At 36.4% G+C, this 57,435-nt stretch overlaps 3 protein-coding genes across 5 annotated transcripts in view; 2 read left to right on the forward strand and 1 right to left on the reverse strand.

The window, feature by feature from the left end:
• Nucleotides 1-14,955, forward strand: part of LOC109045062 (agrin) — a 267,061-nt gene extending 252,106 nt beyond the window's left edge. The window contains exons 32-41 of the mRNA XM_042713167.1: nucleotides 285-296; nucleotides 2,642-2,758; nucleotides 3,215-3,398; nucleotides 3,863-3,950; nucleotide 4,166; nucleotides 5,146-5,167; nucleotides 7,330-7,363; nucleotides 9,306-9,530; nucleotides 10,781-10,884; nucleotides 13,844-14,955. Coding sequence (XP_042569101.1) covers nucleotides 285-296; nucleotides 2,642-2,758; nucleotides 3,215-3,398; nucleotides 3,863-3,950; nucleotide 4,166; nucleotides 5,146-5,167; nucleotides 7,330-7,363; nucleotides 9,306-9,530; nucleotides 10,781-10,884; nucleotides 13,844-14,001 — 945 coding nt within the window. The 3' untranslated portion in view covers nucleotides 14,002-14,955. The remainder of the gene's footprint in view (nucleotides 1-284; nucleotides 297-2,641; nucleotides 2,759-3,214; nucleotides 3,399-3,862; nucleotides 3,951-4,165; nucleotides 4,167-5,145; nucleotides 5,168-7,329; nucleotides 7,364-9,305; nucleotides 9,531-10,780; nucleotides 10,885-13,843) is intronic.
• A 4,181-nt stretch (nucleotides 14,956-19,136) lies between these two features.
• On the forward strand, nucleotides 19,137-43,585 carry LOC109045050 (tyrosine-protein phosphatase non-receptor type 11-like). Of its 3 annotated transcripts, none has more exons than XM_042713170.1 (16): nucleotides 19,137-19,313; nucleotides 29,849-29,971; nucleotides 35,076-35,270; nucleotides 36,289-36,481; nucleotides 36,567-36,683; nucleotides 37,265-37,378; nucleotides 37,751-37,847; nucleotides 37,982-38,061; nucleotides 38,202-38,357; nucleotides 38,754-38,885; nucleotides 39,101-39,255; nucleotides 39,432-39,499; nucleotides 39,584-39,735; nucleotides 40,194-40,294; nucleotides 40,665-40,784; nucleotides 42,021-43,585. In XM_042713170.1, exons 1-15 carry the CDS (start codon nucleotides 19,300-19,302, stop codon nucleotides 40,744-40,746), a joined length of 1,779 nt encoding a protein of 592 aa, XP_042569104.1. In that variant the 5' UTR covers nucleotides 19,137-19,299; the 3' UTR covers nucleotides 40,747-40,784; nucleotides 42,021-43,585. The 3 variants fall into 3 exon arrangements, with proteins under 3 accessions (XP_042569104.1, XP_042569102.1, XP_042569105.1); XM_042713168.1 differs by lacking the exon at nucleotides 19,137-19,313 and adding an exon at nucleotides 25,386-25,702; XM_042713171.1 differs by lacking the exon at nucleotides 19,137-19,313 and adding an exon at nucleotides 25,572-25,707.
• A 1,020-nt stretch (nucleotides 43,586-44,605) lies between these two features.
• LOC109049361 (RING finger protein 223-like) lies at nucleotides 44,606-49,571 on the reverse strand. The gene is made up of 2 exons (XM_019067072.2): nucleotides 49,268-49,571; nucleotides 44,606-46,587 (listed from the first exon to the last, which is right to left on the reverse strand). The coding sequence occupies exon 2, from the start codon at nucleotides 46,541-46,543 to the stop codon at nucleotides 45,890-45,892; it is 654 nt and encodes a 217-aa protein (XP_018922617.1). The 5' UTR covers nucleotides 46,544-46,587; nucleotides 49,268-49,571; the 3' UTR covers nucleotides 44,606-45,889.
• Between the last annotated feature and the right edge of the window lie 7,864 nt (nucleotides 49,572-57,435).

Here is a 57,435-nt window from a genome sequence, read left to right on the forward strand (position 1 = left end):
ATGCGGGTGCAGTAGTGTAAAACATAACGCACCTTTAATGCCATTTCTGATTTACTCTGAAAATTTGTTTCTGAGGCACTGTACACACATATATTTATTTACTTGTGACCTGCATGCTAAGTGTCTTGCTTGAGCTACGCCTTTGAATATTTTATTCCTCAGGCTTACAGTTTACTGCATGTGGTTCTGTTCTGTGTGTACTGACATCCTCTGTGTTTTCTACACTGGTAACATTTTTTTTCTTCCTTCCCCTGTGCTCTTTTTGTGTGCTGTCTGGATATAAGAAATCACGCAAGGTAATGACTGAAATCTGAAATCGCTTTCTAGAATCAACATCCTCATTCCCACCAAAAGTAACTGTCCATTTCAGCTTCATTGTCCATTAGTCAAGATCTGGTAGAGGATCAAACGAAACGAAGGGGAGGGTTTTTTTTCTCCTCTTCAAACCATTCCATATGCTGAAAGGAGCGAGGCAGAGAGAGATTTGGCTTTCAGCGCAGACCAGCTGGTATGGGGGCGACGAGGGAGAGAGTTATCATTTGACCACCATTGTTTCATCACCCTTCCAACAACAATGAAATGTCTTCATTAGTCTTGCGTGGGAGGGCCATTAAACCGCCTCACTGTGGATGTAGACTGCGAAAGAAATGCTGCTGGCGTGGGAGAGAAAGGGAGTGTTATCACAAGAAAAAAAGGGATGTGAGAGGAAGAGCGCTTGGTATAGATCGAGGAGTTGTTCTTTTGCCACATTTGTTTTTGGACCCTTCAAGGGTGTCTTACTTTTTTTTGTTGTTTGTTTGTTTGTTTGAGGTGGTACCAGTGACAGTCTTGGCTCACTTCCTGCCCTAAGCAACATAAGACATGGCCAAAGAGAAAGACATTCTATAAATAAGTGCGAGACCTGATAGTCTAGTGGTAGAGTATCTTTTTAGAATCCGAGGGGTTTCAGAAGTTCAGATGTGTAACTTTTGAACCCAAAACTTTTTGAACTTTTGGGATAGGGTTAGAGGTCTCTTATGTTCACCAATGCTGCATTTATTTGATAAAAAAATACAGTAAAAACAGTAATTTTGTGAAATATTATTATATTTTCAAATAACTCTTCTATTTCTATTTGGATATATTAATAATATTTTTTTTCATACATATATACATACATATGTGTGTGTGTTTTGTAACATTGTAAATGTTTTTACTGTCACTATTGATCAATTAAATTAATCTATGCTGTATAAAAGCATTACTTTTCACTTTTCAACTTTAGAATGATAATATATAATTAATAAAGAGACATTTTAATATTTTTTTTCATTAATGTATAATATTATTGGGTTTTTGTGTTTTTATTTAATTTTTTTTTTTTTGCAAGGAAAACTTCTGAACCTGGCAGCTAGTGATGATTTAGATTGTGAACAATTTTGACATTTTAAAAATAATATCATTTTCAGTTTAAAGCAAATGATCTCAGTAGAACTGTCTGCATTCCTGCCAAGGTTTTTTTTTTTGCCTACAACAGTTGTGAAACTTATGGAAGATACTAATTTTTCTTGGAAATTGCATACAAATTCTTGGCTCTAAAATTGGAGTGGGCACGTGCCAGTTTGAGTGGGCATAATGCTTCTGGGCCCTTGGGTAAACTACTTAAATAACACTCACAGTTAGCTATTCACTTCACCTGCTCAATCTCAGTCTCAGCTCGTGTTGGCAGAGAACGGGAGAGTGAAAATGTCTCTCCCAGCCTGTGGCTGTCGGTGCATTGCAGCTTGGTGTCAAGACTTTTCATTGCACACGTCTCTGACCACATGAAACAGCAGCTGGGTGAAAACATTCCTGGCTATGCTGTCTTGGCCAAACCGCATGTTTGGACTGGCCTCTGGGTCCGTAGCCAGAGCTTTTCAAGCCTTCGCCTGTATCCGTACTTAGCTATTCTTCTTTTTATATCTCTGGAATGAGAGCTGGACCACACATAAGAAATTGGCATTGCTGTTGATGTCCCATCTTTTTTCCCCCAGCAATTAACTTGCCTTTCCCCAAGGCAATTATTGGCCTACATAAAATAAAGATTTTTAATTCTTTTCAAGTAGAGCCTCATGCAGAAAAATCCCACTGTAACTAAAGCGATTTTCACACAGGTTGGAGAAGCGCTCATTTCATGGTCATCTGCATTGTGAGCTATACACCAATTAGAGTTTACAACTCAAGATTTAAAGGTCCGAGGAACAATCAGGCATCCATTACACTCTTTCATTAAAAAAACATCCATATCAATCGTCCTCATTTCAATTGCTTCAGTTTTCTCTCTAAATTTTTTCTACCTCTTTTCCTGCTGTCTAATATGTTAGATTCAGAGTCATTTACCATTCAGGGAACTGAGCTTAAATCAATTATGGTTTTGTTATATTACACTTACACTGATGTGGATAAGGATTAGGTGTAAAAGTTGAATCAATAAACCTGCTGATGTACAGTAAACATCCACTCTTCTACTGATTTTACTGCAGTTGCTCTACTAGATGACCCATAAAAATATTATAGGCATTTTATTTGCATTAAAGGATGTGACTTTTAATAAGTTTGAAGAGTGAACAGAGGACGAGGAACAGTTTGTGTGGTTTCTCACGCTCATTTTTGTACTCTCCAGAATCAGCACACAGATCTTAATCTGAAGGAGTCACTCTTTGTGGGCGGAGCCCCTGATTTCCGCAAAATAGCCAGAGCTGCTGCGATTAAAGATGGCTTCAAAGGGGCCATTCAGAAGGTGAGAGCTATTACAGATGCATTAAAGTCATGAATTCCCATTTGCATCCCATTTTACTTCCATCAGTTGATGAATGTTTAGAGTGAAACAGGATATTTAGTGAGAATAAACCTGAATTTACCCACTGGGAATTAAATGGATAGTAAAAAATGGATGTTACTTACCAGAATGAAGCCAAATCTAAATGTGATTTGCTAAAACACCCCCTAAATAGCTGTTTGGCTATTGCTTAACATTGTCCAATGGCCTGTACAGCCATAATGACTGATTGTTTCAGAAGAAGCACAACTTAATCTATTTGAACACAAAATAACATAGAGAACACAATTTTTTATGTTTTCTACTTTAACACATACTAAGGAATCCTCCACAGTAAGACCAGGAACATGCATTAAAAAAGGAAATAGTTTTGACATCAGAAAATAGTTTTTGAAAATAATTTTGATCTCTTCATAGATTACTCTGATGGGAATTCCAATCCTGAAAGCTGATAACGCACTTCACTCCAGTGATGTGTCCATGTATCCCTACCACCCCTGCTCCACCCCTGTTTGTGAGAACGGAGGGCGCTGCAACCCCCTATTGGACAACTACGAGTGCGTCTGCCGCCACGGATTTGCTGGACAGCACTGCCAGGACGGTAAGTGCCTTATTTCATCACTTTTTTTTTATGCAAAATCGTATTACCCAGTACAGCCTCTCCTCCAACTCCCTCACATTCCTTTAAGGCAAGATTTGCATATGTCTTTTGAATACATCAACAAACAACTTAGTTAAAAGGAAATGCTCATGGCAGTTTTAGCCAGTCATATGCTCCATATGTAGATTTAGCTAAATCCACACCTCCAAACTTTTACAAATAATACCAGCCACCGTCCTTGTTCAATTTGTATGCTTATCACAAACACAGTTGCAAGAAACCCAAGAACTTTTGCTCACCTCATTAACCTTTCTGGGTCCTACTGTTGTATCTTTAACTTTAATGAAGCTACAAAAGCATGAAGCCTGCAATATATCAAGCTTTCCTCCTTTGTTTTAATTAAACAGTGCTGTGTCTTATATCGATTAGTGTAATTTAACTCCATCTTCTCTCCTCCCTTCCAGCAATATTCGAGAAATCCGCTGGGGACACCGAGGCCATTGCATTTGATGGTCATACATTCATCGAATATCACAACGGAGTCACCAAGAGGTAATGTCAGTGGCCTCCCCAATGATCACGATCCACCCTGAGCATCCCATCTCTATATTAGCAGTCAGTGAAGGGTGATGATGAGCTAGATTACTCCGGCTCCATTTAAGGTCCAATGTGCTTGCTCGTTTTAGCTAATGGTTTGATCTCATCAATTACCACTTCCACTGGCCTGTCTCTTTGGTTTTCCATGAACCCTGCCTGGTTCTAATTAGTGTAGCACCCGAAGGAGTCTCAAGACTCCACTACGACATACCACACTTACAGTATGCACTGTAATGAACCTTCCTCCACCATCACTGGGATCTCAAAACCACACGTCTCCACTACCACACATATCCTAAAGCACCATGGATGGTCATGTCTTGATAATTGCTTCCTTCTTCACTTATCAGATGATTTCTCTTCCTTTGGTTGGTCTGATGTGTCAGCGGTCCAGCAAGCACCAATTACGTCAAGCGTTTTCTCGGTTTATAGTAGAAAGGACTGCATTTTTAACCTGTCACAAGTGTTATATATTATATTGCAATGTCTTAACCAGTGTTGAGGAAGCTACTATAAAAATAAAGCTTTCTAAGCTACTCATATTTAAAATTTGATGAATTACAGTGAAAATACCCTATTGAAAGTTTAGATATCTACACTGAAGGTTACTAAAAGTAATAAACTACAGTGAAGCTATTTATGAAGGACATATATAACGGTGTTTTGCTGGCACAAATGATCTCAATTGGAATAACCATATTTAAATTTTAATTAAAAATACTGTAATTTACACATCCTGATTCAAAAATATGATGAACAGCAGAACTTAGCTAAATATTTGACTACATTAACTCTAAATCCATATAAAATTAATTGGTCCTGTCAGTCCTACATGTAAGTCAGGGAATCGTTTTATAACTAGATGAACTGATTTACAAATCTGAGTTGACATTAGAAAAATGTTAGTATCATTGCTGCTTTTCACTGATCATACAACCGAGAAATGCATCTCATACCACTTATTTCACAAACTAGCTTTCTGAAACGTGGTGAATCTTAATGTAGGACACACTCAGGACACACTCATCTCTGTTATGTGTAGTGTGTGTTTGTGTCAACCTGTCTGTCTCTGTACACAGCTTTTGTTGTCTTTGCTCTTGTCCGTCTGTCTCATGTGAGTGTACTCTGTTGTCTTCCTTCTGCTCTCAAGCAACTGACCAATGAGATCCCAGAGTAAGTAACCCAGAGACATCCTGGGATGGATTTGATTAAGAGAAACTAACATTTTTAAAGACAAACCATTGACATAACCCAACATCTTGTTTTTCCGTGTATTCCCATTTACATCACATTCAAGAAAACATTTTAAAAAAAATACAGGGCTCATCTATTAAACATAAATATATATTTTTCCAGGAAAGGTGCATTTTCATCAGAAACCAGTTTCAGGAACGCATGCTTGGCATGAATGATGATAAGCATTGTGGTACTCTGATGTATTCCCATAAGAATCATGCATGGAAATACCTGAACTGACTTTGGAAATATGTCTGTGTGTATTCTTATGTAAAAAAAAAAAAAAAGAATGAAGCCCCGTTTAAGTGCAGGTATTATTTAACTTTTTAAAGCACAATATACATCAATATTTGTTGGTTTTAACAGCTGGGTTTAAATGGCATTTTGCCGCCACATTAGGGAAATGTTCAATCTGTTATAGTGTTCCTTTTAGTGATTCTTATTTTAAATTATTTGTTTCCTTCTGAATGTAATTAAGTGTCTAAGTGGCTGCACTAAGCCCTTAAAAAGCTGGCAGCTTGATTAAATGGAATTATGTTATGTATTATGCTCATGAAAAGTTCCTGCCCGGCTTTTAAGCCACGTCATTTTGTTTGTCAAATCGCTCCCAGTGATTTCTGATAATTGTACCCAAGGATGAAAGTGAAAGTGCCACATTAATCAAGGATTTGTCTCTCAAAACCGTACGCAATTAAAGAGGCTCCGTCCAGTAGAGAAAGCGAGCCATGGCTGGCATCAATAACGGTTAGGGACAAGGCCCTCTTCATTGACTTTTACTGTTCTTGGGGTTTAATGCATGTCACTTCCTGTACAAATGAAGTGCCAGATTAAAATTAATCTCAACCAAGAAAGCTGACCAGCCCTTCAAAATGAGTGTCATCAATTTAGCTTGATCTGGTTTTGAACAGAGCCCTTAAAGTTAATGAATTCCTCAGAGGACGCCAGCATAGTGGCGCCGCATCTGTGGGAGTAGTCATATTTCTGTTAGTATTTACTGTGCTCTTCACCTGTCTTTATTCTTTCTCTTTAGCTCAGCAGCCTTGGATCAGTTTACCCATTCTTACCATTTAAGTGTCCTATTCCTAAATGCGTTTTTTTGTATAATTGGCCTTTTGACAAAAAAATATATATATATATATTTAGCTTATCCAAAACCTAGTGAGCTATCTTGCTGCCTTCTTAGGAAGCATAATAACTCTCATTGAATCCTTTAAGTGACCAGTTTGAAATGCTTTACATAAGCGGAAAAGCACGCCACGTAAATAGAAACTTGACTCGAAATTGATTTCAGTAGAGTTTGATGTTAGCATGTTGCTAAGCTAACAGCACACTACTAGCATATCATAAAACACAGCACACTCAGATAAACACTGAAGTATTTTTCGATAGTTTTCAGTACTGAATGGTCTCGTTTTGTCCATCATCTTGAATTTTGTGCAATGAATTCATATGATGCCAATATTTTATTCTTATTAAAATTAACCATGGTTTTATTATAGTAAAAGTGCAGTAACCGTGTTTTTTGGTGAATTGATTACCATTTGTATAACAGTTTTACTACAAATACCATGCTTACACTATGGTTAGTGTAGCAAAACCATGGTTATTTAGTGGTTACCATGGTTTAACTATAGTAACCATGTTTGGGGGGGGGGTGTTTTATTTGTAGTAAAACCATGGTTAATTTTCAAGCCGAGTAATTAAGTTAAGTGGACCTATGATGCCTTAAAATGTTGGCTCCACAGGCAGCTCACTAGGTTTTGGAATTTGATCGAAAACGACCAGTCTTTCAAACATATACTCATTTAGTTGCTTTTTCTCTTGCTTTCTTGCTCTCTTGACTGGTTGAGAATGATGGAATCGTTGATAAATTATAGTAATTCAACCATGTGACAGCGCAGAACAATAAAGCAATTTATTCTTCCAATGTTATTTCTCTGCCTATGCTGGCATAACAACTGAAAGACTAGAATAATTTAGTGAAGTCACTCCAGCTCCTTGGTGCGGATCTTCTTATCTGTATGTTATGCGATCCCTGTGCTTCCCCTCCACCCTTTTGCACTTATTGCATGCCTATCATTTCTTCCCTTGCTCCTCTAACCTGAGTCACTGGAGAACCCATCTGACCAGAGGTGAGTCCCCTCTGCCTGAACTGTTTCCAATGGCATGCTGTCCTTCCACACTCAGCCACCCTGCAGAAGCTAAAGGCCAGGGCTTTTGTCAGGTAGCACATCGCAGCTTGCACTCTGAAATCATGTCTCAAACATGTTTATTTGTCTAATACACAAACCTAGATAGAATATGTGGAGTACAAATGGTAACACGTATTAAGCATAACAAAGGTGCCAATGCAAGAAAAAGAAAAAAAAGCATCTAGCTTGAGTTCTGTGACTACAGATTCTTTGTGGACCTGCTAAAATATGTACTGACTATTCCCATGTGAGCCACTGCCCCCTATAGGTGGATAGCATAAACCACTCTTTTAAGTCTGATCACTTCAACTATGAAAAAATGATGCACCACCCTATTATGCAAGCTGCTGCTTCTGAGATTTTTTATAAAGCAAAATACTCAAAGCAGTTTTGTTGCTTACGTCCCATTAGGATCTCAAGCATCTAGAACATTAGAATGTTCTAGATGTTTGAGATCCTAATGGGACGTGAGAAATAATGAGCTCAGCAGAGTGGTGTATAATCACAGTTAGCTGCCCTGATGCCGAAGCTCTGGCCTGGGGCCGTGCAAAGGGATGGCCTGTGGAAAGAGTCCAGTCAGCACATTACATGTGTCTCACCGGGAAAGAATTCAATTACAGCAAATAATTATTCAGCTTTGCGCCATTACAGGCTCATCAACAGCATTAGCGTAATGAAAATCTGTCTTTTTAATCAAACAAATTGAGATATGTTATTTCCAAATCTAAAATTGTAAGTAGAGCTGCTAATATTGTGATTTGACTTGTCAGTTGGGCAGAGTGTCTGATTTTACGCCTGTCTTCAGATGAATCGTTCCTCAAGACAGCACGTATTGATCGACTGGACTCCTTCTAGGTTAAATTCTTGAATAAAAAAATGCACCTGCGGTTTATTTATTCACACAGTCTTTGAAAGGAAACACAAATACTGTACAAACAAGCTCACAAATAAACACCATCAGTGATATCACAGTTTGCACACCCATGGAGAAAGTGTTTCTGTTTGCTTCAGTGTGGCGTGAAGATGCGAGCGCAGTCGCCATCTGCTTTCTTTTCTTCTGTGTATCGTGTCCGTTGTCTTGTTCCTCTCCGTTTTGTCTTTGTCTTGTCTGTGTTTTTATTCGTGTTGTCACTTGTCTTTTTGTCCTGTTTACACGTTATCTGATTTAGCAAACAAGCCCCCACACACTTGCTATTCTGTCTCACAAATGCGCTCGCTTTCTCAAATAATGGCTCTCTTGATGCCACAACTGCAGGTGCACCACTGAGAACAAAGGAATTGTTGTAAAAATAGCTGCTTTTTTTTGGTGGCGTATCTGTGGGTACTTCCAAAGGGGCAGAATGCGAGGTTTTGTTGGATTAAACCAGCTCCCCGTTGACCTGAACAATAGCTCGCTCGGAGTGACACCGTCCTCCCTGAGGACGCGCAGATGTCATTTTCTTTATGCCTTACAAGGGAGTGCTGCAGGGAACCAGATCAAAACACACATCAGACGGCAGCTGATATGGGCTTCCTTCCTTAGCGCTTCCTGCGCAGGAAGAGAAAATCTAGAGCTTGCAGGCAAATTAGGAAGTGTTAACTTGGAGATAACCTAAAGTGTGTCACCAGCCCTCTCACACATACACGTGTTCGAAAGGCCCTTCCCCCATCAGCGTGGCCTAGTTTACCTAGTTTCATACAGACCCACATCTGTTCAGTCTGCTCATTAGATTATCAAACCCTTACTGGGTTTTTGACTGTATCAAAGTTATGTTTTCACTGATAATTGCATCACTGTTGTTGATAAAATAGCAGGTAAGTTAGGGCACATCCTGTGGTCTACACAGCGTCTCTTAAACGGCAATGGATTTGTGACAGCATTTCCTGTCTCTCTTTGATCTAGTGAGAAGGCCCTGCTGGTGAATAAATTTGAACTGAGCATCAGGACTGAAGCTACTCACGGTCTGATTTTGTGGAGCGGAAAGGGAGTGGAGCGCTCCGACTACATCGCCCTCGCCATTGTGGACGGCCGTGTGCAGATGACCTATGACCTCGGCTCCAAGCCTGTGGTGTTGCGCTCCTCTGTACGGGTCAACACCAACCGCTGGATACGAATCAAGGCCAGCAGGTAAAACATTATTCCATCATTGCCTCAACAGTAAGGAATTTTTCTACTTGCCCTGCCAACAACTTTATTAGCCCCCAATAACAATTATACATTTTCAGTTATAAAAATTTGTTTAGAATTCTGAATGTTCCAATATAAAATGTATACTTTTTTATTTCATATTTATTATAAAATTATTTGTAAGAATATACAGTACCTTACAAAAGTTGTGGGTCGGTAAGTGTTTTTAATGTTTTTTTAGTATCTTATGTTCGCCAAGGCTACATTTATTTGATCTAAAATACAGTAAAATTGTGAAATATTGTTAAAATTTAAAACAACTGTTTTAATATATTTTAAAATGGAATTATTCCTCTGATGGAAAAGCTGCATTTTCAGCAGCCATTACACCAGTCTTCAGTGTCACATGATCCTTCAGAAATCTTTCTAATATGCTGATTTGCTGCTCAAGAAACATCTCTTATTATCAATGTTGAAAACAGTTGCTTTTTAATATTTTTGTAGACACTGTGATAAAAAACAAACAAAATGTTCATAGAAATCAGTAATATATCAAATGTCTTTTCTGTCACTTTTGAACAATTTAATGCATCTGCTGAATAACACTATTCATTTGTATTTTTTAATTCAAATATTTAGTTTTCTTAAAAATGAAAAAAAAAAAATGGAAATTAGAAAACTGCCATAATTTCAGCAATGCTTGGAAAATGCTGCAAAAAATACACAGAAAAACATACTGATTGGTTTATAATGTTTTAACCATATCTTACTGACACTACAGTACCATGTCTATTATTCTTACATTTCAACACAGCCGTATTTATAAACAATAATTTTACCTAGCTGGTACATTTATACAATGCATAGAAATGCATATACAGTACATAATAAAAAAAAAAAGTAAATAATGAAGTTTTGTCTTACCAGCAGTGGCAGTCATTCATATTTGCCTCAGGTGTGCCATAGAGGTGTTTGCCAGTAATGAAAGACAATTATATTTACCAAAAAATTTGCTATAGACATTTCCCAATAGTGGCATGTTGTTCAAAGCTTGCTGCAGGTTTATGACTACAAGTGTAAAGCTGCAATCTTCTTTTTTTCCCCTCGTGACTGCAATACATATTACAGTACATATTAACTACAAGTTTGCCAGAAGGCCAATCTTCAGGAAATGTGAGGGAAAATCACATTTTCAATGTTAATGCTGAGCTGTGACTCACTATCTTCATGTACTTCTCTATTCTCCGCAGAGCTCTCAGAGATGGCTCGCTGCAGGTTGGTAATGAAGCAGCTGTCACTGGGTCATCACCCTTGGCTGCCACACAGCTGGACACAGACGGCGCTCTCTGGTTGGGTAAGTCCATCTTACACCGCTTTGCACAATTGTAGTACATTTACAAACCATATGCATAAACCTGCTCCGACACACCGAATATCAACAGTCCCCACTTAGCTTGTAAAGTCTAATTGGATCTTCCCCCACAGTGAGTGCTTTTGAAAAGCTACATCTCTTGTTACCCCTGAGCATCACTCAAAAAAACTATATTAAGACACAATATTACCTAATTATGTTTAATTAATAATTCCAGGATGGGTCTTTACTATATGGAGACAGATAAGTCTCAAATATAATTCACGCAAAAAACACGATTCACACATGCGTAGACAATTTCACATGCATGAAACCTAATTCACGTACACACAAAAAAAGTTCACGTGCGTGAAAAAAAAAAAATCTATTCTTACCAAAAGCAATTCACATGCGCAAAATAAAAATATATATTCATAAAATACATTTCACAAATGCTTAGATGTGTTTAAAATGTACCAGTGTCTGAATGTAAAATCGTCAATTATCCCCTGGCAGAGCTCTCTTCCCACGTTCTGTCTGTACTCTTTAGACCAATTGCGAGCTTACCATTAATAAAAGACTGAGAGTGCCAAGGACGGCTGCTTTTGCTCTGGATTTAATTAGAACGGAAATTAAGCCTAACATCAGTAATCCCATAACAGTAGAATGGACACAGCCCCATTAACTCAATTGAGACAAGTGAAGCTTTTTAGCATTTTTAGAACTTCCGTTTCTGACGCGCAGACTAAACTATTTTCACGTCAAACCTGTCTGAAAAATCACTAGTATCGTGTACTTTGTATTCAGAGACGGCGAGCTTGAGCGGGGATGGGCGTACTTGAGCAGGAGGTAGTAATGTCAGTATTTTAAAATGTAATGGGCTTCTATGGGCTTCTTCTCTCCCCGATTGCGCGAGCTTCACAATGCACTCTCGGTGGCTTTGATTGGGTTGAATACTCGCATCTGATTAAAGAGTACACAGACCCACGTGGGAACAAGAGAGCTCTGCCAGAAAGTCTCAAAAACACACACACACAAATCCGAGTGATTCTCCGAATTTGTACATTCAGACACTCGTACATTTTAAACATTCAAAGGTTTGTGCACAGTTGTATATCTACGAATTGTGTTTTGCATTTGTGAAATGTATTTATGAATATATAATTTTATTTGCGCGCATGAATCTTCCAGCACGCACGTGATGGGTTAGGTTTCTACATGTGATAGTGTGAATCGTAAAGATTAAAAAGGCTGATTTATTCAAAGGGTGTTTTAAAAACTCTAATATCTCAGTGTTTGCTTTTTCTTTCTCTTTTGACAAACCTATAAAGATTAAAAAGGCTGATTTATTCAATTTTAAGGTTGCGAAAAGTATTTCAGCACAGGGCAGCCAGTAGAGAAGGTGCTATGGATTCCCGGTGGCTAGAATACATTATCCTCAGACAGCCTGAACATCAAGAGCTCCCTCCGAAAATCCCTTCTTTCAAATATCATTATTTATTTACTTATTCAGATATAATTTAGTTGAAATTAGCCCTGTCAGTTCTTCCGTTGCAAGCACACAATCCGATTAAAGGGGAAGCACGTGGGGAGGCGGAAGGAAAAGAGAGAACTGGGTGAAACGTGAGCGAACTGCAACGGGGAGACATTTTCGCCGTGCTCAAGAGCAAGAGACGGTGCTGGATTTTCAACAGTGTCTGGTCCGTGAGGGAGGGGAGTGTAACTCTTACTCAGAAAGATGTCAGGGAACATCCCCAGAGCCTGGCCTCACAAAAACACTGTTTGATCTTCTCACCTGTTCCTGAGTGTTGTGTCTCTATCTTTCTACATTCTGACACCCCCACCTTACACCTTCAGTGTCTCAGGCGTGATTAAGTTTTTAATAGTCTTCTACTCAGGGTTTCCATAAGCCACAGACTATTCATCAGCCTTTAATAATATATAGTGCTGTAGCTTGCCTGCATGGCGGGTAATATCACTAAGATATAGGTTACACTAAGATATTACCCGCCATGCAGGCAAGCTACAGGTCATATTAAAGTGCAGTTGACATATACTGTACAGTGCAAGTGTCCAAGGTAAAAAAGAAAAAACTGTTGTAATTGTAAAAATTTGTAATATCTTGTTGAAAAGACATTTTTCTTTGTGTACTTTGTGTTCATGTTGGTTTCATGAGGTTTTGAAAACTGTTTATAGAATTTTAAAGAAAAATATACATATATTTATAAATGTTCATATACAGACTCTTTAAATTGCATAGGGAGTAACCAACAAGTAAAAGATAAAAGCAGTTGTGTATACCCATCTTTACAAATCGAGATTAAAAGCATAACTTATAAATATCATGAATTATTAAATCACAAGAAAAAGTGTGTGTGTGTGTGTGTGTGTGTGTGTGTGTGTGTGTGTGTGTGTGTGTGTGTGTGTGTGTGTGTGTGTGTGTGTGTGTTGTGTGTGGGAAAAAAAACATGTTTATCATAGGAGAGATGTATTTCTGAAAAAGATAAAAGTATCATAATCTTCTATCCAATGTGATGGGATGCATTTCTTACAACCTCTTGAGAGTTTTAAGTGATTCGATGGCTGTTTATACCAATTTTGTGATGTCCACTACTAATTGAATGGTTTATTCAGGTTTATTGAAATGAAGTGACATACAGCCAAGTATGGTGACACATACTCAGAATTCGTGCTCTGCATTTAACCCATCCAAAGTGCACACACAGCAGTGAACACACGCACACCTTGAACACACACCCGGGGAGCAGTTGAGGGTTCGGTGCCTTGCTCAAGGGCACCTCAGGCATGGTATTGCCAGCCTGAGACTCGAACCCACAACCTTAGGGTTAGGAGTCAAACTCTCTAACCATTAGGCCACGACTTCCCCTTTGTGTGAATATAAAGTGCTGTGCAGTATATCATGTACACTTGATCTGATCTTGTCCATTCCTCTCGTCTTCAGGTGGTCTGGAGGAGCTGTCCGTAGCTCGCCGGTTGCCCAAGGCTTACAGCACAGGCTTTATCGGCTGCGTGAAAGACATGATAGTCGACGGGGTGCAACTACATCTGGTTGAGGACGCCTTAAACAGTCCCAAAATATTACACTGTTCTGCCAAATAGTCTGGCACCACGTTCCTCCCAACACCATGTCTACTGCTGTAATTATTTTTCTTTTTTTTTTTGTATACTTTTCTTTGCATTTTATATTGGAAAAATCACATTGTTTTAAATATATTTTTTTTGTTTGTTTGTTAGTTTTTTCCCCGTCATTGCGTCCAACCATAATCATGGTGTCACAAGACAAGCAAAAAGTCATCTGTCTTGTTTCTGTGACAAACAGCAGAACATGTACTTGCTCATTACTTGAACAGTGGCAGATGAGGTTGGTGCTGTTTGTGCGTCTGGATTGCCTTCTCTCGGTGCCATAGCTTGCTGTCCAGCAGTCATCATGCATTCCTCTGAGCTACTGCTGTGGTCCATTACTATATTTTAAAAGGTCTAAAAAAATGACTTCTCGCTTTATCACAGGTCATCGCTTTAACGACGCCACAGCAACTTCCTCATTTATGATACCACTAACAAGGGTGAAAGCTCGAAACTTGGAGCTTTTGAATCCTGAACTAATAGTAGCTGACGTATCATTTAGCATTCCTCAAAATTCACCATTGGTTTTTTTTTTCCCCATGCAAACATCATTGACCTGTGAGATGTAATACATAGTAACGAAATACATGAGACTGTGAATTTTGAAGATGCTATTTTTTGTTGCAATTATTTGTCTCATGTGTTGTGCATATCTAAAGAGCAATTACATATTATATATATATATATATATATATATATATATATATATATATTATATATATATATATATATATATATATATATATATATATATATGACCATTTGTTGCATGCATCTTTTTAAGTGTTGAGTTGATTTTACCTTGGTTTTCTTGATCTTCATCATTCCATTCAGGGCAGAAATGTAGCTGACTACATTGCAATCTCGACATATGAACATTCAAGTTGGGAGATATTGAAAATTTATATATATATATTATATCTGCTATTTGTCAATCTGGACTTCTTGTGTGTTGGAAAAAAAACGGTTGTTGCAAAAACTCAACATTGGGAGGCGCTGTAACAAAGGAAGAGATGAGAGACTCAAAACACATCAGATGGACAAAAACAGCATTGACATCCTTGGCATGTTCCTTCATCGAACAAAAATCATGTATTCACTGCATTTTGTTTTTTTATCGTATATCAGTTGAAAATGTTGCTTTAAAATGCTGCCAGCACTTGCTATAAAAAAGGGATGATGTATGTAGACCCCCTGCATCCTATGACCATGGCCCCCATAACAGCTGTTCATGTTCAGCGGTAACCAGTGAAAATAGTAATGCATGGGTTTGTCAAGTCAAAATGATTTTTGTAACCTGTTTCAAGGCAAATGCAATGCTGTGGTGCTGTTTCAGTGTAAGATACCAGATGCTTTGCAATATTTCACTACAAATATGCCTGTTCAGGGTGAAGTATCACCAGATCTTTTTGTAATTTTATTTTACATTTTTTAACAAACCCTGGAACATGCAAGACCATAATCATCATCATGTACAGCCCTGTGATTTTTCAATTGTAAATTTCTTACTGAGGTTTTGTTTTAGTATTATACACTGGAAGCAAGTCTGAGTGCGGAGTGGGATTGGGGGAAAATCGATCTGGTGACTACTATTCCACAATAATAACATCAGCACCCCTTTACCACAACAACAGCATTAACCAACCATAACGAACTCCACCAGACGACTGGATTTTTGATCGCTTTTATATTAATCAAAGTTATTTTTTGACATCCTCCTCCGGTAGCTTTGCTCTCAAGGGATGAGGCTCATGGTGAGGAAATCTGCTGTGTGAATGGAATCTGAGAAATGCCTTAAAATCATTCACTGTTCATGGGTGACAAAAGTTCATTTCCATATTGTTCTGTGCTCTCACTTTAGCCAGTATATACGCCTCCTTCCCATCATGTAAATTAATTCATAAATGTTAATAATTATATTAATAATGCTTATGAGAATTTCCAGAAGGCCTCAATAATAGTGGTCCTGGACTCTACAAATATACGGTTTACTGTACAAATACTATTTTCAGTATCTTATTTATGTCTTAAAAAGAATTATCAGTCTGGCATTTGTAAACTACTGTTTTGATTGATTGATTGATTGATTGATTGATTGATTGATTGATTGATTGATCAATCGATCGATCTAGATCTGATGGGCTGTGAATGCACAGAATGAAAGGCATGATCTTACCATTACTAACTTTATTACTCGTGTCTTGTGTTCCAACCACCATAAAATAAAATGTAAATCAAACTGACCTAACTCTCTGTAACATTTACTCCTGATAATGTCTGTGAATAAATCCCTCCAGTTCCCAAATTATCTAACCCAGAGTCTCCCTAGTGTTATATATTATATTATATTATATTATATTATATTATATTATATTATATTATATTATATTATATTATATTACAGATCAAATGTTTGGGATTGGTAAGATTTTGTTTTGTTTGTATTGTTTTGTTTTGTTTTTGAAAGTCGTCCCGTTCACCACTGCTGCATTTATTTAATAAAAATACAGTAAAACAGCACCATTGTGAAATATCACAATTTAAAATAACTGCTCAACAACTAACTAATTAATAATAAAACATAAAAAAAAAAAATTTCCTCCTATGAAAAAACAAACATTCAACTATTTTTAGCCACTTTTTAACCATTAATGCATCCTTTCTGAATATATATATATCTTAGTATCTACTACAGTATGTTTAAGTGTAATTGTTAAAGTCAACAAAAAATGCCTTTAAATTCAAACATTGAATGTATCACTTTATAAGCCCAACAACATGCAAAATCATTACCCTGATGAAGGCTGAATAGCAAAACTTGCCATCTTGACATGCATAGATAACATGGAAAATTCATTGGGCCGATATTGGAATTAGCCATATTCATTATCAAGTGATAAATGAATGTGTTTGATTGTATGCACAGCCTTTTATGTCAACGATATATGGAGTGTTTCTGAAGTGTTTCTCATTTTAAAAGTTTATTAGACTATTTATTTGCTATCCTAACTATAAAATTGAAGTCAAGAAATAACACTTAATAAGCATATTATAAGGTGTGCTTACAGTAGTCTTAATTTATAAGAGGGATAGTGTATTATTTAGTTATGTAACAGTTATTCTCCTAAGGGGATATAAAATGTCATCAGACATGACAAGCTCAGGGTTGCCTGGAGATGTTAGAGAAACAGATCTTGTCAAAGAACTCTGGCACTCTGGGTACAATGGTTAGTGGGAAAATCCATTGGACTTCAGTGTATAGTGCTAAGCATATGAAATGATCCATGCTAGACGAGCAGAGGGTTTCAGTACACATGCTCAGAGCAGTGCAATAAAGAGGCTTTTACTGCATGTAACAAGGCTTCAGCTGTCTGGCTTCATCAGGGGATCTGTGGCTCCTATTGTTCCTCCTAATGGGGTTTTAGTTTGGACTGAAGAGTCCTCGGGCTATAAGGTCAAGGGGCGTCTCGGAATAGAGCTTGTCAACAGCACTGGCTCTTCTTATAGTGAGTGATTTCCTTCACACAAAAACAGTCAACCGCATAATAATCAACCACTGTGTCAAATTTTGTTACTAAATGCATCCCGGTTTTGAATGAATCATCAAGTGAATGAGTCAATGACTCATAAACACCATCACTTGTTTCATTCCTGAATGATTCAGTGTTTTTAAATGAATCAGCTGAGAAACTGATTCAATAAATATAGTATATACTATACATATAAATAAATATGAAATAAATATAACATAATGGATCATATGACTTAAAACATTAAAATTATGAGATGACAAACATTCACTGTATAGACTCACTGTCTAGAGAGAGAGAAATCCATAGATAAAGCCCTGCATTTCAGAAAATTGCATAACCACGTCCCCCAGCAGATTAATCTTTCTTAGGGCCAGTGACGTCATGGCAGCCATGGCATTGCTGCAGTGTCCACAGCTGCCACCATCAAATCACCCCAGTGCAAATGGGGTCGGGCCCAAATGGAAAGTGATGAAATGAAAGCAGAGTCAACATTCCTGTTGTGTATCTTCTACCCCCTAACAAAAATAGCAGCATTACAAATAACAGAGTAAAAATAAACATGCCTGGAAATGAACTAAAGGTGACAATTATATGGAAAGAACTGCTAAAATGAGACTGGAGGAATAGAAGTCAATGTATAGTACTGTGTATGTACATCACTTCTTTATGGGCCTCTCAGGGGCGTGTTTTGGACCTCTAAATGTCTGACACCTCGACCAGTGAAGAACCCAGGTGCTAAAAATCCTCTTACACAAGCTCACATAATATTTGAAATGTAATCAAATAAAATCTTAGACATTCTTAGTTTTCATTTATTTGGTTTTAGTTTTGATTAATACTTCAACTTAATCTAAATGGAAATAAGAAATGTTGCCCTGGCTATCTGGAATAAATGTTTTATATTAGTTTAGTTAATGTTTATTTTATATTTTAAAGTTAATGTTTGCTCTATATTACAGTGTGTTTTAGTAAATGATAATAACTATTGACACATAATTATGATATACGTAGGCAACTGAGTCATATGAGAGTAAAAAGTCAAAAGTATGAAATACTAAGTCATAAGACTTATAGTAAAAGGTTTAAACTGTGAGATGAAAAATCAAAATTCTGACATGAAAATAACAGACTTGACTTTTTATGTCATAACTCGTAATTATGATTTACCAAAGCATGATTTTCTTCTTATGTGGCAGAAATTGGCTTCCATAATATAATATAATATAATATAATATAATATAATATAATATAATATGATATAATATAATATAATATAATATAATATAATATAATATAATATAATATAATATAATATAATATAATATAATTAATTTGTGAATATTTTTGTGCTCTTGTTTTGTGTAGCCTATATAGATAGATAGATAGATAGATAGATAGATAGATAGATAGATAGATAGATAGATAGATAGATAGATGGCTGGTGGCTGGTTTTATTCTCTAACTAATCCTGTCATATGGTGTTGGGAAATGGCACGAGGTTTATAATAACTGACTAGTTTTGTGCCGGCCGGATAAAGTTTTTCCAGTCTGTTGTGAGTGTTGTGTCTTCGCTGTCAGCGAGAGGCGGAGAGAGTGAGTGAGAGTCAGGCGCTGTGTGACGCCCCTCGCTCGCGCTCGGTTCTGCGGCAGTGACTCGGCGAAGGCAGGATCTTTTCATCACACTTTCCCCTTCAGTCCGCTCACACACACTTTTGACATCTGACAGCACCCCAGGACGGCCATGACGTCTCGAAGGTAAGCTGATGGCTACATTAAAACAGCAAGAGCAGGTGCTGCTGGTTACAGTTACTGTATGAATGAATCGAGCACGACACGCAGCTCAGTGAGTCGGAGTCTTTACTCCAGGCTCCTGGTCCTCTCCGGCCCATTATACTGTAAATGTGCTGGCTTCGCTCAACGATTTTATACAATAGGCTTTTTAGGAATAGTTTTAGTCTCTTTTCTTTCTTTCTTTCTATTTTCATAGGTAGATTGTATGCATCGCTCTCGCCTACCGGATGTTGAATGTGAATAATCAGCGCAAAGTCACTGTTCTCTCTCTAATGCAGTATTTAAACCGTGCTTCATTAGTTTATTGAGGCGGTTTATTAGGAGACGTATGGTAATGCCCTCCTACTGTATTTACTGTAGACTACGTCGTGTGCTAAAACAATCATTTAAAATATTAAAGACGGATGACAGACAACTATTAGACTGAAAAATAGCCTAGAGAAATATGCACACGAACGCTAATACATATTTGTTTATTAGTATAAAATTTTGCATTCCTTGGTTATCTTGTGACATGTTTCACAATGTTCACAATTTATCCTGGGCTTGTCATTTTTTGGGGTTAGATTTTACACTGTATGTTTGAAACTCCGTGCTTATTTGCATATGTATGAAGTCAGTAAAATTGATTGGACAAATACAGCACGCGACCTGTTTTAACAACTGTTTGTACAGAAATGTGTGTAAACACAGCGCGTGAAAGTTTCGACTACTGTACAAAGCGCATGAATATTTAGTAAGGTAAGAGGCATTTTAGAATTAGTTGTGTGTTGCTTAACATCTCAGAAGCAGGGTTTTAAATTTAGCCAGGGTTAAAACAGGCCTTTAGTCAGCGTCTAAAAGATATTAACCCAAGGATAAGTGTGGTGTGACGTTGTTTTGTTTCCTAAAGTTGGACATTTGATTTGTATATTCTGAGTGTCATATCTGCATAAACAGAGATCTAGAGATTCAGTGGGTTAATGCAGGCACACAAAGAGCTGAAACACACCAGTTATTGTGAGAGTTTGCACAGGTGGCCTTGGGTAAACAACATACAGTATGGGAACAACACTCAGTGTTGCTTTATGCTTGCACTATCCATGCACTAACCGTTAACACAACATGTTCTAGGATTCAGTGCTGGTTATGGCTTCACCGGCAGCTTTCATTTGTCAGAGTAATAGTATGTGAGCCTTTGGCCTTTACTCTGCCTTTACATCATCTGTTATATAAACAGTTCTGCTGCCAACAATTACCATTGACTATTATTAGCATCATTAGATTATCATTACTGATGTCCTTCTCATCTCATTAAAGGAATAGTTCACCCAAACATGTAAACTTGTGTGACTTTATTTCTTCAGCGAAGCACAGAAAGAGATGTTAGAAACCTCACTTTGATTGCATCTTTTTCCATACAATGAAAGGGAATGTTGACTGAGACCATCATCTACTTTTGTGTTCCACTGAAATAAGAAGGTTGTACAGTTTTAGAAGAACGAGAGTAAATGATGACCCTTTAACTGGTATGAAAAGTGATTTCACTTAGCACATAACAGAGGAAGAGTCTGTCTAATGTGCTAAAGTGACAGGGACCTGAACTGTGCATTTTGCAGATTTGCAGTTATTTGTGTTATACAAACAGGAAACTTTAATTATTTCAAAATTATTTCAATAGAGGATTTACATGTATTACGCTTACAAATGTTTTATTGTTCACAAGAGGTTTTGCATAGAGGAGGCCAAACAAAGTTACTTACAGTAGCTCAGTGTTCACGCATATTTAACACATTGCCATAAAGAACATTTAAACTGCTCCTAGTTCTGGGAAGGCCAAAAGAGATATATTTTTTATTATCTTCATGTAATGTGGAATACTGTTTCCTGGTCACTAAGCCCACCTGCTACATTTATTTTTTATTTTTTAATTATTGTTATTTCTTTCTCTCTAGATCATAAAGCATCTTTTGTGTTTATATGTGTAAGCGTGTACAGGAAAGAGGAAAAAGGAAGAGATGGCTCATTGCGTGGTTATTTTTGTAGGGTCAAGAAAATATGGGGTCATGAAAATTTTTGGTAGCACAAAAATAGTCACCTGTTGTCAAAATTTCCACACTAAGTTATTTTCTTTCTTTCTTTCTTTCTTTCTTTCTTTCTTTCTTTCTTTCTTTCTTTCTTTCTTTCTTTCTTTCTTTCTTTCTTTCTTTCTTTCTTTCAAAGCACATTTAATAACAACCATGAGTTGACCAAAGTGCTGTACTTAAAAAGTATTAAAAGACAAATAAATTAATAAGCAAATTGGCAAACAATGCACTTTTGTTGAAACTGTGATAATTTTTTTTCCTTCATTCTTTGTTGAATAAAAATGTATTTGAACAGCGTTTATTTGAAATAGAAACTGTTTCAATTTTATGAAACCTTGCTAAACAAAAGTCGTAATTTCTTTCAAAAAACAAAACAAGACAGTATGTCAGTATTTGGGGTATGTCTGAGAGTTTGACTTGTTTGTCTGAAAGGACAGGACTGATAGTGTTGTGCTAAAAATTCACAGACAGGAAAACTGCCTTCAGTGTGGTGAAATGAGATAGTCTGTCCAAAATTTCCAGGAATTCTGCTAGTCGTTACCAAAGGTTTTTTGTTTTTTTCCTTTCAGTCATCCATTTCAAATCTTAAAGCACCAGGATCATCATAGTTTACATTTTCCTTGTTATACTGAAAATTATGTTTAAATTGAAATCTAAAGTGTTACATATCATGGCTTGCTTGATGATTATCATATTATAAATGAACCCTTAAAATCAGTCCAGCAGACTTACGGCTATTCAGCATGGCCCTAAACTCACATTATACGTTAATCAAGGAATTATTTCACATCAGATCAAATGAAGCATAGATTATATACTATATATTAATGTCTCCATAATCATGATATAGATTATGGAGACAATGTATATGGATGTAGTTCTTTTCATTGTTCATATCATAAATCATCACTTTTTTATTTTTCTCCTAGACACAATTTTTAGGGTGCAAAGCCAGGTCTTGATGCAATTCCAGGAGGCTATTTCTATTGGAAGGGTTGTTATCAGCTGTCAAGAATTTGAATATGATCGTTGATGTTAGATTTTGTTTCACGTGTCCTTGGGCTGTCCAACCCTGGGCAAGTTCAAAAATGGCTACATATTTCTCCCTCAGTAAGGGGAGAAAGAGACTGCTACCGCATATGTACCGTAGTTATGTATGTGAATTGATTTGACCTTACATGTACGTGCTTGGGGACTTTTGTCAATCAATGAACTGACACTTAATTAACTCAGATTCACTGCCGTAATGTCTCATAGCTATAACTGGGCGGCACCTATATACCCATATCTGACACTATATGTGTGTGTGTGTGTTTAATATTTTCTCTAATGCTTTCCATTGCCACATTTATTTGATCAAAAGTACAGTAAAAACAGTAATATTGTGAAATATTATTAGAATTTAAAACAACTGTTTCCTATTTTAAAATATTTTAAAACAGAATTTATTCCTGTGATGACAAAGCCAAATTTTCAGCAGCTATAACTCCATTATTCAGTGACCATGATTATATAAAATCATTCAATAAATTTAAGCTAAAGAAGAGATGAAGTAAAATGAGACAAACTACAGGACAGTCTGTGTTTGAACTGACTCACCATGTCACCGCTAGACTGACATGTGGCAGCATAATCAGCTTTTCTATAAATATCAGTAACTGTACCAAAATCAAGCCACAGGGATCTGTCTGCCCCCAATATAGACGCAAGGGGGTCTTTGAAGCTGAGTTGGAGGTACTATGTATATCACTTTTTGTCACCGAGCCTGCCGCTTTAAATAGCCAACTGTGTTGAACTTGAGACATTATGTAAGAGGGAAGAGGCAACTCACTGTGTGCACGAGGGCCTGTGTGTTTCCCCTGTCAGAACACTGCTGCAGCACTTTCCGCCTGATATCACTCGCTCTCTCTTTCTGGCCCTCACTGTACAACCCGTTTGTGCCCCCAAGTTATCATAAGAAAGAGAGTCTCTGTTGTCACTCAAAAGAGGACTGTGGCCATTCCTGTTTCAGATATTTTGAATCTCATTTGCATGTTGGTTTTACTATTACTAAAAATGTTACATTGTTTTAAAAATGCATTCAGTGTCTGTTGATATTGTTCATCTTGTTGGAATTTTTGTTCATTGTTATTCATTGTTATTTTTATCAGGCTGCAATGGCTGTAAATTATTAAACCAGGGGAGAAAGTCGTGCATTTATTTTATCGAAGAGGAAGCTAAAAGAACAGAATAGCTCTTCCTTTAGATTCATTAATCTGACCATTATAACACTAATGGCCTTAGATTGCATTTATTGTGTTCTTATGAGATTGTATAAGGTTTAAAGGGAAGTCACAGGACAATATTACTTCCACGATGAAGCATTAAAGAGAACTGATAAGAATTCAAGCTGAAGTGTACCGCTTTTGACCTTAAAACCTTACTTTCTGCCCCAGTTTAAGATGTGGAGATGGCCAGAAGTGAGGCATTTGTAGGTTGATTCCTTGAAAGTGTAAAAACTGACTCTTTGGCAGAAAACATCGGAGTTTTTTTTAGCATCCTGGCAAAGCAACATTGGCTCAAGCCTCAAACAGTGATGTGTATTTGGAGCATCTGAACTGTATGTTTGTCCAACCAATGGCAGATGGCAGGGAAATCTGTCAATATAATTTTTTTTGTGATTATAAAATGACACACTTCAGCTTTAACTAAAGCTTAGGGTTTAAAACTCTTAATATTTTCGACTCATGATATTGTGTCCAGCTCCATTCTGGGGAAATCCTGGTGTTTTCCTGGCACTCAGGTCTGTCCTAATTCTCCCTGTCCCATAGTGACTCGTGCCAAAGTTCTTCTGTAATTAGAAAAAAGCTTCATGTGCCTGACCAGTACAATTTATTCACATGTGTAATCCACCTCTTTTAAAATCAGTCAGATATTTAGCTACAGAATTACTTCATTACTTGGCAAGCATTTTTCACTTATGCAACCTACAGTAGCTGAGCACAGTGTTTGCATAAGCTGGCAAGTGCAGGAGTGCAGGAGCAAATCATCCTCTTCAAACTTATGCATGCCCTTAAAAGTTACTGTTGTGTTTATAGTAGCTTTATCTCATAAAGAAATTAAAAATCATTATCATTGTGATTGAAAATCATTATGTTTACCACTTTGAACCACCCAAAAAACATGATAACTTTACTTGAGAAGCAATACTGTATAAGATTCTAAGGCTTGTTTTCTGAGTTTGTATCAAAAATAGCATTTATTATGTTACAAAATCTTCCACACTTCATTAAGCATCACAACTATTTCCAGCTAATAATAATAATAATAATAAATGTTTCTTGAGCACCAAATTTCTTAAGTGATTTCTTCAGACAAAATTCAGCTTTGGCAATCGGAGAAAAACAAAAACTTAAAATATATTAAAAACAAAACTTTAAATTGAACAAATGTTTCACAATATTATTTTTATACTGTATTTGTTATCAAATAAATGCAGCCTTGGTTAGCATAAGAATATTCATTCAAAAGCACCAGAACTTTTACTGACTCCAAACTTTTGAAAGTTGGTGTTATCTTAATGCAAGAATTACATGTACCTTGTTTTAAGCATGCTTAATAATTTTACTAAAAAAGAGACCAAAATACTGATTTGTTGCAATGCAAATATGGTTATTTGATGCCATAAAACAACAAAAATACAAAATGTCCATGGTTTGTCAGCATGCTTAAGTACCCAAGCTCCTCTGAATTTGATCTTGTCCTTTACTGTACCATTTCATTACATTTTCTGTTTTGTCTTTTCTTTTCTTTTCTTTTCTTTTTTTTTCTTTTCTTTTCTTTTCTTTTCTTTTCTTTTCTTTTCTTTTCTTTTCTTTTCTTTTCTCTTGTCTTCATCAGTAAGTGCAGTATGTGTAGTGCTGTTTTTTCCAAAAGCTGCCACTCTCCATTTAAACCTAATGGTAGCAAAGATAAAGATAAGGGGTGTAAGAGTGTGTCAGGCAGCATGGCAACGCTGCGTCACGTTCAGGGAGAGAGAGAGAGAAACAGAGAGACAGAGAGAGCAAGAGAGGAAGGGGAGGCAGGAGGGATGGACAGTTGCTCAAAAGCTGATTGTACTGGCTGGCTTTCCTATCAGGGCAGCTCACACGCATCCAAATCCCAGATTAAACACCCCCACCTCTCTTTCCAACCAGCAGCACTCCTACAAGTCCCTGCCCCCTCTCTTCCTCCTTGTGTAACTGTACTGAGCGTGGATTACCAAACTCTGAAGCAAAGCAGGGGCTCTGACAGGCTCCAAACAGAATGGTGAGGTAGGAACATGAGGCATTAGTTGCTGTTATAATTTTTTATCCAGACTATGCCGTTTTTACATGCAATTGCGCTCCGTGTTTCTTTCGGTGCCACTGTTTGTGCAGGAGTGTGTGCGCACTTTGCAGGATGGTTTGGGGTTTGTTGTGGCTGTGTGTTGTGCTCCTGGAGAGCTGCTGGGAGCTCAGTGAGGCTTAGAAGTGACCTGGTGCTGTTTGTTCCTGCGTGCAGATCCTTGCCTGAATGTCTGCATCCATACATTCCTGTTCGAGTAAAGGACCAAACACTCTCCATCACAAGAGAAACCTGTCCTGTTGGTGTTTTTAAGTATTTGCAATCTTTATTTTCTTATTGTGAAATTGGGAAGTTATTGTTATCTGTTCCTATAGTTTCAGAGAACGTTTTTTTTTTTTTTTTTTTTTTTTTTTTGTGAAGGGCTAAGAACAGTTTTGGGAACTGAAAAGAAAGGTTAAGGGGTCAGACTAAGCCCACTATCATTGTTTTATGAAAATACATAACAGCTTAGCTGGGATTAGTGTCACCTCCTGTTTTCCATTCCAAATACATTCTCCTGTATTTTCTGATGACCCCAAATCCCACGATTATCTACTAAGATGTTTACCAAACATGGACATAAAGAGCAGACCTAATTTAATCAAATTTAAAACTTTTTTAGTCTTTGATGTTCTAGAAATATTTTTCAAAAATATATTTTTGTGGGTTGCATAATTTTCCATATTCTAATGAATTATTTGAATATCTCCACAATCTGCTTTTGAAGAAATAACGTCTATCAGTTGCAGTTCTGGCCCTTTCGTCTCAATTTAGTGTACAACACGACATACATTCACATCAAATGTTAACACTCACGGGACAGTGCACTTCGCAGTCACAAAAGTACATTATTTGCATGTGCTTTAAAGCCTAACCGGTTAATTCAAACATTTCATTTCAAACATTTAGTTCTGACATGCTTTAATGTTAATAAAACAACAAAACTGAAAAATCACTCATTGCTCTTGACTGGAAAATTTTAAATACAGTTGCTGTAAGAATCAATGTAAGATCATTTATACAGTGAAATGTATATAGTATTTTATTTTTAATTTTTTTTTTTCAATTTCTTGAATGCTACTGCTAAAGACACCTACTCTATCCTGAAAAATAAAGTGCTGTTTGTTTTATTTGTATATTATGTGAATTTGTAATGTGTATCTTTGTTCTTATTTTTTAATAACAAAAAGAAAATAATGACAAAGATTTTTATCTTCACCCACTTTTTTATCTTTTTATTTTATATTATGAATTTTATATTTTACATGCCTTGTAAGGCTTTGTTTTTTAAATAGGGAAATTTGTACTGCTCAGACAACTTGCAAAAAAGTAAAACCAACATGACAAAGAATCGTGATAAAATTATGAATCATGATTTTCCTGAAAAAAAAAAAAAGTTATATATTTTTGCCATATCGCCCACCCCTAGGCTTAGTTGAATATTCTAAAACCGAATATTCTGGTCTTTTGCTTTAATGTTGCAAAAAAGATATTGAGCCCATGTATTATCAGCTAATGTATGATGACATGTTTATCTACACAGCACAGACCACATTTAGTGCTATATCTTTATTTGAGTTCTTCATGACATATAAGGCATGTTTATGATACTGACCATTTTATAGATATATTTAAATATCTCTTTTGTGTATGCCCTGTACACTATAAAAAAAAAAAAAAAAAAAAAAAGGTCAGCTGAAGTTATCAGAAGTTCCCTGTAACAAATAAACTCATACAGGGTGGCAATAAATTTCATAGGGTATATCATTTATTTCATTTTTTATCTTATATGTTAATAAACTGTTATTAAACAATTAAAACAGTGTAATTTCCGAAAACAAACACTAATAAACATGTATAGACAGTGCACATTGTTATACACACAAACACAAAATACCTAAGATTACAAAATTACATTACAAAAAACATAACTTTAGCAATATTTTAATGTAAACTTTCATATCTTGTCTTGTTGAAATTTATACATATTTTACTATAATTAATAAGGTAATTCAGATGTTTTACTTCCAAAACCCATGAATTTTGCAGTGTTTTACAGAATAATTATGTGTATTTTTTAGTAAATTGTGTTAAATATTAATATATCATTTATTTTTTTTCACTATATATGATATGGTAACTCACTTATTTCACTTCGTTTTTACATTCTTTTTTGTTACAATTACAAACCTGTGCATACATTTGTGTACAAATTTTTTCTAGGACTTAGTTGCTTGGACTTGCTTTTCTGAAAGTCACTGTCATGAGGAAAAGTGCTGACAGAAATGTCAATGAATTATTAATCCACATACATTATAATATTTTTGCTTTAGTGGCAAACTTTGCAAAAGATAGGGAAGTTAAGGACTGTGTATTATGATGATGTGACAGGAGGGGAAAATATGGACGTTTTGACAAACATAGAATCAAAGAAGCAGTGAGTCATGACGAGGAGGAAAGAGAATCCCCTCTGATCAGTGAAACCGTGATTACCAGTGCTCACAGGTAGCCTCCACGATATGATACAACGTCAAGGGTGCTACAACACTCCCTCTGCAGTGAAGAACTGGAGGAATTGACTGATGCTCACTTGCTTTGCATGGAAAGATGGAGGGAGAATAGTGAGTTAGAGTTTAAACTCACAATATCAGGGTAAGACATAATACACACATCTGTTCATTAAGACCTCTGCTTTTAAATACAAGTTAATCTTTAGACAACATTTGAGGCATTCTGTAGAACATTTCGAGTTGTTCACAGTAATGCACCAGGACTCTAAAACTTACATTTCTTTGTTGTGCATGTCTGTTTATACATGCACAGTCTTCAACTCTGTGCATCACACAATGCTATTGTTATGTATTTGTCCTAAATTCATATCTAATATACGGACCATTCCATCTCAAGTGCTTTTTTTTTTTTTTTTTTTTTCAAGCTTAAGCATTTGTTTTCTATAATGTACTATTGTATCTTTTTGTTGTACCTTTCTGCTGATTTCATTGTCACCAAGGGAATGTTATCGCTGGCTTACATATAGTTGAGTTTTTGAGAATTATTTTCTGTAATGAGAGCCAGATTCTGCTTCACTTGTATTGAATCTTGAATATTCATTTAATTCATGCATAACAGAATTATCTTAAAATAATAACTTTTTTTTTCAATTGTGCTTTATTCGCTACAGTTTTTACTGTATTTTTGTTCAAATAAATGCAGTTTTGGCGAGCAGAAGAGACTTAAACTTTCAGAAATCTTGCTGACCCAAACCTTTGTACTGTAATGTATATAATAGCAATCATACAGTGTGGTCAGGATTTACCCAGTTCTATCAAGATGAAAGTAAGTGACCCACATGCGGTCACTTAAAGTGAGATTAAGACATGGGGCCCCTAGCAGGCAGCCACGCTTAGAAACAGCACACAGATAAAATTACTCCTGACCCCTGGATGGCCATTCACAAAGCCTTCTCACGTGAGGGAGCCGGTGTATGAACAGACGGGCTGCAGGCAGCCAGACAGCTGGGGCTCAACACTAGTCCAGATTACACATGACCTCTCGTCCCCTTCCACCCTCCCAATCAACCCCGAAGGATTAGGAAATATCTTTTCAAACACAGCAATCGTAACCGATTAGAAATGGCATTCGCCTTGAAATTGGACACAAATATACCTATGGATAAGCTTGCTTGATGACATCACTAGAATGGGTGGGTCAAAGGGGAGGAGCCAAAGAGTTTGGAGAGCCACAGGATGCAGAAATGCAAATATATTTTAGATATATTTATATAACATTATAAATGTCTTTATTATCACTTTGGATTGATTTTTTGCACCCTTGCTGAAAAAAGTAATAATTTCTTTCTTTTTTTTTATCTTCCTGACCCCAAACTTTTCAACAATAGTGTATAAAAATGAAGCATAAAGGTTAGAAATGCAGAAGAGAATGTTGTACAAGTGTCAGATTTTAGCCTCCCATTGTACGTTTACAAGTGTTAGCATATTTTTATGAGTTTTGATCATGAGATGCATTCTTAGCTATTGATGATCAGGGCTTGATGTCTTTGCTGAGCATGTCATTTTGCTTTCATTTCAGGTGGTTTCATCCCAACATCACTGGGATCGAGGCAGAACACCTGCTCCTGACACGGGGCGTCCATGGCAGCTTTCTAGCAAGACCCAGCAAGAGCAACCCAGGAGATTTCACTCTCTCTGTCAGGTCGGCATGTTTACTGTCCTGTCATGTCATGTGCACTCCTCCACATCTGCCCCACTGCGCTTCTCCTCTTTAATTCCACTGGACTCTTATGTCAGTCATTAGGTTTTTTTTTGACCTGTTGTGGATTGTGAATTTTAGCATGAATTGCATCTCTCCTGTTAAATGATTATCTGTGCATTATTGATTTCTTAGAAGTGTACTTGTTAGTGTAGCTGGCTGTTTCCATGCCTGGTAAAGCATTAAAATGCCTGTTTGTGTCATAGATTTCTATGTCAAGCCCACATTTGTTTCATGCAGTGAAAACTCAAGAGATTACTTCATACAATACAAACACAATAGGGAATCTTTACTAAATAGTAAAAACATTGGCATTATCACATAATAAATTGCATTGAGTCAAAGCACGTTGAGTATTACAGCAGTATTTTTATTGGTTGACATCAGTATTAGATGTTCGAACATGGATGACAATAATAATTGGCACTTTCCCTCCCATTTTCCAGAACCTCAGGGCTTTTAAGTTGCCCCTGGGCCGGTGCTTAAGGATTACAGTGTCAGCTTGTGGGTAGGTCTGTGAGCCATTGCAGCTGCTTGTCCGATGAGTGATTGGAGAGTCGATGGACAGGGAGAGAAAGGAAAACAGGCTTTCATAATAGCTTTAAGATGTGGAGGCTATGGAGCCCCAGACCTGCTGTTTGTGGTTATGGTGGTAAGACTCTCACTGTATCTAATGTTTTCCAGAACTCAGGCCACGTGTCTCAGCTCCACCACAAGCCTTCAGGGCCGGAGCCCAGCTGCCTGTAGACTGATTTATCTGGCCAGCTGTGAAGCGATGAAGTCAGCTCGTTCTGATTAACAGATACATGGTATATACACAAGTTAATAGTGAAGGCTGTTGATTAGTGTATTGTTGGACACATGTTTTGTGCTTTTCAGCACCAAACTACTGGAAAATATACAGACATACATCTGTTCCAAATCCTAGTGAGCTCACTACTGCCTACTAAGGGAGCTGCCTTCATAACTATCATGAAATCTCATAAGTGAACAATTTGGAACGCACTGCATAGGTTGCAAATCTGTGCGGCTTACAAATAATGCTCCACAACTCGCATTTAGTTTTTTTAGAGCTTGACATCATCAGACTTAGAACTATTTTTATTTATATTTACCAGTATTAAATGAAATCATCCACCAACCATTTTTTTTCTCTTTTTTTTCCTTAGAATTATTGCAGTATATTCTGGAATTGCCAACATTTTTTTTGTTCAAACAATGGAATTATATTATATTTATAATTCCACTTGCAGAATTAATGCAGAAATTATACTTGACTTTTAAAATTTTTGCATAATATTTAATCTTGTTTTTGGTACACATTCCTGTTAATGTAGGGGTCATTCCATCTGAAATGCTCCAAAAAGTGTCCAAAAAAGTCAGGCAGTTACAATTGTCCAAAAAAGTCAATACATTAAAATATGTATTTATTCATTTGAATAATCAACTCTGTGTATTGGAATTACAAAACCACCCATATTTACTTTTATTTTACTTTTCGCTTTATAAAAAACTGGTCAACCTCCATTAGACAAGTTGAGATGGACTGATCCATATTAATTATATTGCGAATTGAAATACTTCATTCTTATTGGTCAGTTGTGTCACTCTGAATTTTAATAATTGACCATTGTCCAAACAACTCAATCACCAACATAACTTTTATCACTAAAATTAATATCAAATTAAACATCACTTGCTAAACTAAAAATTATATTCCTGACCCTTTCAAGATCGTTTGGAATGTAGTGAGCAAATTTGTAGGTAAAGAAGCATACAATTGACCTAATGCACAATAACAATCAAATAATATTTCATAGCAAGTGTGTTTGGAATGTAGTGAGCAAATTTGTAGGTAAAGAAGCATACAATTGACCTAATGCATCAGTAGAAGAGTTATGAAGGTATCAGCTGAAAGCAAAACAAGTTGCCTCACTGCCATTCTGCCTCTCAGGCCTAATGTAGATCATGTATATAAGACCGTAATTACAAAGTTATGAGGAAAAGTCTTCCCTTAAAATGCATTATTAGATAAAGGGAGGATTCATATGGCCAAATGGACACCTAGGGATTCCATCGCATTATCTTCCCCTCATCCATGCTTCTGTTTCTCTTATCTGTCTCGCACCATTTTTCCTGGGTGGAAACTATTGCTCAGCGTCTGCTCTATTGTTAACCGTTAAGTAGCAGACAGAAAGCTGGGAGCCGAGTCACTGCGCTGCAGTTGTAACGTATGATGTGTCAGGGCCAGGTGAAATGTGTTAGGCGATGTTTCCTGTCCGGCTGTTATGGCTGTCAGGAGTAGGCTAAAGGAAGTGACCCTCTGAAACTGTTTTCACATTCACAAAGCATAGTTTGACGCACTACTTTGGGTTAAACTTTCAGTACTGTGACTTTTATGGTAACAATCAATCCAGACCCAGTGTGAAGTGAAAATTAAATGAAAGTTTTTGGAATTGTATAGCATTTTATTGTGTAACCTGAGGCAGCCTTGTAGAAGATTGTTTTGCAGTCAAACATCTATTTCACAACCCACTAGTGGTAAATGTATGTTTGACACTCTGATGAGTTGTACAACACTGTTGTAAACAGAATTGTTTAACCCATTAGGTCCAATCAATAGGATATATATTTGCCAAGCCTTCCTTATGTATCATCATGTCACTCAGAATGAGATAGTCTCCATCTCTCCATCACAAAAATACGAACATTTGAAGAATCACACGATTTCATTCATCATATTTTTGTTTTGGGAGCCTAATGTAAAAATATTGTCTGCATATGTGCCACCACATGCAGTTCTGGAGAAACAAATATCCCTTTAGGCACCCTAGATGACATTCTGGTGGTAAATTATTTAGGTAAAAGTTGTTATAAAGCTCAACAGATGTTTTCCTTTATAGTCAATTTGTCTTGTGTTACTTACATCAGCAAGAATCTGATTATCATACTTAAAATTAGATTTAAACCTTGTATTATGTTGCAGTTCCTAATAAAGTAAGGAATTTCAATTTTACTTCATTGGCGAGTGTTATTTTTGGGCCCTGTGTGCAACTCTTGATTGTGTTAAGGAAAAACATGTAATAATTTGGTTGAAAAAAGCTGAACACCACTGTCAAATTCATCCCTGAGTTTCTCTAAAGTAGAAGAATCACCACAGACACATTGATGCTCTTCATTCATAAGCATTTGTTGCTCCAGCAACAGTGATTTTACAGTGACAGACTGCACCTTTAAGCGTGGACATGGAGAGGAGCTCAGTTGCAGTATTGTGTTTCTCTCTTGGTTTCTGCAGAGGCTGGCTTTAGCAGGAAAATCAATGATGAACTCATGCTTGAAGATAAAATTAGTCAGCAGGTGTCCTTGAATCTGACTGTAGCCAGAGCTCAGTCAATTCTACTCTGACTCATAACATGGTACAGCCTCATGCAAATGATTGAATCACATTCACACATTCTGAACATTTACATTTGAGTTGAATCTAGCAGGGTGCTATAAGTCTATTATAAAATAATAAAATAAAAACCAATAAAAATGCCAGAAGAACAGCAAGTTGAGTGCAGTTGTCTCCACAAATGTCCACAAAACAAAACAAAACAAAAAAAAAAAAAATATATATATATATATATTTTTTTGGAGATATCCAGAGATCTCTCAATTGTAAAAACTATTCATAAAATTATTTATTTTAAATAATAATTGCATGTATTTTATATAAAATTATGTCATTTTAGTTTTATTTTATTTACTGTTATAAAATATATCTTTTGTAGACGTCATATTTTTCCAGGTGTTTTCATTTAAAATTTGTGTGTGTGATTGCATTAGTAGCCCAGCCGGACCCAGAGCACAAAACTGCTCATGTGCTGCAGTCAGCAGCCATTAGCCCCACACTGCTGAGACACCGTGCTGCACTGCTTCCTCTGTTACCTCCATAATGCAATTACACAGTGGAGAGTGCAATTTCATGAGCCAGGCCAGTGATGGATAGAGCGATGAATGCCTAGAGAAAGCCAGAGAAATGAAATGAGAGGAATCGTGGTCTCATATTAGATCGGTTGCTGTTTTTCACTTGATTTTGTTTACTGTAGTTTTATGTGTGTGTGTGTTTGAGCTGCATTGCTGTAGGTATTATATGCTCACGAAGCGTTAAGTTGTGGTTTTGTGCCTTAGCACAGCTGATTATATCTATGCAGGTGTTCCTTTCTGCTTTTTCCATACGCTGCCATTTAAAGCTGCAGTGCAGTTTTTGACAGTTTTGATGACAGTATACCTGAAGTCTGCTGAGAGTAATTTTCCATTAAGTGTATTCTGTTTGTGATTATGGTTGCTACAAAACACTTTGTCTCTCGGTTTTTAACCCCCCTTTTTTTTCCAAATCTCTAAGGTCATTTGTCTAAGCAGATAAGAAAGCTTCAATCACAGTGTCTTAGCATTTTTCTCAAATATAAATTGAGCATTATTTTCTTTTTTTCTGTCTTTGATAAGTGTCAGTGTTTGCAAAGATCCATCCAGACAGCTATATTCCTTTTAACTCACATTAGTACTGTATTTTTAATTTAAAAAGAACTGAATATGATGTTCACTGCAAAAGATCGTGAGATTAATTGTGGTTAATTGTTTTAACCAGTTGTTGTTGTTTTTTAAATAAGTAAATAAAACAATTTAATTCATTTGCAGTAATAGCTGCATATTTTAAAGCTAAAATGTAATTTTATGATGGCTATATACATTTTTAAAAGCTTTTGCTGGTAAACCATGGCCTATAGTGCAGATTTACACACAGTTTTGAATTTGTTTATAATTGTCGTAATTGATGCTTCAAAGGCTATTATTAGTCACTCTTGCTATTTTGTTAAAACCTCATTTATGTCTGCTAAATAACTGTACCATTGTAAAATGTTTACATCAGCATTTAACATGTCAGTTTTTAATGCCAGCCTCTTAACTATTATGTCTTTTCCATCTTTTCCATCCTGTCTGTCATCCCTCATGTCCTCCCTCCCTGCATTTTCCCTGTTGTGTCCCATCTGTTTGTTCTGGGCAGGAGGATCGATGAGGTCACCCATATTAAAATCCAGAACTCGGGGGACTATTATGACCTGTACGGAGGGGAGAAGTTCGCCACGCTGGCTGAATTGGTCCAGTACTACACCGAGCAGCACGACCTCCTGCGGGAACGCAATGGGGACGTTATCGAGCTGAAATACCCCCTCAACTGCAAAGACCCCACGTCTGAGAGGTACGGCAGCTCCAGATCCACCCAGAGCACTTAGAGCTTGACTGTGGCATCAGTGTGGGCAGAAGAAATCCTGCCCCCTAGTGTTCAAACCCCAGAGAGGGCTGATCGTTGGAAAGAAAGAGTAGCAGACTGATGGCACATCAGACTGTGGTTTGTTTGTCAGAAGTTTACTGTGTTTACTATCTTGATTTCATGACTAACAGTTTGTTTTAGCACTGTGGAACAGGTCCTTCACTGATTCTGTTTGTGTTTGATGTTTATGTGTTAGCGGTCCAATCTCATTTTGGAATCTAGTGTACTTTGTAAGTTCCTTCACCTAAACATATTTGGGTTTGGTGTTTATAGGGCTGCAACATCCTCTAGGTTGTGAAATCAAAGTGAAATATTTCTATACATAAAGCATTATGGATGAAAAACATCATATTTACATTCAGAGGTATAAAGTATATGTGGTTCGTTTTTGTGGTTTTTCCAGTTTGTGAGCGAGTGCCTCCCACACATATCCTCATATCATGACAGCTCACAGCGTCTTTACATTTGCAAGTTCTCTATGAACACCTCTGTTCATTTTTCCGACCACAAACTATAGTTTACACTATAGTTTCTATAGTGAAAGTTGGAAATGTGCATTTCAAGTAAAAACTGGCACATTTTTGCGAGTGACAATAAAAAGTAGGCGTTTTGTGTGTGTGTGGGGGGGGCAGCCATTATTAATCACTTACATTACGATGAGAAGGTTTGCATATGAAACATTACAGGAAACAAATGTGTTTAGATGCAGATATTCTGATTGTTGTGTTTTTGCTGATTTTTTTACTATTTAAATGTAGATTTCTAAACAAAATAATTTATTCCAGAATGGATTTATTCATGATTTCTGAAAAATCATCACTGGAAACTGGAGTAAGGGCTGCTGAAAATTCAGATTTGCCATCACAGGAAAAAATGTTTTTTGATGCATTTAAGAAAGCACTATTTGTATTTCTGTGCCTCATTGTTGTGTTTTACCTGTTCTCAGGTGGTATCATGGGCATCTCTCAGGGAGAGATGCTGAAAAGCTCCTTACGGAGAAGGGCAAATCCGGCAGCTTCCTGGTGAGAGAGAGCCAAAGTAAACCAGGAGACTTTGTGCTTTCCGTCCTCACTAATGAAGAAAAGCATGAAAATGTAGATCGCAAGACTAAAGTTACCCATGTCATGATCCGTTATCAGGTAAATATGGAATAAAACCTAAGCATTTTCTCAAGAACAGAAAGCTCAGCCTTTTTTAAAGAGATATTCTGATCTCTTTTACCAGGATGGAAAATATGATGTAGGAGGAGGGGAGAGGTTTGACACTTTGGCAGATTTAGTGGAGCATTATAAGAAAAACCCCATGGTTGAGAAGAGTGGAATTGTTGTACACCTTAAACAGGTGAGTAAATCAAGCATGAAAGCAAAATATTTTTTCCACACAAACAGTGAATTATGAATCCAAAGAACAAGTATGTAAAATAATACACACTAGCGTTCAAAAGCTTGGGGTCAGTAAGATTTTTTTTTTTTTTAATTAAATTGATTAAAACATATTGACAGAAAAAACATGTTGTTATACTGTTACGAAATAATTCAATTTCAGTTATTTCATTATTAATTTTTAACTTTCTAATCAAAAATGACTGACTTTTTTCAAAACATTTTTAAAAAGTAATACTAAATTTTTTGAGCATATTGGCTCGTTTTTAACATAACATAACATAACACAACACAACACAACACAACACAACATAACATAACATAACATAACATAACATAACATAACATATAACATAACATAACCTAACCTAACCTAACCTAAATAACATTTCTGTATAAATATTTAGCTTTAAATGTTTGGCTTGAAGTGTGTTTGTGCTTTAGTCCTTTTAATTAAATGCCACTCTTTTAACCCTCATAATTACATTTAAGGTATTTTTTACATTTTCTTGTTGTTTTCTTTCTTTTTCTATGTACCAGCCATTCAATGCCACAAGGATAAATGCAGCAAACATTGAAAACAGGGTACGAGAATTAAATAAAGTAGCTGACAACTCGGAGAAACCCAAGCAAGGCTTCTGGGAAGAATTTGAGGTATTTCTGTCCGTATTCATTCTTCTACTCATACTTTCTGTTCATCATGGGATGTGATGATTCAGCCCAGGTTTTGTTTGAAAGAATAGACAGCTTACTTTCCGTTGTAGTACACTCATTAAACCTCAGAGGAGTGTTTGATATGAGAGTTGTTTATAGAAAGACTATCTGCTTGCTGACCTCTCAAACTGCAGTTCCTGTTGGGCGGTAACTGTCTAGATAAACGGGACATTCCTGCAGGGGGTGCTGACTTAACAGAACATCTCATTACACAGCAAAGTTAGAATGAATACTTTTCAAGGGTTTGTTACTTGGTACGTGGAACCACATTTCATCCTTACTTTCTTTATCTTGTCCCCTGTGGTTCTGTAGGTTTTACAGCAGCAAGAATGTAAACTCCTTTACCCCAGGAAAGAGGGGCAGAGACCAGAAAATAAAAACAAGAATAGATATAAGAACATACTTCCATGTGAGTTACTCTTTTTTGTGTACATTATTTTTCAGGTTTCATAATGGACCGATATGTTTCATTATTTAGTGACAGAGCAGCAGGTATCTCCAGGGCTCTCGTTCCTGCTTTAATCATCACTTTCTCTGTTGCAGTTGACACCACTCGAGTGCAGATCAAGGAGGCGGATCCTGACGTGCCATGCTCTGATTACATCAACGCTAACTATATCCGAGTAATCCCCCCACTTCACTCATAACGCTTACATATCAATCTAAATGTCAAGCTTTTGCTGGGTTACTGGAACTGTGATCAATAATTGTACACATGTTCTGTATGTTCTTTATAGTCCTCATTGATTGTTTTTTCATTTAGAGCATGAATGAAGAAGGTCGTCATATGGATGAAGGTAAAGTGTTCATCGCCACTCAGGGTTGCCTTCAGAACACTGTCCTAGACTTCTGGAAAATGGTGTACCAGGAAAACACTCATGTTATTGTCATGACAACCAAGGAGATGGAGAGAGGACGGGTGAGGTCCAGCCCTGGATGAAACAATGTTTTTTTTTTTTTTTTTTTTTTTGTAGGTTATGAAATTAAATTCACAAGATCTCACAATTTTCTCTGAAATGATCAAAAAATGCACAGCACATATAATTGCAAAATGTAAAAAATATAAATAAATACAAATAATTGTATTGTCTTTATTTAACATTAACATTTTATTTTTATTAATTATTTAAAAACAAAACTGGTAAAAAAAAAATGTAATTAAAAATTTGGAAACATTCTTACTGCTTAATTTGAGAAGTTTAGTACTCTGTTTTAAAAGTGTCTATAAAACTGTTTAAATTCAAAACATCACTATTTAACTAAATGTACAAAACAAATTATTTTTTGTAACTGAAAACTTCAATTCTATCTATAGAATAAGTGTGTGCGGTACTGGCCGGACTTAAATTCAACAAAGGAGTTTGGGAAGGTGTGTGTGAAGAACATTGAGGAACACACAGCTCAGGACTACATACGGCGAGAGCTTGAAGTCACACGTCTAGACAGGGTAAGAGCACTCTAAAGACAGTTGAGATGATGGTACTGGAGGGCAGGCATGACCTTTGACCTTTTTGTTTACAGTAGCAGCTTGGAGAGAACCCTCTACATTACTTTACTGATGTGTTATGTTACATTTTTGTACAAGTCCAGTTTAGATGCAGTCATTTTTCTTAATTTTGTTTGATAATCTGATGTTTGTTTGTTTTTTTGTCTGTAATAAAGAGAGAGCCTCCCAGGTGTATCTGGCACTATCAGTACCTAAGCTGGCCTGATCACGGTGTTCCCAATGAACCTGGAGGAGTCTTGAGCTTCCTGGAGCAAGTCAACAGAACCCAGAGTGCCATTCCAGAGAGTGGACCGATAGTTGTTCACTGCAGGTATAGCACACGTCACTTATCCCTTTGACTAATGTAGTTTTGAGAGTGCCATAACAATAAGGAATTGCTGAACTGAGTTGATTATATCAGATGTCAACACAGTTGTTTGAACATGCAACATTTTCCCTCATTGTGTGCTCTATAATCTAAACTTCCATTTGTCACTGTCATTCTAGTGCAGGGATTGGAAGAACAGGCACAATTATTGTAATTGACATCCTTATTGATATCATAAACAGACAAGGTACCTGTTTTATACAAAATTATCTCTGTATTGAATTGTATGCCTCTTGATGATAAAAAATAACACAACTGAACTGAATCTCTGGGTTGGATTGTGACATCGACATCCCAAAGACCATTCAGAGAGTGCGCCAGCAACGATCCGGTATGGTTCAGACCGAGGCCCAGTACAAGTTCATCTACATGGCTGTTCAGCAATACATTGACACCGCTCAGAAGAGACTGGAAGAGGAGCAGGTATTTACACACTTCATTTCACCTGATAATAATGTGACATTGTCATAGGGCTGTCAAAGTTTATCAAAAATAATTATTTGATGAGTTTGATATTAAAACGAGAAAAGTGAAGAGAACTTCTGCATAAATGTAGCTTTCTCTAGTGCCGTTTGTAGGATACAGTATGCATATACACTACCGTTCAACATTATTCAGTAAGAAATATCATTCATTTTTAAAGAAACTAACTAACACCAACCAACATTCATTTGGCGAAAAAAAAAATAAAAAAAAAAAAAAAACAATCCGATCCGATTTTATTTTATTTTTTTAAAAGAATGAATTGAATTGATTGAAATGGTTAACTGAATTGATTAGCTTAAGTAAAAAGGAGTTTAAATATTTGACATCCCTTATTTATATCAATTAAAATGCATAAGTTTGATATTCCTTGGTTTTGTTTTCTTCTTCTTTTGCAGAGGAATAAAACAATGGAGAGAGAGTACTCTAACATCAAGTACCCACAGATGTCAAATGCCAGAGCCAAGCCAAACATGAGCTCGTCTCGCTCTTCATCTGTGTAAGTGCTGATTTCCTGTTGTGCACGCAAACACACACTTTGAAAAATGGCCCACACAGTGTTGTTACGGGAAAACAGTTAATGAGTTTCTTTTGGTAAACTCTACTATCTCCTACACTTCCTCAATTATAAATGTATTTATTGCTAAGTGAATCATTTTCCGTCAAAAGGGTTCTGACGCTGCTCTGAGTCAGTTGTTCTAGAACAATAAACACAATATGCAACTTCATACAGTTCATCAAGTCATAAAACGTGTTTGTAACAGTGTCAGTTTCAATTTTGGAACATCCGTTTTGACCCCTATCATCGAATAGATGTAAATTCAGTCTTCTTTATTTCAGTAACACGCTTCTTTTCAACTTTTCCACAGAGTGAACGATGACTCTGGCGTTTATGAGAATTTGAACATCAAAAATCCAAAGGGCTCCACCAGCAGCAATACCAGGAGATAAGATACTGTATGTGGGATGCTGTCTCAGGAACTCTGGGAGTATGTTTTTCCACCCTCGCTCTCACAGTGCTTCACATTGCTGCACACACACACACACACACTTGCATCAAGGCAGTTGAAGTAGAAAGACAGAAACAGAACGAGTAGGAGAAAGACAGTAAGGAACAGATGGGGGTGAGAAAAAGAGTATAATCTTACAGAACAGCACTGTATGCCAAATGGCCTTGAAAATAACACCATACTTCAAAGAATACACAGAACTACTGATGTTTTCAAAGGTTAGTATGCATTCTAAATACTTTCTTTATAAACGAATAAATACATAAAATACAATCTATGATATAATATAGTAAACTAATAGTAAAGCAATGCATTGTATTATAAATAATGATCGTTTCTTGTTTTTCTTTTTTTGTTTGTTTAAATTTCTGTTCTTTTGAACTTTCTTTTCATCAAACAAATCCTAATAATAATAAATGTTTCTAACATGCACTAAATCCGCATGTTAGAACGATTTCTGAAGCATCATGTGACACTGACAATTGGAGTAATGGCTGCTGAAAATGTCTAATTGCCATCACAGGAATATATGACATTTTAAAATATATGTTTAAATAAAAATGTGTTATTTTAAATTGTCATTTTTCACATTATTACTGTTTTTGCTGTATTTTTGATCAAATAAATGCAGCAATTACTTTCTAATGACTGATGACTATTGTATCAATTTCATAGATTTTTACTTTGGTCTTCAAAGTCGCATAATTCATAGGATTGGGAATTATGTATTACTGTATATTAAAGTTATCTGTGTAGGCATATCTGACTGAAATCTAGTTAGTTGTTGGTAGACTGAATAGCAAAAACATTTCCAAATCATATCCATAGAGTGTGTGGTTTGGATTTCTTTTTTTTTCTTTTTCTTTGGATTTTTTTTTTTCTTTTTTTTTTTTTTTGATAGTGTTATTTTTCAGACCATAGTTCAAATATGCAATTTTGTCTTGCAGAATTTGTCGGAAGATTCAAAGGGATGTGTCCTTTCTATACTGACAGCTTGACACTCAGCCTTTTTAAAAAAAAGTCATTTGGCATTTTGGTGACGCCTACATCATTACTATAGCAACCAGTGTACAGTAGATACACCAGATAATGACTCAACTGCCTGAACTAATGCATCAGATTTGACTATTTGCAAAAGAACCAAGAAGTATGTGTAAAAGTGGCACAATTGTTTAAAGAATGCATCCCTAAATGTTCTCTTCCTTTGCTTTGCAGTTCCAGAGGTGCTGTGTAGAAGCACCTGATCATGGAGCAACACTGGATTACAGCACTGGGGGGAGGGGGGCACCAGCAGCACCTACACTGAGGCCAAGCCACCCAGCTGCTCGGCTAGAGATTCCACTGAAATCTCGAACAGCTCCTCTCTTCATTTCCTGACTGACTACGTCTAAGAAACTCACACTCCAAAACCAAGTGCCTAAGCAGCAGCTGAAATTGTTCCCGCAAAGGACACGTGACTTGGTGCTTTCTCTCCCCACTCCTATTCTAACAAGCCTCTCTACACTGCACTAAGCTTCATGATGGTTTGTATACGTGTGAAATATATATGAAATATGAATATTTAAACTCAGTGACGTAACTTTGGATGAAGCTACGCCCTTTCCATGCTGTCTATGGCTGTTTCCAGACCTTGCTTTGTCTACTGGATGTGATCTACTGTAACCAAAGACCTTTGATATATATCTAAGAAGCAAAGGTTATTTGCACGCCGCTGAGTGATGCTCGTGGCACGGTGATATAAGAAGAGAAGTACAACACCCAGCGTCAAGAATCCCCCCTTTTCTTTTCAGAGCATTTGAGAGGTGATTGGTCAAATAAAGTTCGACCAATGATTTGGATACCTTATGTAAGTAGGTGTTTTAAATGGGCTGATCTGGTACAGTGTGGTAGAATCTATACAGTATGTGCCAATTAGCAGCCTGTACATCATATTCATAAAAGCTTCTGCGTTGATGCTTTTTTATTGAGCATTACCTCCAGGCTAATGAACAGTTGGAGGGAGTCAAGTGCTACTGTCAATCAAAGGCTTATCAACCAATCAGGCTGCCTCTTCATCAACGGGCTCCCTGCTCTATGCGTCGGCTTTCTTGTACTGAAAACATCAGGTGAGCCTTTATTAGGTAGGGTTTTGTTTGTTTGTTAATAGTCATTTTGTTTGCAACTATGATTCCTTTAGAGCAATTTTATCTTTTCTTGTGATATTTGTGAATGTGATTATGAAATCTAGGCCTGGCATTTTTTGATATAATGCATTTCTTGTATTTTTGACTATATTATTCCACATTTTCCTCCTAAGAGACACATTAAGCTCTTTTATCACATATAAACAGGGTATGTGTGTATTGCGGTGTTATAAATGGCCCGATAAAGCATTTACGTCAGTAGCGGGTTGTGATTGCACTGAGGAGGCCTTCAAATGAAAAAAGAAAAAAAAACAACGTAAAATGAGAAACGTGGTGTTACTAAACCTCTACAAGGGAGGGGGTATGTCAGGATGCATTTCGGTGGAGACTTTGACTAAAAAGGAGGCAGGCCAGATGGCCTGCAGCTAAGATTAAAGAAATAGATTTGTGTAGGGCGAAAAAAGTAATTTAAAACATGGCCGTAATCCACACGTAGCTATTATTAGGTGAGCTCAGCAGTGATGTCATAAGACGTTATATATACGCTACCAGGTCAGTAAGGGTTTGGGGTCAGTAAGATTATTTTTTATTTTTTATTCTTTTGGAAACTAATACTTTTATTTAGCAAGGATGCATGAAAATAAACACATTTATAATATTTCAAAAATGTTCTATTTTAAATAAATGCTTTTTTTATTGTATCCATCAAAGAATCCTGAAAAAAAGTATCATGTTTTCCACAAAAAAAAAAAAAAGCAAAACACCAAAACCTTAACATTTAACAATAAAAAAAAAAAAAACAAAAAACACTTAAAACCTAAAACTGGTGTAATGGCTGCTTTGCCTGCACAGGAATGAATTACAATTTAAAGTAGATTAAATTAGAAAAATTGTTATTTTCAGTTGTAACAATATTTCACAATATTTTTGTTTTGACTGCATTTTTTGGTCAAATTAATCAGGTAATATGTGCAGCCTATATTTGATAATATATTCAGCCTTGGTGAGCATTAGAGATTTCTTTTTAAAAAAACATTAAATAATCTTACATACTAAAAATTTTTGAATAGTAATGTACATCTTGGCTTTGGTAAAGCAGGACATAATGTATGTCATCAATCAGCATGTGACTGTGAAAGTGGTGTTAGTTTTGGCCACATGGGGGGATCTGTGATGTCATGATCTGAAGGGCTACCATACATGTTCAGAGGGAGGCCTGGGTCTGCTTTTTTTTGCACTTAAATGGATGAAAATGTTTGGGTTTTATACTAAAGTACCAGTTTGTTAGATGGTCCAGAAAGTAAAAGCAATGCCACTGCATATGATAATCATTATCCATGGAATGACTGACTGACTGAATGAATTTGTGATTTATGAACCTGATTGTGTGACAGCAATGTACTACTGGCATCTGAAAGCTTGGAAGCTGTTTGTCTGCTGTTTAAATTTGTTTTATTTTAAACTCTGTGAAAATGGGTAAAGGGTCAAAAATGTAATGACATATTATGACTTGAAATTCAGTTTGAACTGCTGCAAGGTAGTGTCTATGGCTGTCAGAATGTCCTTTTGTTCGGAGGTGTATATAACGACTATTTTTTGTTCATATGCCATCAGTGTGGTGTTTTGCATTACAGATCAATCTTTTTTTTTTTTTTTGGTCAGTTTTTTTTTTTTTTTTGGTCAGTTGATTTGTTGTAAATTGTACAATTTATTTGTTTGTTAATACAGTGATGGAAATATTCACAGCCATTTTGCATATTATTTTAGGATGATGTTAACATTATTATTATTACTACTATAATACAAAACATCAGCTGTTACAAAGCTTTCTGCTTGCATTATCACAATTTCAAAGTCTTCTCTTTAAATTTACTTGAATACTATGTTGGTGGGTTTTTTTAATCTCAGTTGGTGATCAGTAGGTTTGATCTGAATCGTGTTGTGCTGATGTCCTTGTGTGATAAAGACTGTGTTCCCTCTTGCACTGCTTCAGCCTAAAATGCCTTCTGCCCTGAAAGACACAATTTATGTAAAGATTTGCATTTCAAATGACAATACAGGACTAGTTATTGCATAATAAAGCATACACTGGGGAACTTTCAACTAATTGTCTTTGACTCATTTCACCTTGCTCCAAACAAACAGTTGTTGACCCATATTTTATTTCCTTCCCGCTTCATAATTTCCTTCTCTCTTCAGGGTTTAATAATGAACAACTTAACATTAGTTTATTTTAATAGAAACACCTGGAAGTAGGAAGCTGATAATTCATCCCTACAAAACACACTCAGTGGATCAGTTTACGTGGGTGTGAACGTGTTCACAGGACCAGTCACCGCAGGGCTTAAGTTTCAGACGGTTATTCTTTGAGGCGTGTTCGTTTAACCGTCCCAGAGCAGGAAGTGATAAATTAGGGCCACGTGAATCTGTTTTATCATTACTGTACCTATTAAAACTGAAAAACATTCCATGACACCATTCCTTGAACTTCCCTGTGTGGTTTACAGCAACAGTTTTTTTTATTACAGCAACTTTATTTTTTGTAAACAAAATACACTTCATGGGATTTAATACAATCAAATAAAAAATATATACATGAATGTACAAGTAAAAAACATTCTGCTTTCTTTGGATTAAGCTGCAGCCAAATGTGCTGTTCTCAAGTCCAGTCATTTCAATAGAAATCTGTGCGATCATCTGGAAAAAGTTCTCAAAACAGATTTCACTCATGTTCATGTTGGTAATGCACTGGATTTGAAAGCTGCTGTGACTTGCGTTTCACATCATTACACTACTGACAATACTAATGATATTTTGTGACAATACTTTGTATTGTTTTTGCTTTCATTTTGTAAAAATGTTGTTTTGATCAATGTAAGCAGACATTTAGCCATCAGTCAGTTTTGTCACACTTGTTCACATGCTCTGTAAGGTGACATAATGATTCCAATAATGACATGTCTATCTTGCTTGTACACTGACTGTGGTAAAAGAAGGTGTGGTGGTAGACATCTGCAAGTTCTGGGGTGCACAACGCATGGAGCCCGTCGTGACGATGCACTGCAGGGGCCACAGAACAATCCCCAACAGCAGCATCATGAGGAATATAAATAGCAGCAAACTCTTCCAATCCATCAGCCGTTCCAGAAGCCCAAGTCGTGGTCGAGTTTGGGAAGAAGATACAGCACTTTGTCCACTGGCCCCAATATCAACACAGATACAGAAAGCTGGCACACCTGGAATGTCTATTGGCCGCTGATAGCACAGCCTCTCCCCATCCAGCCACACCGGCTCCTCTTGCTGCTGGCGGACGGGCAGACGACACAGCACCTCCTGGCTGGTGGTCAAAGCCGGAGGCCCCTTTTTTGGGATAGTAGTGGGATGGCGGCAGAAGGGGCAGGAGATTTTAGAGTTTTCAAGGTCCATGGAGGTGGTCATAATGCGGGAAAGGCACTCGAGGCAGAAGGTGTGAGTGCAGTCCAACTGTTTTGGCGTTTTGAAGACGTTGTCGTAGGTGTTGAAGCAGATGGAGCACTCAGGATGAGAGCTCACCTTCTCCAGGTCTGTTTCCAGTGGGACCACCTGGGTGTGCCACACCGCAGGGCTCGGCTCCATCTCACTGAAATATGGTTTTCCACTCTTTTACTCGTGAGGGTTCACTGGAACAAGCGAGACAAACCTCTCAAAATCACCTCTAGGTTCATTTCATAGGCTCTAACTCAAAACTAGGGCACAGCTTATGAAGTAAACATTTACCGCCAAGTGATTTATGATTGCTTGCATGTGGACATTACAGTGCAAACAGAAATGGTACACTGAACAAGAAACCCAAGCAAGAAGACGGATTCAAAGTCATCATTATGCCTTTGTATGATGCCCTTTAACCAAATTAACTGGGACTTTGAGTTGGTCATCAGTTTTACAAAGAACTTGTTACTGTGCATTCACTGTTACAAATTGTGTTGCATTGTTTTGTTTCAAACCATTTGCCTACCTGCGTTACCTTGCTTTAGACCATACGCTATTAAAGATACTTTTTTTTTAATGGTTCTTTGTAGAATGTTAATTTATTTATTTTTTAAACTGCTTTGGCGATTAAAGTTCTTAGTTTTTCAGATCAATATATTGGTTTCTGGGTTGATGCACCAGTACATGGTGTTTTCTAAAGATGTATACAATAAAAAATTCTTAAAAAGGTTTTCAGTGGTTCTTTGCAAAACTTTAGGTTCAGCAAAGAACCATTTTTCTCTGTATACACTAAAAATAAAGGTTCTTTACATGCATCAATGGTACTATAAAGAACCTTTGTTGTTGAACACGGTTATTGTGGAAAGTGTTTCTTTAGGTTATTAAAATGTTAAGAAAAATGGTTGTTTTAAGAACTTCTTATTAAGAACCCTGTCTTCACTCATTTATAGTGTCCAAAAGTTCTTGGTTTTCAGAATAACTAGAGAATAAAAAGGTTCTGTGGCATTAAGTTGTAAAAAGGTTTTGGTTCTAATTATGATCTATTTTTAAGGATATACAGAAGTTTAGTAAAGGACAAGACTGCATGAAAAACCCATGCTTGGAGTGTTGGTAAGACACAGACTGCTTTGTTGTCCTTGTTCTGCCAACGTCAACACTACTGTCCTTCAGAAACCCTTTCAGCAAAATAAGGCTCTCTAAAAGTCATCGCTTCACTGGTTCTGGCATTTGGAGCTGAGAAGAATTTTATCAACAAGGTGACTCTAAAGCTCATTACATTGTATAATACAGTGAAGTATTTTGCAGAGCCCATCCTGAGCTAAATAATATGCACATCTAATCCAGCCCTTCTTTTACGTGGTTTTGCGCCTGCACAGGTTCAGGTGGGGGTTTGGTTAAAAGAGCAGATGGCCTGTTCACAAGCCCTGCAGGGCAGACCTATGTGTACAGGTATGTGTGTGCATGTGTGTGTTTCTTTCTCCATCCCTGCACTGCACAATGCTCCTGTTTGTTCTCCATTATACTGGTCTGGCTTTGGCATTCCTGGACAACAGGCCGGTGCCCAGGCAGCCAGTCTCTCAGCACTGTAAAACCCCCAGACTCAAAGCCATGGTCTCAAGAACACATGCAGTCTGAGTCCTTTCTGTCTATCTCCTTTCATGACCTACACCTCGACGCAAAACTGTTTGACCACCATTAGTGCACGAGTTCTTGGTTATTCATTAACTCAACCGCCTCTGTTGTTCCCCAGGCAAAACACACTAAGGGTTGACAATGTTCTTGACCTGATTCTCCTTCCTTGTGTGCAACAGGCCCTGATGCTTGAACTTTCACATGACGCTCTCAAATCTACAGATCCTCTGTTTGATAACAAGAACTATTAGGGAAGATAGGGAGGGGTTTGAAAGTAGCTAATTTAATAAAATGTCTAGGTTGAAGCCCAAGGACAAAACTGCAGCTGGCAAGCTAATGTACAGATTATGTGCTTTTATCTGGGAAAGGTCATAAACAGTTTAGGTGAAACCCTGTTGACCCCTAGATTTTGGTCTCCCTAATTTCATTTGCATATAAATGTCTTCATCAGCATTCTGTCAGTTTATTTAGTGTAGATGTCTGTTTTGACATCAATAATGGAAATACCCTGAGAATTTCAAATTCTAAATGCATATTTAATCCATTGTCATGCACATTGTACTTTTTCTTAAAATCCTTAAACTATGTACAATTTATTGCTACCTTATTAGTTATTATTCTAATTTTAATATATAATTTTTTTCAATTGATCTTTATTAGTCTATATTGGATATATATTTGATATATAATTGTTCATGCACTTTAAAAACTTTAATAATTGCATAAGAATTACATATTTTTAGCAAAAATCTAAATAATTCAAATTTTCTATAATATTATTTAAAATCATGATTAATTTTATTTACCTTCAATATTTAAAGCAATTTTATTTTTATTTATTTTTTTTATATATCAGTTTTATTTTCTCAACCTATTATTTATTTATTTGTCTGGTTTTATGGTCAGATTTTTTTATTATTATTATCGTATTGTTATGCATATATGGATTGTACACTCTAAAAGTTTTATCAGACCTCTGAGAACACTTTGTGTGCTCCACTTTGACTTGCAGTAACTTCACTTTGCTTTCCAACATTGTATATATTGCTCTGTATTATTCTCCAGTCTTCTCAAACAAGATTAGAATCACACAATAGGCAGTTGAAGTTAACATCCCTTGAGGCATTGAGTAACCCATCCAGTTTTTCTTCACTTCAGTTCTATTTCCAAACGGCTGCCCTTCTATATATCAGGCGAAGTACCGCCACATGTGGCAGACAATATTGCACATGTTCTTACCTGTTCTGATAACTTGAGCTCTAGTGTTCTCCTTGTTCCAATGATTCCTCTTTTATCTTCTCATCACTTTGCCTCCCTAAGGACACAAATGCATTATCAGCTCTGTAGCTGTCAGCAATCCTTTTGATAATGCAATGTCCTCCTCTTAGGAGTCTGTTAGAAGTGGAGCTGAATGCAGGTGGGCTGCCGGTGCCTGTCGCAGTCCTTCTCAGTGTCTCGTGTCCACTCTCACCTGCTTCAATTTATCCACTCTCTTTCAACACTCGCAATGGAAATGACACTGATAGGCAGGAACAATAACACGGCCTTGAGGGAGTGCCAGAGACGGGGGAGGCGGAGGGTTGGGATGAAGGAAAGCATATTCATAGTATAACATTTCCTTTCTCTTCATTTGCCCATCCTATTTTGTTCTTTCTTTGTTGTTCAATCTTCCCCAATCATTTCCCAGCATGTTGCATACCTTTATATAATCTGATTGGTTTGTATTATTACTTCCTGGCATTTCATAAAATACCAACACTTACTTACAATTGGGAATTTCACAAACATTTTATCTTCACACATGAAACTATCATAGTCAGCACACATGCCTTCAGAAAGTAGTCTGAAGATGTCAATATCTTGGATGCTCATTAAAATATATGACGCTAGTTAGTTGGACAGTCTTGTGCATATGATAAAGCTAAAAAACAGTGCCAAAGCAAACATTGTAGGATTAGAGAAGGCTAACACTTGAATGGTTTTCTATGTATACCCTAATTAGCATCTAATTTTTGTATGAGGGTTATTATCATCATTATAATATGTATAACTGATCTGTAAGATAGTATATGCAGGGCTTCTTTATTTGAGTCTTTAAAAAAAGTTTGTTACTGGTTAGCATTAGACAAACAAACAATGACAACAATAAAATCATGAGATACCATTTACTTTTACTATGATTTGCCACTGTAGTTTTGGTTACATTGTTATAAGGAAGAAACAGAAAAACTGATAACGCATCATTAAACTGAGCTGTTTGCTTACATCTGATTTTATGACATTATGAGGTGTTATGTGAATTGTCAGGAATACCTGAAACTGCTGACTTTCTTGTACTGATTATAGAGCAGCTTAAGCACAATACAGTATCTGTTCATGGCAAAAAGAACTGGTTAAGATCATGTTTAGTCAGGAATTCAATAAATTTAGTTTACACAATACGGAAGCCAGACAGCTGAAAATAATAAAAATGAGAGGACAATAATCAAAGCCAGTCACATAGAGATCATCTCTAAAAGAATAATCCTTACATGAATACCCTTTATTTGTGAGTCAGTCTGTAGGAAGTAAACAGACAATGACAACAAAGTACTTAGAGTGAGTCAAACTGATGGTAATCTGTTCATCTGATATAACCTAATCCCCAATAGTCAATATCAAGTGCTCCACTTTCGGACTCTTGTCATTCCTCTGCAGCTCATTCCACAGGAATGTGGAGAATGCATGACCGATACTTCTCTGATGGTCTCACATGATCACACAACAATGCTTGCCCAATTACCTGTGAAACACTGATGAGGCTAAATAAAGGCAGTTCTGGCTCTAGAGCTGACTTTAAATCAGTGGTGAGTAACATCAACACATTCAAATTGTTTGCAATTATTGTGGATTTATTAATGCTATTTCTTATTAAAAAAAAAATCTTTTCGTGGATTATTGTGGATTTATTAATGCTATTTCTTATTAAAAAAAAATCATTTCTGAATTTATTTGCCCCGGAACTACCAATAATGATACTAAATAATGATATAAATAAGATGTATCTATCTAAAATTTGAATCTAAAAATATACAAAAAACAGCCAACATACAAAAAAATAGGTGATAATGATTATTAACATTTAGTGCACTTTTTCTTTTATGAGTTGAAAAATTGTTTGGGGAAACCCCTTCTTACTCTAATGAGGATAAATGACCCTTTCCTCGTAGTAATTGATTTCACAGTTAATTACCAAAATGAATTACACTTGTTAAATATTTCCCCTGGGGTCCAAATTTAAGCCCTCTGTTCTCCAAATGTGCTTCAGTGAGTCAGAGGTGCATGTTTGGCATGTCTTGTGATCCACATGATAATATAGTAGGTCAATCTGATAATATGGAGAAAATGATATATGGACCACGTGTTCACCTTTGTCAACCACACAAAAGAATATATTACTGCTGCAGAAGGTTGAGAAGGTTGAGCTTTGTCATGCATGTCCAACCAAAAACAACACGTGGCTTAACAGCTTCAGAGTCGAGGGTGTGTGTGTTTTTTTTTTTGTTTTTTTGGGTGTGTTTGTTGGAATGATTTTTACTGAAACAGATTCTGACCTGAGTCTTTACTGGAGTAATAAAACTAATGGCTGCCCCCCTGTCCTGCAATACCACAGTAACTCCTAGTAAAAAAAAAACATAATTAAAATACAAAATATAGCATAAAAACTATAAACAAAATCAATCAAAAAAATAAATAAAAAAAAAAACTAAATAGAAATATACTTAAAGTCAATTATAGTTAAACTTTATTTGGAGTACTGCATGTGTGGAAGATGTTTGGATGTGTGGAAGTCGGGGAAGTCGTGGCCTAATGGTTAGAGAGTAAGACTCACAATCCAATGGTTGTGAGTTCGAGTCTCGGGCTGGTAGGATTTGTAGGTGGGGGGAGTGAATGTACAGTGCTCTCTCCACCCTCAATACCACAACTGAGGTGCCCTTGAGCAAGGCACTGAACCCCAAACTGCTCCCTGGGCGCCGCATCATAAACAGCTGCCCAAAGCTCTGGGTGTGTGTTCATGGTGTGTGTGTACTTTGAATGGGTTAAATGCAGAGTACAAATTCTGAGTATGGGTCACCATACTTGGCTGTATGTCATGCCACTTTTCTTAATATTAAGCCTAAAACATGGTCTAATGTCACTTTTGATGAGTATTGTATGATCTTTGAATAATATTGGTCTTTAAATGCATGATATTTAAAGTGTACCTTAAGTATACTTGCAATAGTTCCACTTTAGCACAATCAAATATACTTCAGTATATCTTTAGTTGGACTTCAGAACTGCTTCCACACAATTAAAGGGCATTCATTTCAAAATTAGTTGTTCCAGTTTAGCAGACTTTAAGTATACCAGTATTTGGAGGGTACTTAGCATGAAATTAATGTATTTCAAATACATTTTAGTATATTTATTTTTCACTAGGTTAGTTATGGACGCCAATCTAGATTAAGATACCCTTGATATTCTGACAGCGGAGGACCAGCACAGTGCCTCAGTGTAATATCTACTAACTAGAGATGTGTGAGGACGAGGACTGCTGTGACCCTTTTAGAGCTAATTTGATTTTATTGATGATATGGATTGAATTGCACTTCATTGGAAAAAAAAAAAAACTGAAATGTTTAATTGGATGTTATCAAAACACTTTCATAAAAAATAGTTCAGGGTCAAAGTTTTTTTGTTTTATAATGCACAAGCTGGAAATCATCACGTTTTGTCATATGCACTTTGGCCTAAGTCCAGTTTATCTCATGGCAAACTAAGCCATAAACTTCTGTTTACTTCTAGTCTATAAGTATGTTGTTCATTAATTAATGTAATTTGTATTTAAAAATAAAATATTTTTTTTTTCTGTCGACAAAGGTCAAAGTGGTTGTTTTGGTGTGTATAGAGTGGTGCAGGTATGACATCAGAACCCGGAAGACAAATTCGCCTCTGGTTCCAAAGAGATTTTGATGTTTTGTTCTACAATGCAAACTGCACACAGCTCTACCGAAAATGTGAATTTATGTTTATTTTTGAAAAAGTATGTTTGTGCTAAGTAACTAGAAAACTCCATTTGGGGTGTGAGTGTGTGCAGTTTATGTTGTAGAACAAAATGTCAAAGTATTGTCAAGACTTAAACCCCATTATAAAACCCCATAGAAAATTTGTCAAAGTTAAAATTACAGTATTTAAGCAGACTAACTATATAAACAAAAATGGTCATATATGCATTTCTGGTTCACTATTGCCATGGCTCTAATGTAAACATGATGTTCAAAACAGATTAAATTTCTGAGTGTAGCAGACTTATAAATGTAAACATTTTTTTTTGCATGTTCAGTTGCACATGAATTCCAGCATTACCACATACAGGTACAGTTTTGACAGTTTTTGAAAAAAACCCACAAACTGGTCTGGCAGTTATACCTGCACAGGGACAGACACCACAAATACAGGTATGGCTTGTAAAGGGGTGGTATAACCTGAAATATCTGGCCTATAGTAACCAAACAGTTGTGGGTTTAAAACCTCCAGTGGATGCTTCAATACCTATTGAATCACATAGATATAATTGTGTATACTGTATATGTATATGTATGTTCTCTGTATATTCTCAACCTTCACAATACATTTTAATTCAGTTGCACATTTGAAATACGTGAAGAATTTACAAAATGTCACTTTTTGGGTAATTTTTGCTCATGACCTTGAGTCAGAAAGTATCTTAATAAAAATAAAAATGTATAAAACAATTCTGGTAAATAAACAAGACTTTGGGGATTGGCTGTGTACACATCTTTCGCAATCTTTAATTCATGTTAAATTTCATAAATGTACCTCTATTGCAGCTAAGCAGTGCTCACAATCCAGCTAACAGGGAACATTCACAGAACTTTGCCTAATTTTGGCATTCTAGCACATTTCTGTCAAAGTTATGAACAAAACATTCTTCCAGCAACATTATAGAACTTTCATTCAATGTTATTTGGTCTTTAATAGCTTTTTTTTTTTACTGAAATGTTTTAGTTGGGCGTTTGCCTAAACATTTTTAAATGTTACTCACTATTTGTTTCAAGAGCGGTCAGAGAACATTCAGAAGTAATGTTTCCATCAAGTTTGATAATGAAATAATAAAATGGAACATTCCCTTAATGTTTTCAAACAGATGTTAAAAACTGGATATTTTAAACTTTCAGAGCACATTCAGAAATATTGTTTTCATAACTTAATGGGAACGTTAGCGAATCATTCTTAGACTACCTTTTTTGTTAGTTGAGAACTGCTCTCTCTATGAAACTTTTAGGCCTTATAGAGTGAAAATGTAGTGTCTGCTGTTATGTGAACAGTGAGGTCTTCTTTTGGCTCTGTACAGCAGGAGAGGAAGGTTTTGGTTGCCAGGAAGGATTAAGATTTAGGAAAACTACTTGAGACCAATGAGTGATTGTTCCTGGACCAAATCAGTTTTTGCTCAAAATGCTCCATAACTCATCATGGTGAGATGGAAATATCTAACGTTTGAGCAGTGGCTCTAAAACCAGAATTAGAGCATTATTTATGTTTTTTTTTATTTTTCTTTTTTTCTTTCGTGTTCAGTTTTCACAAGAAGCTAGCTAGGTTCATGAAAACCAGATGAACCGGTTTGAGTGCAGGTGACCTTCAATCATTTCTGAAAAAAGCAATCCAGGACTCTGTGAATTAGTTTAGCATTGCTATCACACACTCACCTACCATGTAAATATTTTATATTTACTCAAATTAGTATGTGACAAGAGGCCAAACATGTAAAGGACAAACAAATAGTGCAAAAATTAATCATCGTTCACAGGTCAGCAGACAGACAGGCTTCTCACCTGTTGGAACACTAACACTCAGAGAGCCCTCTGTCGGTGATAGACCATTGATGCAGTCAAGGACTAATACAGCACTGTACCATTGAAATGCATTAAAAACTTTGATTTGGCTGTAGCACTCAGGTTATTGTAATGAAGCAGTCTACTGGAAACTAATAATTCGTATCTATAGGGCCCTAACCAGCAGTCATATTGTTATATTTCTGAGAGGTTGTATTACAATTCAACTATCACGTTTGCCCACTTGTCCTGAAAGAGTATTTCTCTGATTAAGTGACGTGACATACGTGACATACAGCCAAGTATGGTGACCTATACTCAGAATTTGTGATATGCATTTAACCCACACAGCAGTGAACACACACGCAAACACAGTGAACACACAACCAGAGCAGTGGGCAGCCATTTATGTTGCGGCGCCTGGGGAGCAGTTGGGAGTTCGGTGCCTTGCTCAAGGGCACCTCAGTCGTGGTATTGCCGACCCAAGACTCGAACCCACAACCTTAGGGTTAGGAGTCAAACTCTCTAACCACTAGCCCACGACTTCATTACTTATTCTTTTAAATTATTAATAAACAGATATACAGTATATGCTTTAATGCTTGGTTTGTTAGGATAGTACAATATTTGGCAGAGATATTTGAAAATCTGCAATCTGAGAGTGCAAAAAACTTAAAATACTGAGAAAATCGCCTTTAACGTTGTCCAAATGAAGTTCATAGCAATGCATATTGCTAATCAGAAAGTAAGTTTTAATATATTTATGGAAGGAAATTTACAAAATATCTTCATGGAACATGATCTTTACTTAATCTGAGTATTTATATACACTAAGTGCAAATAGCCCGCCTTGTTGGCAGTAGCTATTTACACTAGCTCCACCCACAAACATGTAATCAGGATGGTCAACACTATAAAAGATGGCAGACAATTGTCAGTTCCAGTGGCGTAGATGGTAAAGAGCGTACCATAGTCTTTTTGACGGGATCGACCCGGGTTTGAATCAAGCGGCAACCTTCTGGTCTCTCTCGTGAAACCAACATGGAAATGACTAAATCTGCAATTCATCGAATTGCCGATGGCGACAGCCGGCTCCTCCCACTTTGAGCTTCAAAAACCCTCTTCAGAAACCTACGGGTGACGTCACGGACATTACCCATGTTTTTATAGCTACAGTCTATTTTTTCCCTCCCTTTTCAAATCTCATATCACATCGGAAAGGCTATATATATATATATATATATATATATATATTATATATATATAATATATATATATATAAATTAAGAAAATGATCAAAAAGTTGAAAATAAAGTGTCGGGTAGGGTAGGGAGGGCTTTATTGTCCCAGTAAGGTGGCTTCCATTTAATAATTTGAATTAAAATTATAATTTACACTCAATATTACTGCATACTGTTTTATAATGTACTATAATACTGAGGTGCAGATTATTGCCACTATTTGCAATAAGTAGTGTAAATAGCAGAAAATCCTGCTATTTTAACATAGTGTAAATAGAATACATCACTATATGCACTTAGTGTAAATAGCATGCATCGCTAAGAAAATATGCTATTATTATTATTCTTTTTTTTTTTTTTGGCTATTGCCAAAAATATGCCCAAGCGACTTTTAAGACTGGTTTTGTGGTCCAGGGTCACACACATACACACACATATAAACCTTGTTACGTGCACTGAGTTAGGCTAACCAAGACTTGTCATTTGCACTTACATGTTGTTGCTCTTTTGTTAGTTTTGATTGCTTCTATTGTCCTCATTTGTAAGTCGCTTTGGATAAAAGCGTCTGCTGAATGACTAAATGTAATGTAATGTAATCTATGGCACATCAGGTGAAGTGTGACATTCGTTTCATGATTGATTTCCAGTTAAATATCAGAACATCAAATATATCAAAGGGTAAAAGTATTTATAAAAGTATATGTTTCAACACCGTTTTTAAACAACATTTCTGTAAACAAAATCATATTAACAGTAGGAATGTGCTACAGACACTCGCGAACAGAAGTACAGTAGGATTCAGCCGAGCAGGTAACCATAGCAACAGTCGTGATTCTCTAGTTCTAGTGGATGGGACGCCGACAAAACATAATTATTTTTTATTTTTTTTTATTATTACTTTATTAAAAGTTTACTTATCACAAAAACATGTCTTGTTTTACATGTGACCTGATAGAACTTGATCAAACTGATTAAGGCTGACAGACAACCTTACACAGTGTATGTAATGTTTAAATAATAATAATAATAATAATAATAATAATAATAATAATAATAATACAAATAATAATTTAAGAGTTGATGCTTTTGTTTTACAAGAAAACTGATCTAAGATTTGTAGCATTCCAACTGCAGCAAAGAAGATTAAAAACATTGTGCAACTTTTGGGTCTTATTGCATCATAGAACATTTTAAATTATGTACTTTAATGTAAAGCAATGATATTTAGGAGTAATTCTTTTCTTAAAAAAGAAAAAGAAATCAATAAATTATAGATTCCATGGGTTTCCTC

The sequence above is a fragment of the Cyprinus carpio genome, chromosome A23 (genome assembly GCF_018340385.1).
Source record: "Cyprinus carpio isolate SPL01 chromosome A23, ASM1834038v1, whole genome shotgun sequence".
Lineage (NCBI taxonomy): Eukaryota > Metazoa > Chordata > Actinopteri > Cypriniformes > Cyprinidae > Cyprinus > Cyprinus carpio.

Coding starts and splice junctions, on each gene's coding strand:
- LOC109045050 (XM_042713168.1), top strand. CDS start 25,401: ATGGCAACGCTGCGTCACGTTCAGGGAGAGAGAGAGAGAAACAGAGAG. Junction 25,703..29,848: donor GACAGGCTCCAAACAGAATG/GTGAGGTAGGAA, acceptor CTTTCATTTCAG/GTGGTTTCATCCCAACATCA. Junction 35,271..36,288: donor AAAGACCCCACGTCTGAGAG/GTACGGCAGCTC, acceptor ACCTGTTCTCAG/GTGGTATCATGGGCATCTCT.
- LOC109049361 (XM_019067072.2), bottom strand. CDS start 46,543: ATGGAGCCGAGCCCTGCGGTGTGGCACACCCAGGTGGTCCCACTGGAA.